Source organism: Humulus lupulus, chromosome 3 (assembly GCF_963169125.1).
Source record: "Humulus lupulus chromosome 3, drHumLupu1.1, whole genome shotgun sequence".
NCBI classification, from domain to species: Eukaryota; Viridiplantae; Streptophyta; class Magnoliopsida; order Rosales; family Cannabaceae; genus Humulus; species Humulus lupulus.
In genome coordinates, this window is record NC_084795.1 from 138,941,843 (window position 1) to 139,013,931 (window position 72,089).

General features: G+C 34.9%; 1 protein-coding gene across 4 annotated transcripts; it reads right to left on the reverse strand.

The window, feature by feature from the left end:
• Positions 1-21,687: 21,687 nt before the first annotated feature.
• On the reverse strand, positions 21,688-54,847 carry LOC133823176 (uncharacterized). 4 transcript variants are annotated; one of them, XR_009888168.1, is made up of 4 exons: positions 54,379-54,845; positions 53,558-53,614; positions 52,604-52,775; positions 21,688-21,932 (listed from the first exon to the last, which is right to left on the reverse strand). XR_009888168.1 is itself a non-coding variant. In XM_062255794.1 (3 exons), the coding sequence occupies exons 1-3, from the start codon at positions 54,619-54,621 to the stop codon at positions 42,967-42,969; spliced, it is 393 nt and encodes a 130-aa protein (XP_062111778.1). In that variant the 5' UTR covers positions 54,622-54,840; the 3' UTR covers positions 42,834-42,966. The 4 variants fall into 4 exon arrangements, 1 of the variants encoding a protein (XP_062111778.1); XR_009888169.1 differs by lacking the exon at positions 21,688-21,932 and adding an exon at positions 42,834-43,059 and having other exon boundaries at positions 52,604-52,788; positions 54,379-54,847; XR_009888167.1 differs by lacking the exon at positions 21,688-21,932 and adding an exon at positions 42,834-43,059.
• Positions 54,848-72,089: the final 17,242 nt, after the last annotated feature.

A 72,089-nucleotide genomic window follows, 5' to 3' on the forward strand; every position in this document is an offset into this window, starting at 1 on the left:
ACAATATGCTCCAATCTCAAATGCCATAGATATGTTTCACTATTGAAATCAATCTTTTGACGTTTAATAGATCTTGGGTTAGTAACTTTAAATATTTAAGAGTTGTAGATTGATTGTTCTTTAGCCTTTAGTTTATACAACCAATCATCATATTTTTCATGATCGATTTCAATACTAGATCTTGAGATAACAATCAAATTATATTTGAAAGAAAATAAAAATCTTATTTATGCAACATAGAAACCAAAAGTTCGTAATTAATAATTACATTACTAATCATAAACTAAAAATTTCTAAACATTAGTGTCCTGCTTGAAATAGAAATCTATAATCCCTAAAAAAATAATTAAAGAAATAAAATTATTCAAAATAACAATGAATTTGAAAAAAAAAATTAATGTTGGGTCTTCCGCTTATTCTTTGATGGTGATGTCTTTTCTTTAGAAGCTGACTCTTTCGGAGGAAGAGTCATCATTTCTGCAAGGAACAGAAAAATAATTTTAGAATCATGTATTATAACATTCATAATATTAATAAAACATCAATCACATAAGTGTAAAATTAAAGGCAAATATGAATTTACATTCTATGTCCTTTTTCACCAATTTCAGAATATCTGGAGATCCAACATCTTTATGAATTACATGTCACAACTCATACAATGTCTTGATGTGTTTGTATTTGTCTTTGTGCTCTTTTGGAAAGCTTTTGAGTATAAAAAAATGCCTATTGGATTATCCTTTAACAATTTGGTATATTTTTCATGCATATGAAAGGTTTCATCTATAAGTGGCTCTTCAAGTGGTTGTTGACATACAACATAAGAAATCCCAATTAGTTCAGAATGTACAACATACAGACGTGCCCGATATGAATTCTTTTTATATCAAGTTCAGCATTTTGTAGGGTATAGTCAAAATGTCGAGAGAGAAATTCAAACATGATTGATGAAATAAATAAATAATACAAAATGAATTTAGCACATATGATGAATAACAATAATTTTCGAAATAGTAAATGTGATGTATGAATGAAAAATATTTAAACAACACATAAAAATAATTATTACTAATTTCGCAATAAAATAATTTGGCAATTAATGGACTAGTCTTAGGGTAGGTAAGACTATTATCAAATTAATTTTGAGACACTTCTCAAATCCATAAGTGAAAACATAAAATCAACTATTTTCCTTTTTATTTATTAACAACCGCTTGTTTGGTCAAGATTAACTAGTCCGCTCGAAAGCCTAGTAAATTTTGTGAGTGTAACCCATTATTTTAGATTAATGACTTAACTCAAGAATGTGCCTTAGGGTCAGTCAAACTTGAAATACATCATTCAATCTTATTCTTTACAGAAGTTAATCTTGAATAATAACATAGCCATAAACCTTCCTTAGGGGGATGCAAACAAAGGCACCTCGAGGCCCATTCTATGAAACATCGATGTTAACTAACAATGGAGACCATAAGAGTTATTGTTACATCTCCCTCTCCCACTCACTATTCTAGAATATGTGTTTTCTCAAAACATTGTATGTTTATTAATTAATTAAATTAATCCAATTAATTTACCAAATGATATTCTAATAATTCTCTTTAAGCATTTAAACATTAAGAAGATTTAATCAATCTACTAAATAGGCCCTTAAACTATCTAGTCTATAAATGCTTAATTATTAAGAATATCATTTGCCTAACTAATGAAATTAATTATGAAATAGGTTTGAAATTAACACTTAAAATCAATTTACTGCCTTGTTCTAGATTAAACTAGATTAATTATAAGATTCATCAAATAAAATCATATAATCAAATAGGACTTTCCTAATCAAAACATGTTGCTACTCGTATGAGATGCATGCTTTAATTAGACATTGTGTAGGTAATATGGATGGCATGTTACAATTCTAATAAACACATTTAATACATTCAAACATTTAAATAAATAAATACATTAGATAAATAAATAAATAAATGTGAGCCGGGTGTTTTGGGTATTTATAGAAAAATTACAACACTTACAATAAATTACAAAATAAAACCAAGGTTTCATGTAGAATCTCCATCTCCATCTTCTAGGCCTTCTATTATTTTTATGCCATCAAGCTCAATTTTCAATTATAAATGACTTCAATAATTTTTAGACAGTCTTTTAAAAATATTAAACTTGGCTAATTGAAGCCCAATTAGTGATTTAGGCCCATTTTGAACATGGGCCACTTAATTCAAAATTTAATAGAAATTTAAAATTCCAATTAACAATTTGGGCCAAGCCCACTAATTCAAGGAAACCACCAACCCCCCTAGAGCACGGGTAAGGAGCCAGGTGGTGGAAACTTGCAACAAGGGGCTCGGCTTGGTGTCGGCGGCTCAAGAGCCACCTACGGACCAAGATGCCAAGGCAAGTGCGCAAGAGGCGCTAGGCAGGTGCAGGACAGGCACGTGGGGGGCTTAGGCAAGCGTAGGTAGCGCAGGCAGGCATGAGAAGTACGCAAGGAGACGCAGGTAGTCTTGGGGTGCCGAGAGGGCTCAAGCACTCTTGGGGCTTACGGGCTCGAGATTTCAACTTTTTGCAAATAATAATTTTACAATTGTAGAAAATTAAATTTAAAAAAAATCCTATGCTCCATAGGGCTTAAATTTTGTAGATCTAGAAAAAATTAAGAACAATTCCTAAACCAAAAACACCATATAATTAACGACTCTTAAGAACATATATTCATCAAAACATACACCCGTCCATTCATCACATATTACAATAATATAAGATTGAATATTATACCCACACAACAATCAATTTATGCAGATATTAGTGACCGCTCTGGTACCAATTGTTGGTGACTGGTTTACCTGTGCGCAACATAATGCACGGGGTGGTGAGCCTAGGGATTTCAACAACAAAAATATTTAAACAAACTTTAAATAATCGGATCTATTAATATGCAAACATTAATCAATGAGATAGAAATAGATAAGGATAGATCTATCAAGAATCATTGCTCTCTTGTAGTAACTCCTACGAACATCCAATCCAAAGCAGCCTCCTAAATACTCAGACCACGATCTTCCAAGATGTATCTCTACACCTCAATACATGTGTGGGCACGTATAATTATGGTGGGAATATTATGATTCGCAAGATATTCTTAACACATGAGATCTTGCAAACTGAGACAATTTTTAGGTATAGGAAAAATATTACGATATATTTTTCTCACTGTGAAAATGTTATAATTTTCTCTCTCTAGAATATTCTCTCTGTTAAGAGTGTTGAAAACAAATTTCTATCTGATAAATTTATAAAATAATTAATTAAATTCAATATTCAAATTATAAACCATTTATTAAATATAGAAAAGAAATATTCAAGATCCAATCTCAGACCTAGTCACACTGTGATTGGCGTGTAACATATCTCTATTTCAAGGATATGTGTGTTAACTACTTTTATTTAATTAGTATTTAATAATAATTTCTTCAAAAATATCTAAACACGATAACTAATCTTATCAGATTAATTAATGAATAAATATAAATTCAAATTCAAATTCAAATCCAATTTGAAATATCTTTTCATATTATTTAAATAAATAAAACTAATTAATTCAAAATTAATTATATAAAATATTTAAAAGGCATTTTTGAAAATACGAATTTTAATTAAAATATTATTTTGGAAATTTTAATTAATTAATTAGTTTCAAAAATTAATATATTAATTAATTAATTTATCTCAATTACTTATTTGACCCCAAAGAACAAATTTCTTCCAAATATGTTATTTTCCTGATTTTTTCCAGTTTCAACTCTTACCTTTAATAGTGTTGATAGAGCCACCTCGGGGACCTATGGACCTATAATTTCAAGCTACAATAAATTAAGATTATTAATTAAAACTCTTTTATATATAACTTTGATTTATTAATCTCAATATTATTCCACTAAAAATATGAGAATGCACTCTTGTAATTATATACATTTATTTATTGAGTACTTTTTAAATATGAAAAGAGTCCATCGATTTAATCATTACATACAATTCAATCATCTATTAATGATTCATAATTAAAGTAGGGATAAGATAATGTTTTACCTCTTTAATTCATAAACTAATTTAAGAATTTGAGTTCAATAACCTTTCAGTTCCAAACGCTAACATTTAAGAGAACCATTATTCGATTCTTCATGTAAAGGTATAGATTTCATATCTTTATAATATGTCCCCAAACATTTACATCAATGAGTTCCCAAAACAAAAAATTTCAGCTTAATCATTTTGATAAACCATAACGAGTGAATCAAAGAACCCATATGACATAAATAGGAGTTCATAATAACTTCAAGATTAAGATCAATTTGTATATGATCATCTATTGATATGTTTAATTAATACTTATAAAACAAACGGTAGTTAGTTAGTATTAATAACATACCGGGTCACGTTCATGTATAACAAATCCACTAAGATGTCCTACTACATCAGTAATCCGAATCAAGATTACATGAATTCATAATGCTAGTGAATTGTACTTACAGTATTTAATCCAAAGATTCCATATAACTTTGTTTTACTACGGACTATTTAAATTCGTTCTCTACAATCTTAATTTTCTCGTACCAATATAAGATTGTAGTCACAATAACGAATTTGAAAATTTTCTGATATTCATATAATATTATTCAATTAATAATAATAAACAATCAATATATAGAATATTTTATTTTAATTATTTATTTCAGAAAACATTGTCCTATACATATGCTTTCAAGGGCACAATGCCCAATAGATCAAATCTCTCATAAGATTTTCGTTTTAATATGATAAATCACCACTTTTAAATGTCATCTTAGATTATTTATGACCACATATTTACTATAACTTTTCTAGAGTATATGTGTAGAATGGAACAACATATTGGATCATTCATATATATATATAATATTGTTCATTATCATGCATATAAAACATTTTATAAATCTTCATCATATATGTAGATATTCCTTTATTATGACTATTGGTCAACATATCAATATTTGTTCGCAATAAAGATGGTACTTTGGGACCATGCATTTGTTGCTCTTTAATTTCTATATCAAGTGATCATATACCTATGTTTCTTTATGCATATAAAGTTCTTCAAGACTTCTTAACTCGTAATTTAATTTATAAACAAACAATATATATAATAATTCTCAATCCACAAAATGAAATAAAAGTTTCTTCTTCAATATTTTATAATATAATTAAAAGCTTTTTAGGTGCCTTTTACAGCGTATAATTTCTGAATTCATAATGTATAAACAATTATACTTGTATTTTTTAATAATTATTTATATACATGTCTTTAATATATACAAAGATCTCTATTATATAATACGTGCAACTTTGAATATATCTCTTAAGATGTGTTAAATTCTTCTGGAATATTTTCAGATAAGGCATATTCTAGGCTATAATTAAATTTTATTATATTTTCTCACAATAATATGTATATGCCTTATTTTAATAAATCTCATATCTATGCAAATTTTCTACAATAATTTATTTTGTGTACAAATATATAAGTTTCTCATTTAAATTATATTTTTTGTACAAATATTTATTTGTACCCCTACAAGCTTCACTTTACTTTATGTAAGTAAATTTTATATTGTGTGAATTGCGTTATATGATTTTAGCTAAAATTATATGCATGTCAATAATTATTGATGAATTTAATATCATGATCTTTGCTATATTATATTCATTTATTGTGTATGTTAATATTTAATATTGTCGACAATGATTTATAATATGGTAATTTCCTTCTATATTGACATAGTTTATAGAGATTTCTTTATTTTTAACACGCTTGTCAAACATATATATATATATATCACCTGTATGTGCCTACAGAACCACTTTAAGGGGTTCAATTATAATTAAATTTGTTATATCTATAACTTTTTTAGGGAGTCTCTTCTAGAGCTCCATCTTTATTTAATGTTCAAATTATCAATACTTTATGACATTAGTGTATCTTCGTGAATTTATCTTGCTTATAACATCTTTTGGACTAACCTAATGAACATTTATTTTCAAAATTTCTACTTTGTTCACTTGTGATTCAAGTGTTATTAGACTCATTCTGACTCAATTTGAATAGTATTGATTTGCAGTTGGCATACATATATTTATGATTTTATCACTTTGAACCTCTAGTTCTTATTTTTTGCAGGGATAATTTTTCAAAACATTCATCAATTCAATTGCATTTATGTAACGACCCAATTTTCTAAAACTAGACTCACTAGAAAATGACAACAAAATCCTAGTGGTCAACTCGACCCTTACGATCAACTTTTGCAAAAAACGGGTTGTTAGAGGTCTTAAGTAACTTATAAACTGAATAAAGCGTTGACATCGCAAAACAAATTTTAAAATATAAATGAGTCTGAGATCTCACTAGTTTAAAACAAAACACAATAGAAAATAGACTTAAAAGAGAGATTAGGCCATAGGGTCTTCTTAACCCAAACTTTAAAATAAAACATAAAAGACTTAACTTGAAACTTAGCGGAAGACTTGAGGAAACCCTATCAACCCTGCAGGTCGGTTGACTCACAGTATGCATACTTCAGACAAAATTCCCTCCAACTGCCAGCACGGCTTCTAAGCTTTTCCCTTACCTACACACACAAAGTAACTGATGAGTTATAACTCTTGGTAAGGAAGCTAAGTACATACTAGAGAACTCAAGTCTCGAATTCATAGCATAAACACAATGTAGTGTAGATTTAAATTAACTAGCAATACATCTCAGATATTCACAAGTCAAATAATGCATCATAAATAACATTCATTCATCACAAACAATTTCCTGGCAATCAGGTTTAACAAAGAGGTCATGAGCCCCGTGGCCTCCGCGACCCAAAGGATACTTACCCCTCGTACCAATGGACATACTTCGCTAAACCAACGATGATGGTACTTGTATTGTGGTTAGTCCCACTATACGGGTGCATGGGGACCACATTTACAAAGTTCACATAGCAAGCACAAAATCACAATATTTGCACTTACAACATTCAAACATAACTAGTGCATTCAACCCCGACAGATGGCTACTTTTATGCATGTTTCTAGCCATATAATTCAGATATACATCAGCATATTTAATCTTGATACATTCATAGAATGCAAATATTCATAGAAAATATTTCACAAAACTAAGTTACTCATGGTGTATACTTCTTTACCTCGTGTCCTTAGCTTTTCTTGAAAATGCCTTGGTAAGTGTTTCCGATCGCTTTTAGATCTTATAAACATATTGGGACAATATGACTTAGTTTATGACTTACTAAGATCTTAAAATAAGAATATTGATTTAAAGAACAAAAATCACAAACTCCCGACTCCCAACCCAAAGTCGAGCCTTAGGGGTAAAATGACCAAAATACTCCTCTCAGAAACCCAAACATAACTTAGAAAAGTAATAAGCTCTAAAGAGTACTTTTGTAAGCTTAAAATATTTTATACACTTTGAAAACAAAATTTGAAACCATAGATGGAAAATCTTGAACTTAAAATAAAATCATGAGTTAACGTACAAAACCATGCATGGCACATGAAACACGTATCGAGCACCTAGATGGTGAGGATGACTTTTGGCCTACAGTAATTCGACTCACAAAAGTCCTTCTCACGCCACCAACATCATCATCATCAACCTCATCCTCACCGCCACCCTTGGTGGTGGTTATCTACCATAACTGCCACCTAAAGGTAGTTACACCTCACAGCCAAAGCACCAAAGCCCAACGGCTGGTGCTTCCCTTGCTAGCCGACCCTATCACACAATGGTCGAGCATCTTGGGGTGCTAACTACTCAAATCATGGTGCCCTTACACCACACCACCGGCCAACCACCATTGTTGGCAGTGGTGGTGCTGAATTTAAGTGGTAACTACCCACCAAAATGGTAACCACCCCATAGTTCTCTTCAAAACTTAGTACTATACCTCTATGACTATAACGTCCCCATAATCCAGGACCGTTACACTATGTAATTAAAATAGTGCTTAACTCGCTAAATGAGTCATTTGGACTTAAAACTTGTAATTGAAACTAACGCCAGGTTTAGGTACTAAAAAATTCGGTCAAAAGTCAACCATTTCATTAAAGGGGGTTGAGTTCAATTCATGGGATCCCAATAGAGTTTAAAATAGTTACAGACTAAAAATTAAAACAAAAGCCAACCTAAGCGGAAAAATCAAGGTCAACCCTAGTTCCGACGGATACCCTCAGTTGTGGTGGTCAAGGAGGCCGAATATGTACACTCTGCCCCTGAAGCTCTCCAACTCATGGCTGGTCCAACTTTCTCTTGCCCTTACCTGCACCGCATAGCACTCGTGAGCCAAGGCTCAGCAAGAAAACATAAACATGCCAACAAGAAGTTAATCAAAAAATTACAAAATCATAACTAACATGCCTAGCAGTAACAACCATACTCATGCATGCATATAATCCATTTAAGCAGCCATGGAGGCACGCAGGTGCCTATCACACTATTTCTTTCAGAAACGGCTATAAAGCCGACCAAGCGTGCACCACGCTCCATGTTCCAAGCTGCTATAGATTCGTGCAAGTGTATATCACACTTCTATATTGGCCTCGTCATTATAGCCTGCATTTTGCATGCTAATGTCGTCACAGCTTATAATCCAAGCTTCAATGTTGGCCCTGCCATTTCTCCATGATAATGGCATCCATGACTTATAATTCGGGCTTCTTAAACTGGCCCTACCATTTTGACCTGCGTTCCACAAGCTAAAGCCGCCCTCGACTTATAATTCGAGCTTTTTAACCCACATAAGCAACTATAGAGTCACACCGGAGTGCCCATTGCCCAATTCCCATCAAATCAGCCTTAGAGCTAGCCCGACGCATCTTGCGCTTTATTTTCCAAGCGGCCATAGGGTCGTTCGAGCGTATATCACGCTTCTGTGCTGGCTTAACCACATTGGCTTGAGTTCAGCATGCTATTGTCACCCTCGACTCATAAGTCAAGCTTTTAAACCCTCAACTTATAAGTCGAGCCTTATAAACCCTCGACTTGTAGGCCAAGCCTTTTAACTAGATATACCCTCGACTAATAAGCAGAGCTTTTAATCAAATACAATAGATAGATCCTCGACTTATACTGAGCTTTTCAGTCGAATATAATAGATAAACTCTTGATGTATAAGCCAAGCCTTTCAATCAGATATGATAGACAACAACATCAGCATGCAATCAGAATGTTATTGCCGCCCTCAACTTATAAAGTCGAGCCTTTTAATTAGATATATCAGATGGACGGTCATCATTTAACACAAGTATGCACATCGCAATCGACATGTTTACTAAAACATTCTAATCATGATTACAACCATGTTCAATAACCGGGGCTCAAGCCCTAAAAATATTCCAGGTGCAATTTTCTTACTACAGGTCTTGAGTGAATAGCGTATGACGAACCCGAGTACGGTCCTTTCTTCCTGAGCCTAACAGTTCACCCTAGTCACAACAATAACAAGGAATAACTATCAAGAAACAAACTAATAAAGGCTTCCAGACCAATTCCTAGCCCCCGATACCCTAAATTATACTAACCAAGGTAGTAGAACATTCCCAAGCCTTTAGGTTTTGGATCCCAGCTCCCAAAACCTACTTTCTAATTTTTTTTTCCCAATTTGAGTCGTGGCACCCCCCACTAAGGGGCGCGACACTCAACAAGTTAGAGAGCCTGAGCCCAAAAATCACTAGACACGCACCGAGATGCAACCCGATTAGCGTTGCCCACCATGGCGATTCGAGGCACACCCCTTCCTCTCTGAGTTCATGAAGGTCGCGATGCTCAAGAACAGCACTGCGGCACGACCATGAGAACTCGAAATACCAGCAACTTTAAGAATCACAAACCTATCCAAAATTGTCCCAAAACACAATTTTAACTAATTTCAACAATAATAATGGTCCCAGCAGCTCAGAAACATAAAAACCATTCTTAAAACTCAATCAAAATCCCTTAAACTTATAATAGTAATAAAACTTTAAAAACTCTAAGAAACCAAAAACTAAAACTCAGATTTTGAATTACCTCGGATAGAATTCAAATCCATCTATATTCCCTAAGCTTTAACAACTTCCAAACTTTCCCCAAATCTCCATAATTCCCTTAGCAAGTAAGCTCCAAGCATTGGAATCAAATTTCTCTTCAAAAACAAAGAGAACTAGAGAGAGAGATGGAGAGTTATGTTTCTTTTAAAATCTAAGTTGATAAGCTTTAGCTAAATAAGACAGCCCATGGTCCAAATGACCAAGACACCCCTAAGGCAAAACTTCTCTCTCAAACCCACTAAGGGCAAAAATCTTCATTTACACTCTCGTCTCACATTATACTTATAATCCCATTTAATTCTGTCAAACCTGGAATATCACTATTTTTCCCAAAATACAGCTCATACTCCAGTGAGTTACAGTAACTCATAGAATTACTGAAATAATACCCCTTAGCTCACTCCGAGCTGGGTATAAATCCCTCGATGTGACTAAACCGCTATCTTGCTCAAAAGGACCGACTCCTGCCAAATATCTCAAATATATCTACACAATAATGTGGTCTCAATCATAGAATATCATTTAATCACATTTATACTCTCAGCGGGTCAAAATTATGAATATGCCCCTTTAAATAAAAGTGGGCCTGTTTCGGACAATTAATACACTTAAACATGCTTAATCAGTCATATAATGATATAACCCATGCAATTCACATAATCACATAAATATTCAATTAATTCACATAATATTCCAATAAGCCATCCTGGCCCCCTAATCAAGGCACAGAGCCTCATTAGGAATTTCGAGACATTACAATGACCTTAAGAAACCAACTTAACATCAATTTCTCATCACTTTAAACCTCAAACTCAGATCTATTCCTATAAAAAACAGCCCATAATTTTTATACAAAACCAAACATCAAAGCATTCATAAATTCAAAAAATGACAAGGAGAAAATTATAAACACTTACCCTTGTTGGCCAAACACCTTGGAAGATTTTCTTTCCTCTCTAAGAGTTTCTAAGGCTCTACAAATAGAAATAAACCTCTACGAACATACCAAACTTGAAATAAAAAAGGTGGACAAGATCAAAACTCACCCTTGATTCCAAAGTTGTCTAGGCTGAAACCTTGGCGATTATCCCCCTCTTCTTTCTTGAACTATTTCTACACCAAACATATACCTCTAAGATCACCATCATAACTTAAAATCATCAAAGAAAGAAAAATAATTGGATCAAACACTTACCCTTGTGTTGATCTCCTCTTTGTCGAACCTATAAGGAGCCAAGTGCATTCTTTCTTTTCTCTCAACTCTTCTCTCTTTTCTATCTAAGTGAATTTCAAAAATGGCTGTTCCAAATGAGTAGAAAGCATCCTCTCATCATCCCTTAACCTCCCACTAATATTTGAATTTGAAAAAGGCTTGGTTCCCTCTCACTCTCATATTGGTCGAAACCTATAGGAAGCTAGCACAAAAGATTGTGCTGAAATATTTTAAGGCTACCTCATCCACAAAACTAGGGAACACGACTTCAATTACTAAGTCCACAGGACCAAATCATATGCTCATCATTTCCCGTTAATGAGTTGTAAACAATATAATAAAACAAATACATTAAACTATAGCCTAAAATCTAAAATCTCAAAACATGTGGTACCAGTATGCACACACACAACTATAGTATAAAAATGACTCTGATTTAATGTGACTCCAAACACATAAAATCATGTTCTAGGCTTTACAAATAAATTCTCAAGTGACCCAATAAATTAATAAAATTAATATAGGGTTCTTATAGAATTTATTTAATCCTTAACTATTTATTTCACAAATCTTATATTTATTTTACACTTGATAGAGAATATAAATGTCAATGAAATATATAGAAACAAAAATACAACTCTAAGCAAGAAATATAAATGGACTATAGGATTGATTAAAATAAAGTTACAACTCTAATGCACAATATACAAGTAAAATAGATATATGAAGAAGTAGAAGAGAAATATATTACAAACTCAAGATAATAACAATACAAATAAAATAAGAACAAATAAGAATAAGAGAATGAAATAAGAATAATAGAAAAATATGATGAACATGAGAATGAAATAATAATGATAGAAAAATATGATGAACACTCTGACACTCACATCATCTCAAGTGAAGAGTAGTGGGGATCACTAGACTTGAACAAGGACAAAGACATTTGTTCAAAAGCTTATTTCCCCATATTCGCTTTGCACTAAGGGACTCTCAAGTTTAGAAATAGCTCTCTAGAATTATAAAGCCTTTTATTTTTCATCCAAGTGATAAAATGGATAAAAAAAGAAACTCTTATACACAAGTGGTCAAATGGTCTCTTTTTATAGAGTTTTGAGACACTCTTTTAATTTCAAATTCCACCAACTCCCTTGTCTTTTACCAATGTTAAATTGGGTGTTTATGGAATTAAGGAGAAGATTTTGGAGTTACCTGAAGTATTTAAAACGTTGAAATTGTTGAAAATGAAAAAATGTCCTAGACCGTAGCCTGAGTTATTCTAGGCCACGGCCATGAGGCTCTGCCTCCCATGCCGTGACCTAGAGCTTGTAACCTCCCAATTTTCGCACTTTGCCACAGAATTGTCCAAACTATTTCCCCTTTTATTTTGTAACTTTCATACACCTAATGGGAGTCAAAATCACATCTTTACCAGCCATATAACATAATGGTTCATGAAATTCAATTTAGAAATGTGTAACTCTTATTTTACACAATATTAGGTGATCTTTTGGAAGTTATACATGGTTACTAATTTTGTAAGATATGTAACTCCCAAAATTATGTTACAAATTTGGACACACATTTGTCCCACTTATTTGTAACTCTCAAATTATGTTACAAAATATGACAAACTTATTTTGCCAAATTAATTTAATCTAACATTATATTATTATAAATAATATAACATTTCCCCCACTAGATTAAATAATACTTCTTTTGTAACAATTATTTAATCAATCAAACATTATATTAAGAAAATAACATTCCCTCCACATGAATAAATAATTACTCTCTCTATAGAAACCATTGCATTAGTGTAATATCAACTTTACTTAGTATGAGGTATTTTGAAAATTTTGACATGGGTCCAAAGAATCATGGTAAATGTTGTAATTATGTGTTTATGAGATATGTGATATGATATGTAGATTTATGACTTGAATCTATTAGTGCAAACACACAAGTGTTCCTTCAAGTGTTAGGGGCCAAAAGGATATAATAATTGAGTTATGGGGTCAATGTAGAATTATAAGTTCTATGGTAGAAATTGTAATTTATGAAAGTTAAAACAATTGGTTTAAGGAAAATTACTAAAAAGGGCATAAGTGGATTCATAAGAAAACTTAGAAGGGGGATATAATGGTAATTGTGTATTATTGATTATTATGAATTAATTAATTATGGAAAAATAAAATAAGGTGTTGATGCGGTTTTTCGCCAATAGGGGATTAAGAAATCTGATTAGAGAGATTAAGCTTGATAATAAATAGTAAATATAAACTCACAAAACTTTTACGTGGCTCAGTAGTTAAAACTCACCTAGTCTACGAGTCATTCTTATTCTTGATTTGGAACTCTTGAAGAAATTGTTTATAAAACAAAGTTTTGGCATACAAGATGTCGGTCCCTTTTACTATCTGTTCCCCTTATATTTATAGGGAATTATGATGGACCATATTGCGTAATCGTGCTATAAATGGTAACATACAATATTGGGTAACTTCGAAAATTAATGCATATGCAATTATCTTAATTAAGTCTATTGCCATTTACATCAGTCAATAAATGTTGATCACGATTGTGTGCATTTATTGCGCATATCGGGCATCCAAGTCTGTAGAGATTCTTCCATGTGCATCGTTGAACTATCTCAAGCTAGATGCCATACTCGAACTAGATGTAACTAGATCAGGACAGATTGACTCAGACAATACTAGGGCTTGGGCTTAGCTAATGTGATCTGGACACTAGATGTTGGATACTTTGACCTCTGTCATTCGCGCTTCAATCGATCTAAAGGATCTTGGACCATCCCGGATTTAGTGACATAGCCTCATGCTAATTGACCTGGAGTTGTCATGATATCTCCAAAGTCTTGCCTCCTTCATTTATTTCTTGCCTTTTGTACCCTAAGAAAGATAATTGAACTCGTATTTTTAGGGTACAACATTTTCCCCCCAAGCCCCTGCTCATGCATGACGTCACTTCTAACACGCACAGTAGGGCCTTTTTGGCTACTATTATAAAAAATGTGCCCACCCACTCACTCGAGTACGGGACACGTGTCTGCTTGTTATAGGTGCATGTTCAGGTTTTGCGTACTGTGACAGTTGTCTTGTCAACCATTTGCCACTGTTTGGTTTATTTAATTCTGACCCTCAGATCTCTCCCTGCGTTAAACATACGGCTCATATTTGTCCCCAAATTTGACGTATAAATAGGAGAACAAGACCTGTCGTTCACCACCTTTTGCATTCAAATTTCCTTTCTTACTTCTCTCCAAAATTTTACAGAAACCCTTCCAAGTTTCTGCCCTCTCAAAAATCCCTCCAACTGTTACTTCCCAATTTCTGCAACCTTCACCGTTTTTCGCCTCTTTTACAACCTCGATCAAGAATCAATTTGTAAGTACAGCTTCACTCTGGTTTCAATTTCTTTTTCACTCATTTTTTTTTCAAGTTCATGAAATTTTCCAGTATTTGTTGCCTTATTTTGATTCTATACGGGTTATGTTTGGGTTATACCAAGCCGAAACAAATACGACTAGAATTGATTAATTTTAGTGCATAAAAAGAGGTAATTTTTCAAGGCTTAGAGATTAAATGTGTGAGTTTTTTGGTCTGGAAGGTGAAGGGTTTAGGCTCAAATCCAATTAGCTTAAGAGAGATGATATTAGGGTGGTTTTGCATTAAATAAATTTTCAAAACCATTGTGTCTGACACATGAACACCGAAATTTCAGCACCTTCCTGAGATTTGGGTGCGTGAATTAGAGATGTGTGTGGGACCATGATTTGGGGTATTAAGCCTGCACTTAATTCATAGATGATTTAGTTCGAGTAGTATGTTATTAAAACTACTGTATTGGATGAGCAAAGGGTTATCTAGACTGATTTATGATGATCTCCATCTATGATATCCTGATTAACTCTTAGTCAAGGACCAAGCAAGAGCAGTTTGTGGTATATAGTGATGTACCGAGACAGTGGTTAGGTTATGTCCTTATGCAGGCTGGAGAAGTGACTGCCGATGCGTCACGAAAGTTGAAATAATATGAATAGTTGTACCTCACATATGACACTATAAGTAATGGTATTTATGTTGAAGGAGAAGTATGAGACTGACACTGGTCATGAGAGTTTGAAATATATCTTTACTCAGAAGGATCTGAATATGAGACAGAGGTTTTAGTTAGAATTGTGAAGGAATATGATCGTGAATTCTCTATCATCTGAAGAAAGCCAACGTATTGGCAGATGCTTTAAGTCGGAGAGGTCCGGGACAATTATTTAGTTCAAAACAGATATCAAGAGAATTAGTAGAGAATATGATTTTATAGGGATTTGAGTTGATGGCTGCCAAGTTAGCCAGCGTTATCTTATAACCTGCTCGTTTGGAGGGGTATGAAAAGGTTAGTTAGGTGATCCTTAGTTGATGAGCCAAAAAGAGGACGTCTTAGTTGGAGTGGCTAAGGACTATATAGTTTTAGAAATGGGTTTATTGAGGTATAAGGGTTGGATCTGTGTTCCGATAGACGTTATTATTGGACAAAAAATACTGGATGAACCCCATACTATACCAGTTCATTGCATCCAGACACCGCGAGGGCGTAATGTAACGCCCTAATTTCTCTTAAATTATTGAGAACACAGCATTGGGTCATAATCATAAATATTGCTCTTTTATTGAATAAAAACTTGAAAATAAATACATGGATCCATGGTTTTACAAAAATAAAATAATTTTCTTTAACATAAAAATGAGCAACATTTAAATAAAACTTTAAAATAACATGCTTTTATAAAAATAGGCCCGCTTGATCTTCCTCGACTATATGGTCCCCACGAGTACATCACGAAGCTCTTAGGTCCCACTCGCCACCGGCCTTTCTATCCTTAATTGTCTGAAATAACAACATCATAAGGGGTGAGCTTCTAAGCCCAGTAAGGAAAATACAAACAAAAGTTAGTCATATAATCATATAATCAAACATATCCTAAATTTCACAAAAGTCATACCAAAACTTATTTATACTAATCATACAACAATAAACCCTAGGTCATATCATAACCTAAATCATATCATAGTCATAAATCATAGCCTAAGTCATAATCATAGTCATAAATCATAGGTCATGGATCATAAATCATAAGTCATAAGTCATAATCATAACTATAGGTCATACGTCATAATAATAAGTTAGATATAATAAAAAGATAAGTGCCTATACAGGGGGTGGCCATTAAGCCCCGGACAAAAGTCCGTCATACACCGGACATCACTTAGGTCCGTCATAAAGTTTTGGCAACCGAGCCTATCGGACATAGTCCATCATACATCATTGGACACCTAAAATGTTAGGTCATACAAACATAAACTATATCATAAACTAGGTCATAATACTAAACTACCTAATTTTCCTTACCAAAAACTAGAATATTGGAGACAAGAGCGGGATTGGAACTCCTAAAACCAAACATAAAGAAACCATAAGTTTCCTAAAGAAAATAAGATGAAGAGAAGATCTGAACCATCGGGATAAGAACTTACCGAAAACTTTATATTTCAAAGAAAATGAACACCTAACCAAAAGTCATTTTCACAAGTTAGGATTTGAAGAAAAAAAATGAAAGAATAATAGAAACTATAGTTAAATAGACCTGAAGATAAAGAATACCTTGGATAGCTTAAAACCTCAATCTATACCTCGAACACCGAAATCACACAAAAAAACTTACTTCCCAATTGTTTATAAAAGCTTTAGATTTGAAAGCTTTAACCCCAAAACCCTAGTGTTTCTCTCTAGAATGAACTTAGCAGCTTGGAGGCTCTAAACTGTGTTTGAGAGATGATGAAAATGACTGAGTGAAGGGTCCTATTTATAGAGTTCAAGGAGTGAAACTAACTCCCATTTCAATGAATAAATAAATGATTAAAAATGAATAAATTTGAATTATCTGTTCAACAGATGCCCAGAACTCGATCAAAAACATTCAGGAACGAGTCAAAGTTGTTGAGGGTTGTTTCTAGTTTAGAATTTTATGAACAACTCAAATATGGCCACTGGAGCCGATATATCGCCTAGGGTAGGCGATATATTGCCCCTACCAGGATTCCGAGGGTCCATGGTTTCGTTCGTGCGAAGTTGACGTGTTTTCTGTATCAATTATAGGCGATATATCAGCCCTTATAGCTGCGATATATCGGCATACGCTGATATTTCAAACACGTTTTTGCACATTTCAAGATAATTTGAAATTTATTAAAACTACTTTAACTGAGTAAAACGTGATCCTAACAGATAATAGATGGTTCTAGAGCTTCTAGATCTTTCTTTTAATTAAACTATTCATCAAAAATACTTAAATCCTTAATAAACATGATTGTGACAAGTGTCACATTCTTAATTATTCTATCTAAACCTTAGGTTATAATAAATAATATTCTTAGGACTATATTCATTAATCAAACCTTATGATAGAATTAATATTTCTAAACCATAGGTTAAACTTATAAAATCCATAACTATTTCTACGAGTTTCCAACTAAATCCCGGCTTTGACCATTATCCATGAAAACTAAAATTCTATAGCTACTACTACTACTACTATCTAGCTAAGTAAAATTCTGGGACGCTACACATAACAAGATTTAAAGACCTTGTATCGATGGCATGGAGGAAGAATGATGTGATTGACTATGTGACTAAGTGCCTAGCATGTCAGCAAGTGAAAGTTGAGCACTAAAGACTAGCGAGGCTATTATGGCCTTTGGGTATTCTTGAGTGGAAAAGGGAGGACATTATTATGCACTTCATAGTTGGATTGCCCGAGACAGTGGGTCAGTATGATTTAGTCTTAATGATTGTGGATCAGCATGCAGAGTTGTATGTGAAAGAAATTGTGTGATTTTGTGGGGCTCTGATGTCTATTGTGTTAGACCGGGACTCCACCTGTGCTTCCAAGCTTTGGGGAAAAGTTTATAGAAGGATATAGGTGCGTAGTTACAGTTTTGTACCTGTTATCATCCTTATACAGATGGAAAAATCTGAGAGGACAATTCAGATACAGATAAAAATGCTTTAGGCATGTGTATTGGACATTGAAGGGTCCTTGAATAAGTATTTATCTTTGATAAGTTTTTCCTACAACAACAATTAACCATTGATGATTGGAGTGGCTCCATATGGAATGTTGTATGGTAGGATGTGTAGCTCACCCACTCTACTGGGATGAAATGGGTGAGAGAAAATATATGGGTCATGAAATATTTTAAAGGACAATTTGGGTTATTGAGAAGATTAAAGCTCAAATGCTCGCTTACAAAATAGATAGAGGAACTACGCTAGTCTTAAGCATGGGGGTATAGAGTTCCATGTTGGAGGCAATGTCTTCCTTCAAGTTTCACTTTTGAGAGAAGTGAAGTGGTTTGGAGGAAGGGCAAAGTGATCATTTTCCAGACCTTTTGAGATCCTGGAGAGGATCTGGAACCACAGGTAGAGTTATTCTATGAGGAACGACCGATTCAGATCCTCCATAGGAAGGATAAAGTCTTAAGGGACAGTGTAAAGCGCCCTAAACTTCTACTTTGCAAAACGTCTCCATACTCATAAAATTATAGAAGAAAACTACCTAACATATGAAAATCTAGTAGGGCCTTGATAAAACATGCAAGTTGAGCCCAATAGTTTAAAATAAAAATAAGAGTACTTATGCAACGTTTAAAATAAATAAAGTTTTAAGTCTCACTGATAGTTTTAAATTTTAATTCCATTAAAATTCAGCATTTAAGTTGATCGTTTATTCGTCCATAGGATACCCCCACTCCATACACACTCTGACGTCGGAACTCCTCACATCACAGCGCATGCCAAAGAGAAACCCTATTTATTACCTGAAAGGGAGAAAGTAAGGGGGTGAGTTAAAAGCCCAGCCAGGAAGTACAAACAGCATACAAAGAAAAACACAATAAGAACATAATCATTTCGTAAAGCTCATACCTACATCATTCCATACATCATCATACATCATACTTAAACATTATCATCATACATCATACTTAAATGTTATCATCATACATCATCATCATATTCTTTGGGAACATGGCCCCTCTATTGTCCATGTCACATCTTAAGGTAAACAGGAGGCTCTGGTCCTTGAATAACCTTGGCACGTCCGCCCTATGAGTTACGTCATACCTTAGTAACTTGGATTACATCTTATATCCTTAGTAACCTCTTTTTTGTGTCGCGTTCAGCACGCTAACAACCATTTTCTTTTTCATACAGCATACAAACACATGAAATCGATTTCATACAACATAAAGGAAAACACATATTGCACACACATTCATCATAACATCTCAAGATAGAATTCCATACTTCAACCTCATGGCTCTTCATCATACATAGCATATCATTATCCTCATAACAGACCAATCTTACAATTTCATAGCATAAACATAGAAATTCTATCTAACTTTCTTACCTCAGGTCTGAGCAAACAAAAATGGGAAAAACTTCACAACAAGCCTATAATCATAATCAAATATTTCTATTTAGAATCACATAAGATTTCTCATACCCAACACATATACCCCATGAGTTCATGGGCTATGCACACATGGTGCAAATTGTTCATAAATTCTAAACATGCACATTTTTTTCACATATAATCACAAAAGAATAATGCCAATTCTACCTATTATCCATGCATGGTTACAAAGTAAAAATTATATGTTTGAATAATAGGCATATATTTGAACTTAAAAATGCATTTGCATGCGACATACATACATGGGAGCGTTGTTCAAAAGTGACGTTTAAAACGATAATTTCTACATGCTCATTTCTAACATCTTCAAGTAAAAAAAAAATTCAACAACATATTCTTTGTACCATTATTTATTTAAGTCTCAAAGTTGATTAAACTAATTCATTTAACCCCTTTAAATTTCTCATAAAATAATATCTATATTTATTATTTTAAATTGTTTAGAAACAACAAAACTTGTAATTATTTAGAAGTACTTATAAAATTTCATGTTTCTTTTAGAAAATAACATTTTCTTCTAAATTAACAAAATTACAAGATTAAGTGTGAGAAAATATAATTTTTAAGTGTGGGATTTTCACTTGTATTATTTAAAACTTAAATTATGTAGTGTAAACCCATTACTTTTAACAAAATAATTATTTTTAACTTAATAACATAAACTTTCAGCAACTATTTATTTTGTTTAAAAATCAAAAGTGATTTTAAACCCAAACAATTTCTCATTAAAAATAAAGAAAAACCGCACTTAATAATAATGTAAAAATTTATGGTTACATTTTAAAAATATCAATTTAACATATACATAATTTAAGGTAATAATTTATTTCAATATACACACATTATTTCTTTCATTTAAAAGACATTTCTTACTTTTAACCAAAACTTCTAGCAACTACTTAATCACTCAAAAATCACAAACTTTAATTGAAAATCGGGTAGGTAACCATTTGGTACCCTGTGTTTTTGCAAAGTATCATTTTGATACCCTCTGTTTTCAATAATGCTCATATGGTACCCTGTATTTTAAAATCGTACATATTTGGTACCCTAAACTCAAATTTAATTAATAAAATTTTACCAATTTAATCAAACTGCTATCAATTATGTAAGTTCCAAATTTAAATTTAATTACTTAATTACATATAACTGATGACAGTTTGATCATATTGACAAAATTTTATCTATCAAATCTAAGTCTAAGGTATCAAATATGTATATTTTTAAAATACATGGTACCATATGAGCATTATTGAAAACAGAGGGTACCAAAATGATACTTTGCAAAAACATAAGGTACCAAATGAGTAAATTCCCATTGAAAATCATATTTTTCTTCATAAAATATAAAAAAAAAAATTGTAGGTATTAATTGAGTAAAAATACCATTTAAATGTGATTTTAAAATACCCTTTTATTTACATAAAATCAACACATCCTTGGAGACATTACTTATGCATACAAATCGTTGTTTCTCCAAAGTTTCTCACCAAATATACACAAAATCAGCAAGTATAATCGTCATGAAAATCACTAAATTATCATTTTAACAAGAATCAAGACACACCCTTCATTTCACCAATTAATCTAGCATGTTCATAAGTGACACAAAAGTAAAAACAACACATCATGCATCATACCTGTAACGCCTTGGATAGCCAAGACCGCTACACTGTGTATTTATAAAGGTGCAGGACTTGCTAATCAAGTCATTTAGTTAAAAAAACGTGTCACTAAAATCATTAATGAATTAGGGTTAAAAGGTTTTGGTCACAAAAGACACATTTCATATAATTAAAAATTTTGTACAAGGGATCCCAAAAGAAACGGTGTTTGAAAGTTAGTTTACAAAATTTCCAGAGTACAAACAACCACTAGCCACTCTAAGGGCAAAACAGACATTTATGGTTCTCCTGTTCCTGTCTCCTCCTCAACTGTGGTGGCTGAACAGCTGATCATGTACATTCTGCCTTCAGAGCTCTCCGAATCAGGGCTGATCAAGCTTGCCCTTGCCTTTACCTGCACCATGTAGCACCCATGAGCCAAGGCCCAGCAAGAAAACATAACGTTATAGTACAAACAATGATATCAACTGAATAATCCTTAAAGCATGTTTATACACTTAACGTACCACACTAACTACATAATCCATAGACATAAGCAAAGAATCAACAAACCAACACTTAGCCATTCAGGATGACAATTCCACCAATCAACAATAATAATAAAATCACATGATAATTAGGGTCGACACCCTTAGGTCGCACCCTCTGTATACCCCATTGACTCTGGTCCGCTTAATCCGAGCCCAGTGCATAATAAGTTGTCCTCAGCTACCAGTGGCTGAGCCGCGCCCTGTGCTCCAATATAAACTCTGACACTCTTAGGCCATTTTTTTATTATTCACATGGCATAATACCATCCTTCACAAAGCATACAAAGTAGGGAGCCCTTAGTCCCATTATCAATTCACAACCGGGTGCAATTTTCTTACCTTTAGTTTCCAAGTGTACTAGATACGTGAGATGTGTTTTGAGCACGATCCGTTTCCCAAGCCCCTGGCTTATACCTAGTCACAATCAAGATAAGGGATACCATTAATAATTGTAAAAGGGCTTCTAGATAAGGTTCTAGTCTCCGGAACATCGAATTCCACCAAACACAGTAGTAGAATCGATCCCGAGCACCCTAGGTTAAGTTCCCATTCTTAAAATCCCAAAAACACAAATTTCCTTAAGGGTCGCGGCTCAGGCTCCCTATGCCGCGGCATGGCCCCAACCAGAGGCTCATCCTCACCCAGAACCAGACACGGGTCGCGGCCCTACATGCCCCATGTTGTTGCCCGCCCTCCTTCTCCAACAATCATCAGCTTTGGAGGGTCGCGGCGCTCCAAGAACTATGTCGCGGCCCGACCCCTTTGAACCCAGAAAAACCACCATTTTTTACTCTCAAACCTCACTCAAAACCAACCAAAACTATCCCAATTCCACAACTCAACTATCACAAAACTTCTATCACGATTCCAGCAACACAACCCAGCAAAAACTTAGCCCAGAAACTCACTGAAATCCCACTTCAATCTCTGAAATCCAAAAGCTTAAAAACATCAAAACCAGTCAAGAAAACACTAAGATTCAGTCATTAAATCATAAATTCGAGCTTACCTTCTCTGATGAACCAACTCTCTAAGAAATTCTAAGCTGACTCCCAAGTTCCAAGCTTCAATTCAGTCCTCCTTCAATGTCAAAACCCATAAACACCTCAAAACTCATCCATAACCACAGAATCTAAACACCATACATAAAGCTTATGGCTTACCTTAATTCTTGATTGAATCATCAGCTAATCCCTGAGCTAATCTCCTAAATCACAGCTCCAATTCTCTGAATTTCAGCCAAGTTCTTCTTGGTTCCTTGTGGATTTTTTTTTTTTTTTTTGAGAGAGAAAGAGAAGAGGAGGGAAGGGTCGGTTCCACCACTTTCTAAGCTTTTTCTATCTATCCTTAAGCGATTAAGTCAATCCTGAGGCTCGGGGTACCGGAAACGTCCCCGAGGGAAAAATGGTGAAATTCCCTAGTATTCCCACCTAAGCTTCCTAACCTCAAATATATCTCCAATTATTTATTTCCAAAACCCATAACCCAAATGACCATCTAATACCCGAAATACCCCTTGACTTTCCCCAAGTCAAGTATTAAGTCCCGTTGTGACTTTCCCGCTAACTAGCTCCCTAGGATCGCCTCAAGTCGCATGTTGCAAATTTACCCACATAATAATGTGGCTCTCACAATTATAGCATATAATCATTTACATTCATATAACCATAAAAGCATGCTTATCATAGAATCATGCATTAAACCAATAAATTCATAGATAAACCAATTATGCCCTTCTGGCACACTAATCAAGGCCCTTAAGCCATATTAGTGATTTTGGGTCATTACAATACCTATGGCCGAAACCTCATCATCCACATTTCATGTTTGCTTTTTTCATGTTTACAAAATATTGGGGAGGATTACATTAGCATGAAATAGATCAAGACAACACTTAAGCCCTAGCATGCATCTATTAACATCTTTAAAGGAACCCATTTAAAATCTTACAAACATATCATGTTTCTAAGATTACATTGGCATGCACACATAATGATGAAACTAAGCATGCTTGAGTAATCACCCCTAGGCCGAAACTCTCCTAGCCAAAAACAACCAAAACCCTTGCATGCTTCTACATAGAACTTTTATGCCAAACAAAACATAGCATCAAATCATAGGGAAAACCATAGGTGTCATAACATCAATATCACCATGCTCATGATTTTAAGATCAAAACAAATATTCATAACAAGAGATTGACATTACACCATACATCAACAATCAATCCAATACACGCACACCATGACTATATATATCAAAAGATTACAACAACAATAAGGATCATTTCAAGGATAAAGGTACCATTACCTCCTTTGATAGAAATCAAAGAACTCAAAAATAACTATGGTCAGCCTCTTGTTTGCTAGCCTCCAACACCTTATCATCATCACCAAATCATTAGACCAAACAAGCCAAAATCCCATATAGATCAACATAAGGAACCAAAACACTCTTTCCCTTGTAGGTCGAAACCCTAGACCACACTCCCTATGCTCTTGTTTAGGACTTAGCATTACCATGGATTCCATTAAACTTAGAACCAAGAAGAGGAGGAAAATAAATCATAACTCAAACCCATACCTTAGAGACTTCGAATGCACTTCTTCCTCTTCTCCTCTTTCTTTCTCTCCTTCTCTCCTCCTTCGTGTTCTCCCTTCTCCTTCTATCTCTAGAATTCGGCAGCCACCCAAATGAGCCAAGAGGCTTCCTTCCTCCTTCCTTTTATTACCCTAGCCGAAACCTAGTTTCCCTTAGTGGGAATGAGAACTTTCCCAATCCCAATCCCTTAATCCTTGCCCTAAATTACCCCATTTTCCTATCATAAACCAATCACTATAAATTGCCAAATAATAAAAGGAATTAACTTAGGATTAAAAAGGTAAAACTTCTTCTTCCTTTCCCTGTCTTGTCGTCCACCCTTCTTTCTTTCTTTCCTCTTCTTTTTATTTATTTATTTTTCTAATTAAATTAAATAAATCTAATAAAAGGAAAATAAAAATGTGTAGAAAATCTATTGCATGCATACCATGCAACCATGCACATGTGCACACACAATTACTAAAGTGCATCTCTACTTATCATGCACATTGGTACATTCAATGAAAACTCATTTTATTCACAAATTAATTCAATATTTAAATCAAACAATAAAAATTAAATTCACACAATTTCTACCAAACAATTCAAACAATAATAATAAAAAAATTAATTCATCACACTTAACAATTAAAAAAACAAAGCACAAAATTAATAAAAAAAAATTGGTGGTAGTCCTCTAGTTTAGATATTATGGAGGAATAGTAAGGTCGAGTAAGCGACCTAGGAATTTGAGAAGGATATACGGGATCAGTATCCTAGACGGTTCAGATAAATTTCAAGGACGAAATTTCTATAAGGAGGGGATAGTTGTAAAGTCCCAAAATTCCTAATAAGACTTAGGACCTTGATTTCGGTGTCGGGAGGGCATAAGTCGAATTATATGTGACATTATTGAATATTATGTGAATTACATGAGTTATATTATAATATGATTTATTATGCATATTTAAGTGTGTTATATGTGCTTATAGGCCCGTTTCTGTTAAGAAAGGCATTTTTGAACTTTAATCCACTATGGGTATATCTGTAATTATATGTGTTATATGTTTGAGCCCACATGGTTATGTAGGTATAATTGAGATATTCGGTAGGAGCCAGTCCTTTTTAGCAATATAGCGGTTTAGACACAATAGGAACTAATACCCAGCTTGGGGTGAGCCAAGTGGTATTTCAGTAATTCGATGAGTTACCAAGACTCATTGGAGTATGAGTCATATTTTGGGGGAAATAGTGATATTTCGGGTTGGGTGGAATTAATTGGGAATTATTAGTGTAAGGTGAGGCGGGAGTGTAAAATGTCGATTTTGTCCTTGAGGGCTTAAATGGGAGGATTAAGTGGCCAAGGGTATTTTGGTCTTTTTGAGACCATTATGTATAGGCTAAGGCTGATTTATCACCTCAAAAAAACAGAGCACTCTCTCTCACTCCTCCCTCGCATTCTCTCTCCCTCTCTCTAAGTTTTTTTGAAATTTTGGAAGAGAAACCTTGAATCTAAAGTTGGGAAGTGATATTTAGGAAATTGGAAGCTATTTTGGGTACCAGCAACTAGAAGGATTCGAGCTTGTTGCAAGGAATCAATAGGTAAGCTATGTTTTTCCTTGGTTTAGTTTCTCTTTTTAGTGTTCATTGGGATAGGATTGATTTTGGGTTTTGGTTGAGTTTTGAGGTTGGTTTTCTATTTTTATGAGCTGTTGAGACTGTTTCCATGGTCAATTTTGAGTAAAATTGTGTTTTGGGGCGGTTTTGGATAGGTTTACGATTCTTCAAATCGCTGAAAATCTGGGTTTGCGGGGTCGAGTCGCGACCCTGTTCTTGGGGCGTCGCGGCCCTCATGAACTCAAAGAGGCAGGGAGTTGCCTCGAACCTCCTTGGTCCCACGGTGTTAGGCGGGATGCGCTGCGACGTGTGCTCTGTGGTTTTGGGCTCGAGGCTCTTTGACTTGCTGAGCGTCACGGCTATTAGTGGGGGGTGTCGTGGCTCAAATTGGGAAAATTTTAAAATTAGGTTTGGGGTTTAGAAATTAGTTGGGTTATGGGAACCCAAACCTAAGGGCTCGAGAATGGTTTTACTACCCATGTTAATATAATTCAAGGTCCCGAAGGCTAGGACTTGGTCCGGAAGCCTTTATTAGTTCATTTATTGATAGTTATTCCTCGTATGGTTGTGAATAAGGGTGAACCATTAGGCTCGAGAGGACAGAACCGTACTCAAGGTCGTCATACACTATTCACTCAAGACCTGAGGTAAGAAAACTTAACATAGACTAGGGTTAGGGCTTGAGCCCTAGTTATTGAACATGGCTATAATCATGCTTAGAGTATTTTGTTAAACATGTTGATTGTGATGTGTGTACCTATGTTAAAATGATGATTGTTCATCTAATATACCTTATTAAAAGGCTTGGCTCATAAGTTGAGGGCTGCAATACCCTGCTGAACGTAGGTCGATGTCGTTATCTGTCATATCTAATTGAAAGGCTAGGATTACAAGTCCAAGGTGGCCTTAGAGTGCTTAATGTAGGTCGATGTGGCTAGAACAACCCAGAAGTGGGATATACACTTGTACGGCCCCATGGCCGCCTGAAATATAAATACCGAGGTATGCCTAGCTAGCTATAAGGCTAGTTAAAAAGGGAATAGGGCAAGGGGGTCCCAATGTGGCTCTATGGTCTTATTTATATTGAATTTGGTATGTCTATTAACCATGAACTATCAGTGAATATATGAAATAACTAATATTCGACCAACGTGTTGAACGTGGGGTCGAACAACCATCACATTGAGCGTGGGGCTGATCGACAAAGCGTGTGGAACACAGGCCATGAAGACGAGTAAGTTTGGAGGGTGCAGTCCCTACTCGCCTGGCAAGAACCGCGGGCTGAGTGCTTGAGTACGCATCTCACTCGGTTGGGCCACTCGGCAGGATTGTTTCCTAGGCCGTGTAAGTGAAGGCAAGTATAGTTCAGGGTGTGGTCCCCACTTGCATGACATGAACTGCGAGTTGAATTCCTGTTTACACATCTAGCTCGATTGGGCCGTTCGGCAGGATTGTTTTCCTGCGCCGTGTAATTGATTATATGATTAGAACAAACATCTTTGTAAACTGTGGAACATGTTTACAAAATTATATGGTTGGAATAAATGTATTGGATATTTGTGAAGCATATGTTTATTGATTTTCAATATCTGGGTATTGTTATGCCTTGTGAGGTTTTCTTGTTGAGCCTCGACTCACAGGTGCTCTATGGTACATGTAAGGGCAAAGAATAGTTGGACCAGCTCTGAGTTGGAGAGCATCAGTGGGGGAGTGTACATATGCGGCCTTCTCGACTGCCACGATCGCGATTTCTTACTGGAACTAGGGTTGAACCCTGATTTTTGCCGCCTAGGGCGGCTTTTGTGTTTATGTTGTTTATATGCTAGTTATAAACTCTTTTTGGATCCCGTGTACAAACCTAAACCTTTTAATGAAGTGGTTTTTGTTGACCAAAATTTTTAATACCCAATCCTTAGGTTACTTTTAATTACACAGTTTCAGTATAAATGACTCTTTTAGCGAGTTAAGCATTCTTTGGCCTGTGTTCTGCACACTAAAGCCACCCTCGACTTGTAATCCAAGCTTTTTAAATTTTCCCTACCATTTCGACCTAATTTCGGCATGCTAAAGCCACCCTCGACTTATAAGCCAAGCTTTTTAACCTACATAAGCAACTATAGAGTCACACTGGGGGCCCACTGTCGTATTCCCATCTAACCCGCCTTAGAGCTATCCCAGTGCATCTTGTGCATTATTTTCCAGGCAGCCATAGGGTCGTTTAAGCGTATATCACACTTCTTAGTTGGCTTAACCACATTGGTTGGCGTTCAGCGCGCTATTGCCGTCCTCGACTCATAAGTTGGGCCTTTAAACCCTCGACTTATAAGCCGAGCCTTTTTACTAGATATACGTTCGACTAATAAGTCGAGCTTTTAATCAGATACATTACATAGATCCTTGACTTGTAAGCCAAGATTTTCAGTCGAATATAACCAATAAACTCTTGACGTATAAGCTGAATCTTTCAATCAGATATGACAGATAACGACATCAGCCCGCATTCCGCACACTATTGTTGCCCTCGACTTATAAGTCGAGCCTTTTAATTGGATATATCATATGGACGGTCATCATTTAATAAGTCATTCACAGCACAATCAACATGTTTAACAAAACATTCTAAGCACGATTACCATGTTCAATAACCGGGGCTCAAGCCCTAACCATAGTCCAGGTGTAGTTTTCTTACCTCAGGTCCTAAGTGAATAGCGTATGACGACCTAGAGTACGGTCCTTTCCTCTCGAGTCTAATGGTTCACCATAGTCATAACCATAACAAAGAATAACTATCATGAAACGAACTAATAAAGGTTCCGTACCAAGTCCTAGCCTCCGGGACCCGAAATTCTACTAACCCGGGTAGTAGAACCATTCCCAAGCCTTTAGGTTTGAGTTCCCAGCTCCCAAAACATATTTTCTAAAAAAATTTCCCAATTTGAGCTACGGCACCCCCACTAAGGGTCGCAGCACTCAACAAGTTATAGAGCCCGAGCCCAAAAATCACTCGACACGCATTGCGGCGCAACTAGGTGGGTTACGCCACATCACCTGGGCAGTTCGAGGCACACCCCTTCTTCTCTGAGTTCATGAGGGTCACGGGGCTCAAGAACAGCGCCGCAGCGCGTCCCTATGAACTCAAAAAACCATCGATTTTAAGAATCGCAAACCTATCCAAAATCGTCCCAAAACACAATTTTAACCAATTTTGACCATAATAATGGTCCCAGTAGCTCAGAAACATCAAAACCAATCTTAAAACTTAATCAAAATCCCTTAAACTTAGAATCTTAATAAAACTTCAAAAACTCTAAGAAACCAAATACTAAAACTCAGATTTTGAATTACCTCAGAAAGAATTCGAATCCAGCTATATTCCCTAAGCGTTAACAGATTCCAAACTTGCCTCAAATCTCCTTAATTCCCTTAGCAATTACGCTCCAAGCTTTGGAATCAAATTTCTCTACAAAAACAAAGAAAACTAGAGAGAGAGTGTGTGTGTTATGTTTCTTTTAAAATCTAAGCTGATAAGCTTCAGCTAAATAAGATAGCCCATGGTCCAAATGAACAAGATGCCCTTAAGGCAAAACTTCCCTCTCAAATCCCACTAAGGGTAAAAATCTTCATTTACACTCCCCTCTCACATCATACTTATAACCCCAATTAATTCTGGCAAATCCGGAATATCACAACATTTCCCAAAATATGACTCAAACCCAAATATGCTCTGGTATCTCACTGAATTACCAAAATACCCCTTGGCTCACCCCGAACCGGGTATAAATCTCTCGTTGTGAGTAAACTGCTTTCTTGCTCAAAAGGACCTGCTCATGCTGAATATCTCAAATATATCTACATAATAATGTGGTCTCAATCATATAATATTATTTAATCACATTTATACCATCAGTGGGTCAAAATTATGAATATGCTCATTTAAATAAAAGCGGGCATGTTTCGCACATTTAATACACTTAAACATGCTTAATCAATCATATGATGATATAACACGTGCAATTCACATAATCACATAAATATTCAATTAATTCACCTAATATTCTAATAATGCCCTCCTGGCCCCCTAATAAAGGCACTAAGCCTTATTAGAAATTTTAGGACATTACAAGGACCTTAAGAATCCAACTTAACATCAATTTCTCATCACTTTAAACCTCAAACTCAGATCTAATCCTATACACAACAGCCCATAATTTTTATACAAAACCAAACTTCAAAGCATCCATAAATGCAAAAAATAACAAGGAGAAAATTAGAAACTCTTACCCTTGTTGGCTGAACACCTTGGAAGATTTTCTTTCCTCTCTAAGAGTTTTATTTCCTTTCTTTTCTCTCTTCCATTCTCTCAACTCTTTTCTCTTTCTTTCTTATTGGATTTCAAAAATGGCTATTCCAAATCAGTAGAAAACTTCCTCTCATCAACCCTTAACCTCCCATAACCACCACCCACTACTATTTGAATTTGAAAAAGTCTTGGTTCCCTTTCACTCTCGCCATGGCCGAAACCTATAGGAAGCTAGCACAAAACAATGTGCTTGACTATTTTAAGGTTACCTCATGCTCAAAACTAGGGAACACTACTTTAATTACTATGTCTCCATGACCAAATTTTATGCTCATCATTTCCCATTAATGAGTTGTAAACTATATAATAAAATAAATACATTAAACTATAGCCTAAAATATCAAAACACGTGGTACCAGTCGGCACACACACAACTATAGTGTAAAAATGACTATGATTTTATGCGACTCCAAACACATAAAATCATGTTCTATGATTTTCAAATAAATTCCCATATGATGCAATAAATTAATAAAATTATTCTAGGATCCTGATAGAATTTATTTAACCCTTAACTATCTAGTAAAATAAATATCTCACAACTCTTATATTTATTTTATTCTTGTTAGAGAGTATATATTTGAATGGAATATATAGAAACAAAAACGCAACTCTAAGCAAGAAATACAAATGGACAATAGGATTGATTAAAATAAAGTTACAACTCTAATGCACCATATACAAGTAAAATAGATATATGAAGAAGTAGATGAGAAAGATATTACAAACTCAAGATAATAACAATACAAATAAAATAAGAACAAAGAAGAACATGAGAATGAGATAAGAATAATAGAAATATAAAGAACACTCTGACACTCACACCACCTCAAGTGAAGAGTAGTGGGGATTACTAGACTTGAACAAGATCCAAGACCTTTGTCCAAAAGCTTATTTCACCATATTTTCCTTACACTAAGGGACTCTCAAGTCTAGAAATAGCTCTCAAGGTGATCTTTTTGAAGTTATTAATAGTTACTGATTTTGTAAGATATGTAACTCCCAAAAGTATGTTACAAATTTGGACACACATTTGTCCCACTTATTTGCAACTCTCAAATTATGTTACAAAATGTGACAAACTTATTTTGTCACATTTATTTAATCTAACATTATATTATTATGAATAATATAACATTCCCCTACTAGATTAAATAATAATTCTTTTGTAATACTTATTTAATCAATCAAACATTGTAGTAAGAATATAATATTCCCCCACTTGAATAAATAATTACTCTTGCTATAGAAATCATTGCATTAGTGTAATATCAGCTTTCCTTAGTAAGAGGTATTTTTGTAATTTTGACTTGGGTCCAAAGAATCATGATAAATATTGTAATTATGTGTTTACGAGATATATGATATGATATGTAAGTATGATTTATGATTTGAATCTGTAACGACCCGAATTTGCTAATCAGGCTTAGGGCCTTGATTAGTGTGCCTGGAGGGCAATAAGTGGTTTAGATATGCTTATATGTGAATCTATGTGTATATATGATTATGATGCATGTTAATTGAGTTAAATGTGATAAATGAAATATATGTTGTATATGTGTGATATGTCTGTACAGCACGATCCGAGACAGTCCTGGGGAGCAGTTAGCCAGAGAGTTACAACGGGGTTGAGATTCGGACTCGGGGCGAGTCGAGGGATAATTCTGGTATTAGTTGAGTTATGGGATTATCGGGACATAGAAATAAATATTTGGAGATATATTTGAGGATAGAATGTCTAGGCGGGAATATTTGGGGAATTTACCATTTTTGCCCTCGGGGACGTTTTGGTACCCCGAGCCTTGAGGTAACCTTTAGACTTAAGTCATATAAAACAAATAAATGAAATGGAACTGTACAGAAATTGAGGGAAACCGACTCATATCTTCCTTGGAACTGAGAAATAGCTTTTTGTCTCTCTCTTTCACTCTCTCTAAGGCTAAACTTGAGGAAACTTAAAGGAATTGCTTGGAAAAATTGAAGGGGTTCTGCTGGGAAACTCTAGGGGCTTGAAGCTTTGGGATTAAGGATCAAAATTCTGGGATTAAGCTCAGCAAGGTAAGCTTTAAACACTAAGGTCTAGTCTTTAATTTTCTGCTGGTCTAGAGGTTTGCATGTAGTTAAGTGTGCTTGATCTTTGGGTGGTTTAGCTAAGTTTTGGAGCATGCTTTGATGAGGTTTTGATGTTGTTTTTGTGCTGGAGTAATTGTGTTGAATATCTAGGAATCTTAGTTTGGTTTTGATGGTAATTGGCTTGAGGAAGGGATGAAAAGTTGATGGAAATTCTAGGTTTGCTGTTAGTGCCGCGGCCCTAGAAGGGGTGTGCCGCGGCCCGCATGCGCGCACAGCCGTGGGAGGCTGAAGGAATTCGGGCGCGCCGCGGCCCGCGTGTTGGTCAGTGGAGAGCTAGCCTCTGTTTTGAGGCTAGCCGCGGCTCTAGGGGGTGGGGTCGCGGCCCTTAGTGTCAGTGAGGAATTTAATGATATTTTTGACTTGGGAACTTTAAGGGGAAGGCTCGGGATGGATTTTATCACTCGGAGTGATAGAATTCAAGATCCCAGAGGTTAGGGTTACGGTTCGAGGTTATTTGTTGGGTTGGAATTTGATGATCGGATATTGTTATGTGTTGTGACTAGGGTTTCGGCAAGGCTCACATTAGCGGACTGTGCTCGGGGCATCGGTGCTCAGGAAGCTCGGAACTCAGGTAAGGAAACCCCTGTTTCCATAGAGCTCGTGTGCAGGGCTGAGCCCATTGTATTGAACGGAAGTGATATGCAGGGCCGAGCCCTATATATATATGTTGGTATTGCAGAGCATGGCTCTTTATTTGCTTATGCTTGAATTATGTGCTTGTTGCTATACTGTGTTGATATTATATGTGTGATCGGCAAGAGCCGGGAACGGTGTAGACCGGGAACGGCGTGGGGCCGGGAACGACATCAGGCACGTTGAGTGCAAGGCCGAGAACGGCAAAGGGCCGGGAGCAGCGTTGAGCACGAGGGGTGCGAGTTGCCAGGGCTAGTCCCTAAAAGGATACCTGGGATATCCTCACGGCGTGGTCCGCGACCCTAGGGCTTGGTAAACGCCTGGGCGGCTAGGCCGTATGTGTTTAGCCATTGGTGGCGTGTTTATATGTTTGACTTGTGTTTTGCATATGTTATCTGTTTTGGGTTTTCTTGCTGGGCTTCGGCTCACAGATGCTCTGTGGTGCAAGTAAGGGTAAAGAGAAGATCAACCAACCATGAGCTCAGCTGGCGTGAGGCGGCGTGTACATGTTCGGCCGGCCTGGCTGCCACAGCTAGGGGATTTTGGGAGATGTTTGTAAGGGAACTTAGGTTTTGTCGTCTAGTCGACTCTGATCAGTTTTGTGTTGTAAATATTTTCTAAACCTTGTTTTGGGATCCCAAGTGTAAACCTTTATGATTAGCAATGAAACCTACTTTCTCTAATGTTTTCTTTTAATTATGGCTTAGTTACACGTTTTTGATTTAAAACCTCGATTAGCGAGTTGAGGCACAATTTTAAACACACTTGGTGATGGCTCTAAGGGAGTAGGGCGTTACAGAATCTGTTAGTGCCAACACACAAGTGTTCCTTCAAGTGTTAGGGGCCAAAATGATATAATAATGGAGTTATGGGGGTCAATGTAGATTTATAAGTTCTATGGTAGAAATTGCAATCTATGAAAGTTAAGTCTATTGGTTTAAGGAAAATTACTAAAAATGGCTTAAGTGGATTCATAAGAAAACTTAGATGGGGGATTTAATGGTAATTGTGTATTATTGTTTATTAAGAATTAATTAATTATGGAAAATAAGATAAGGTGTTGACGCAGTTTTACGCCAACAAGGGATTAAGAAATTCGATTAGAGATATTAAGCTTGATAGCAAAGTGTAAATATAAATTCACGGAACTATTACGTGGTTCGGTGGTTAAAACTCACTTAGCCCACGAGTCACTCTTATTCTTACTTTGGAACTCTTGAAGAAATTGTTTATGACAATTTCAGGAGAGCTTTGGCATACAAGATGTCGGTCCATTTTATCGTCCATTCCCGTTATAGTTATATTGAATTATGATGGACAATATTGGGTAACCGTGCTATAAAAGGTAACATACAATATTGCGTAACTTCCCAAATTATTGAACATGTAACTATCCTAATTAAGTCTATTGCCATTTACATTAGTCAATAAATGTGGGTAACGACTATGTGCATTTACTATGCATATCAGGCATCCGAGTCTGTAGGGATTCTTCCATGTGCATCGTTGAACTATCTCGAGCTGAATGTCATACTCGAACTGGATGTAACTGGATAAGGACGGATTGATTCACAAAATACTCAAGCTTGGGCTTAGCTAAGGCGATATGGACATTGGACGTTGGATACTTTGACCTCTGTCATCCGCGCTTTAATCGATCTAAAGGATCTTGGGCCGTCCCGAATTCAGTGACATAGCCTCGAGCTAATTTACCTGGAGTTGACAAGATATCTCTAAAGTCTTGCCTCCTTTATTTATTTCGTGTATGTTCACTACTACAAAAAAATGCTTTTAGGACACTTTTTTAGGGCACTAACCTAGATGCAAGCCCAAAAAACATATCTTGGACTTTTTAGGACACTCATTGAGAGTCCTTAAATAATTTCTTTTAGGACACACGGTGCGAGCCCTAATATCTGATGCGTGTCCTAAAAGTTTGAATTTTTTTTTACAAAAGTTCTTGGACTTTTTAGAACACTCGTTGAGAGTCTTTAAAGAATTTTTTTAGGACATGAAAAGCGAGCCCTAAAAACTTATGTGTGTCTTAAAAGTTTGAATTTATTTTTAACAAAAGTTCCTGGACTTTTTAGGACACTCATTGAGAGTCCTTAAAGAATTTCTTTTAAGACACGCAAAGCGAGCCCTAAAAACTTATGTGTGTCCTAAAAGTTTGAATAATTTTTTTCAACTAAAGTTTTATTATAAATTAAATCACAAAGAAAAAAAACAACAATCCATTCTCTCTCTCTCTCTCTCTCTCTCTCTCTCTCTCTCTCTCTCTCTCTCTCTCTCTCACAAGCCCACTGCCCAGCCATAAACGGTGGCGCTCTAGCCATCCCTCGCCTACTCCCACCGGCCCACGGTATTCCCCAGCTCCCGAAACTCCCAGCCCCGCGATCCCATGGCCTCACGCGCCCCTAGCCTAGTTGACGGAGCTTCTAAAGTTTGAAAACTTATGTGGGTTTCTCTCACGCAAGCCTGCTACCCAGCCACCCCCGGCTACATGCGCTGGCCTAGGGTGTTCCCCAGCCCCCGAAACCCCCACCCCCGCGAGCCCCTAGCCTCATGCGCCCCCTAGCATAGTCGACCGAGCCTCCAAAGTTCAGCGACCATGTGGGTTTTCGAAACATTTTGGGCATATTCTGACCACCTCGAGCCACCCCGAGCAAAATGACCACCACCACTGCATTTCTTGTGCTTTGGGCTTCAAAACCCACTAAAGGATCGGACTGAACCTCCACCATGGGGTGGTGGCGCCGCCGTCATCGTCAAACCTCCGGCGGGAGCTTTGGCTATCATGTAATTTTGTAAAAATTAAAAATAAAACTTTTTAGGACTCGCAATGCGAGCCCTAAAAACATGAGTCCTAAAAAACCTCAATTTGTAAGGCTCTCAAATAGAGGACTCGCAAAACAAGCCCTAAAAAGCCTTTTTTGTAGTAGTGGTTGTACTCCGAGCAAGATAATTTAGCTCATGTTTTTAGGATACAACATTTTCCCCCTAAGCCCCTATTCGTGCATGACGTCACTTCTGACACGCACAGTAGGGGCTTTTCAGCTACTTTTATAAAAAAAACATGCCCACCCACTTACTCGAGTACGGGACACATGTCTACTTGTTATAAGTACCTGTTCAGGTTTCGAGTACTGTGACAGTTGTCTTGTCGACGTTTGGTTTATTTAATTCTAACCCTCGGATCTCTACCTGCTTTAATCGTGCAGTTCAAATTTGTCCCCAAATTTGACGTATAAATAGGAGACGACCTGTCGTTCACCACCTTTAAGAGTCGAATTTTCTTTCTTTCTTCTCTCCAAAATTTTATAGAAACCCTTCCAAGTTTCTTCCCTCTCAGAAATCCCTCCAATGGTTACTTCCCAATTTATGCAACCTTCATCGTTCTTCGCCTCTTTCACAACCTCGATCAAGAATAAATCTATAAGTACGTCATCACTCTGGTTTAAATTTCTTTTTTGCTCATTTTTTTCCAAGTTCATGAAATTTTCCTTACTTTTAGACTCTTCATCTGAATTCCTTTCTTTTTGCTAAATTATACTTATTCTGATTGAGTCGTTATCTTGTGCAGCTATTTACAAGAGAACAAAGCGATCTGAGACCCTTGGGGGTCAATACAAAACTCTGACCAACGCTCCTACTAAGGAGAAGGATTTTAGGGCAGTGGTAAATGATGCCACTATGGTGGTCTGCAAGCTAATCAGGGAAGATCAGACACTGGCCATCAAGCCTTGAGGTCCTCCCAAAGAGCTACCTCCAATTGTTGAGGAGGTCGAGGAAGAAGAGGAGGTCGCACCATTGGTGTGTAAAAGAAAGATCACTGAAGGCGGGCAGAATTCTGACCAAGGTCGTGTCGAATCGGGGGCAGCAGCTGGTACCTCCGGCCAAGGTAATCAAGATAGGGAAATAAACCGGGTTGCTTCCAATCTCATACTAGTCCGATTCAATTTGAGGCAGCCTATGAGCCGACATCCTGAAGACTCAGACCTGAAGGTGACTTTACATCAATGCATCAAACAATTGGTCGTACGCTATGATTTTTCCTACCCCAAATATACCGTAGTAGTAGATAACATTTTACATTTTAGGTTCACCATTTTTTAACACTATGATACAATCCTCTTGTTATGGCGTTCCTTGTGTCATGGTTCCTTTACCCTGCCTGGGTATTAGGCAGGCCGAGTATGAGCCTAGTCCAGATGAGGAGCTCGAACCTAGTAGGTCTCGTGAAATATTAATGCTAGAATCTCCCCCTCCGCCAATTATCCAAGAGTTAGAGGTTATGTTCAGCCTGTCCCATAATCCGGAACTGATCGTAGTAGTTTCTTCCTCTAGTTCGAAGGGTAGGGTTCTTAATCTGTTACTTTGTGTTGCGTACATAGTTATAATTATAACACTTTGTTCTAACTTTTTAGTGCATCCTTGCAGAAGAAGACACGAACCTCAAGGACATCTTTGAGGGCGAGGGTTTTGAAGAAAACCATTTCTGGAACTAGAGTTGTTGCTAGTTCTCCTGCCAAGACCAATGGGACCAGTTCCACCCAGAAGCAACTCCAACCCTTCGCAATTACGACCAAAAATGTTCCTCCCCCAGCTCCTCGTGATCCTTCACATATCCCGCAGGTCGTCCAAGCCGCAGCCCCAACTACCGTGATCCCATGTCCTCTCATCGAGGTGGGGAAACATCCAGAACCCTTGCGTTGTTCGTTCTAGGAGATTGTGAACCATATGATGAAGCATGTGAACTTGGTCAGCACCAAGAGATGCAACCCATAGAGGCGAGACTCTCGGTGACCATCCTCGACTCTACATTGGGGATGACTCTGATCGTAAGTCTTATCCTTATCCTCCTCCTTCAAATTCATGGTATTGCTTGGATCCGAGCTGAGGTGAAAACATCCCAGAACAACGAAAAGATTGTTAAGGCGCAAGCTTTGGAGGTGACCGAGAGCCGTGATCAGCTTCTAAAGGAGGTCAAGGACTTTAAGCTGAATATTTCAGAGGTCGAGGCGAATTCCCTGTCCAAGGCCCAAGAGGAGGATGCCTTATTAGCTAAGCAATCTAAGTCTCGTCTGGATTGACCAGATTAGTTCATCCATGCTCGGCTCCAATTTCCTGAGTTGGTGGCAACACGGAGTTGTTACGTTGTACCTGAGCGGCTAGCTGGTGGATTCACAGGGTCCTCTGCCCTTCTCGATGCGGTCTCAGCTTGCCTTGTCAGGCTAGGCTGATTTCTGTGAGTGTGAGTCGCCTGTCCATTCCTGTGATTATTAGGATTGTTTCTAGGCGTTCGTTCAGAAGGCATAGAGCTCGGTGTTGTTGTTCTGACGGAACGGCTTATGTTGGGTCGATTGTTTCGGTGGGGCAGAGATCTATGGGACCCATTTTTCCTCATTCCTACATTCCCGTCAGTTGTGGGAGGGGGTAGTCGAGCCATGATCTCATCTATCTGCTTGTTTTCCTAGGCAAGGTGGCTCCTCAACTGAGCATTTTCCATTTCAATGGCAGTCAAATACCCAGGGATTGGGTTTGGTGGGTGTGAAGCCGAACTTCCAGTATCATCGTGGTTCATATGTTGCTTTCCAGGACAACGCTGCCCAGATGTGCCCTCTCCAGTTGGGTCGGCCGCACGGTAATCTCCATGATCACCAGGTCTCTCTAATTCATTGTCGCGCATTGAACAAGTAACAACCATGTTGATTGTTGTGTTGAATATTTTTTGATGAACTTCAAACTTAATCTGCACTCAATGAAAGCACCAATTTGTTGACGCAGTTTTCGCCAACATGGGATTAAGAAATCTGATTAGAGAGAATAAGATTTATAATAAACCGTAAATATAAACTCACAAAACTTTTATATGGTTCAGTGTTTAAAATCCACCTAGTCCACGAGTCACTCTTATTATTGCTTTGGAACTCTTGAAGAAATTGTTTATGACAATTTCAGTAGAGTTTTTGCATTCAAGATGTTGGTCCATTTTACTTCCCATTCCCCTTATATTTATAGGGAATTATGATGGACAATATTGGATAACCGTGCTATATATGGTAACATAAAATATTGGGTAACTTCCCAAATTAATGGATATGTAATTATTCTAATTAAGCCTATTGCCATTTACGTTAGACAATAAATGTGGATAACGATTGTGTGCATTTATTGAGCATATCAGGAATCTGATTTTATAGCGATTCTTCCATGTGCATCATTGAACTACCTCGAGCTAGATGCCATACTCGAACTGGATGTAACTGGATCAAGACATATTGACTCAAACAATACTCGTGCATGGGCTTAGTTAAGGCGATCTGGACACTGGACGTTGAATACTTTAACCTCTGTCATCCACGCTTCAATCGATCTAAAAGATCTTGGGCCGTCCCGGATTCAGTGACATAGCCTTGAGCTGATTGACCTGGAGTTGGCAAGATATCTCTGAAGTCTTGCCTCCTTTATTTATTTCATGCTAGTTGTACCCCGAGCAAGATAATTGAGCTCATGTATTTAGGGTACAACATTAGGTTTACACAGATACGTCTTTTAGAATTAGGTTATCAGATCAAAAGGCAATTCACACATTCTTGATCTGATTATTTTTAGGCTTACGGAATTGGAGGAGGGCCTTTGTGTGAACTAGAAGGATTAGCAGTGGGAATTGAGGAAGGAATTGGGGCTTGTGGCTGAAACGACAACCTATAAGTTCTTTTTATCATGTTATTTATGTTTCATGGTAGATTTAGGTTTTGATGATGAAAAGGGGGTTATTGATTGTGTTTTTCATTAGTGGATGTTTATTAGATGTTTAGGGTTGATTTTATTTGGGTTTCAAGTTTTAGAAACATGCTAGGTTGATTGATTGGGTGACTTGGGTCAAAACCTTACAATTCAGGGTTGGAAATTTGGGTTAAAATCGCATTTGTGATTCTAGAAATCGCGACGAGCGCGAACGCGCCCATGCCCTGGCACGACAGTGCTGGTTTCCCATAAAGGGGACTTTTGGCTTTTGTCTTCTTTTGGATTATGAATTGGTACCTTTTTGTTTGGGGTTTTATGCAGTAGGGTTTTAAGACTTTCTTAAGGATATAGTAAGTATGAATTGACCTTAAGAGAGACATAGGTGTATTTTTATTATGGTTTTGGCTATGCGTGAGTTTAAAGCTTTTTATATTATATGATATGTCTAGGCTCGCTGAGGATACTTGAAGGGACGCATTAGTGTGTGTGGATCACTGCTACTATCGAGATAAGAAGAGTGGACACCTGTACGCAGGATGTACGCTTGACATACTCGTTTATGGTAGAGCTTGTATGATTTAATTATGCTTATGTCTAAGTATGAATATGTTATATATAATACTATGCTTAAAGTAGATTATGTTTAACGAATGTTATGTGTATTTATGCATGTGTGGTATGATTGTGTGGCATGCTTACGTTATTAAATGCAATTCTACGTTACAAAATTGCATGCTTACAATATGTTGAAAACTACATGCTTACGTTATTTTGTGCTCACTGCATTATTGTCTAATTTAAATTGGATTATAATATTTTGCTTGATGATTACATATTTATGATTTGATATTTTATTGTTATGGTTTTATGTGACCTGGTTAAAAATAAGGGGTTGTATCCTACACAGCTCTTCTTATTGGGTTTTGGCTCACGGTACTATGTGCTGCAAGTAAAGGCAAGGAAGTGATTATAGGGAAATGAGTTTGAGGGATTTGGCGGAGGCGTACATGTCAAGGACTTTACGATCGTAAGGGGTCGGGTCTATCTGGAAGTTATTTATTGTTCAATTTTCTTCAAGACAAGTTTTTAGTTAGAGTCTATGAATTTAAAGTTAAGGTTTAAGTATTATTATTGGTTAGTTACAAATGTTTTTTTTTTATTTAACGATAACTACAAAACTTCGGAGTTTCCTTTATTTTTAAACATTTGGGTTGTCAATCATGTTCGTTCTCTTTATAATAAAAGGTATTTTATTTCAAATTTATTTATTTTATGATTCAGTTAACGCCTCAAGAAATTGGGGGTGTTACAATTAGTGCATAAAGTAAAATGTCTTTCGACTTGAATTTTACCTTAGTGTAATTATCACAAAGTTTTTTGAAATTTTGGTTGTCGAAGCATTGTACCACTATTCCTTAATAACAAACTGGTGATAATACACATACATTTGTTATGCTCACTTAAGAACCACTTGTCTCGCTTTGCATCATTAATGATCCTGTGCACATTTCGTTCATAGACCTTTCTTGAGAATAACTCACAATTCTCAATAGGGGTGGCACCACCCCTAGGTCTATATAAATAGAACTCTTACAGTATTTTGTTACCCTAAAATACTTGTCTTCTCAAGACTGAGTTCTATTAAAAAATATTTTGGTTTTAACCTTTATTTTGGTAAGACACTAGTACTCATATCTCCAATGGGACACATTTGAGTACTACTAATAGTCACTTGATTCACTTGTTATTATCCATTGAACCTAATGTTGTGATTAGTTAAATACATGGTAAAATTGTTTAGGCACGAAGAGGTGAAAAAATAATAACGATTTCACAAAAATCAACATGTGAAAGTTGACTTTTAGTATAGGCATTTATAAATCATCTTTTGGGTCCAAAGTGTTTCTTTAGAGTATATAAGAATACCCAAAAAGTTTTGGAGTATTTGGGCATGTTTTGAGAAAAGCATTGGAGCATCAAAACAGAGGCATCGGTGATGCATCGCCTCGCGTCGCACGGCCAAAAAATGGTAGACCAGGCAACACATTGCCTTGGTTGTCCGTACAGTTACGTGTTTTAGCTCCAAAACTTAAATTTAAATACTCTAATCTCATTGATTGAGTCTAATGAGGGTCCTATACTATTTAAGGGGATGATATGAGTAAATTAGTGAACGATCACTCACCTCTCTCTCTCTAAAAGAACTCACTCTCCCTCTATCTTTCAAGATTAATATTTTTCTCCACACTACAAGAAAATTGTCTTTCAATAGCATTTCTAAAACACTATCTATTTAAGTAGATAGAGTTAAATCTAAAGTTATTTCATCCTATGTTATTAAAAGTATCACTCTTTTGATACAACATGTAATGCAACCTTTTTTAAAAATATATACTATAGCATTTTATAAATATTATAGTAAGATCTTATTACATTTTGTGTCTGTCATCACTACTTATGTGTAGACCACAAATGCTTATTTACAATAGCATTTTCAATTGTTATCTTTAAGGCTTTTAATGACATTTGTTGATACTATTGCATTTGCAAAAGAAACTTCTCATAGTATCATAGTATTTATGATATTTAGTGTTAATGACATTTATAAAAGTAATGTTATGACATTTAGAAAACCTTATTAATATAAGCATCTATTTTCTTATTATAATCATACTAATAGTTGCCACAATAATAAAAATAAAATATAAAATGAGAACAAGTTCACCTTAACATAAATTCAAATTAAGTTCAAACATATTGTTTTGCAACCCTAATATAATTTAGCTACTTAAAAGCTAAAATATCAATATCCAAAAAGTATTACACTATCTTGAAGACACTAATTCAGCAAAAGTATTCAAACAAATTGTGTCACTATTACACATCCAAAATAATGCACTTCTACATAAGTTGTGCACCTGAAAAAATACAACCATGTGCAACAACGTTAAATGACAAACAAAAATTAAGACAAAATAAGTAGAAACCACATGTATATATTTAAATAATTTAACGAGGAAAAAACATTTAACACTGACAAATCCACCAGCCTCAACAACTTTAATAATACCAATGAGGAAGGTATTCTGATAAGGATGCTAGTCTATCTCATAAATAATGGTACCAATAACATCAAAAGATCGAGGCTGCAATAGTAGGAATGGCAAAATGGGGCTATGGAGCAGGGCGGGTCGAGCCCCGACCCGGCGGGGCATCATTGCCCTGATAAAATTGGGGCAGAATTCGGGGCGGGTCAAAGATATGAATTCAGGCGAGGCAGGTCGGTTATTTTTTTATTTTATTTTATTCTCAAGTGAGTTATACAATACTCTGAACCCTTTTTCTCCAAAGCCCAAAACGAAACCCTTCTTCTCCAAACCAAAGCTGTTGTTGCCGATCCAACCTTCTCCATCTTCTTTGCTAAGTTTTGGGTAATGGTGGGTGAGTGCTCTCTTTTAAATATTTTCTACTCATTTTTTCAGATGGGTATTGCTTCTGTGGATTCTGTGACTGCCTTCTTGATTGTCAAATATCCCACTACACCCGAATCATTATTATCCCACTAATACTTCTTGATTCTGTGACTGCCTTCTTGATTGTATTATTTTATTGTATTATTTCAATAGCCCCATTTTATTGTATTAGTGATAATATTAGTCATCAAGACTGATAATATATAAATTCATATTTTATTGCATTGTTTCAATATTAGTCATCAAGACTGGTTGTATTTTGTTGTTAGTGGGATATTTGAATTTTTGTTTGTTTGAAATTGGATTCTTCGGGGACAAATCGGTGTCTGGTCATTCTGTGACTCTTCGAGAAACAGTTGCTGTGAACTCGGTGGAAACAGTCGCTGTGAACACAGCTTATGAAGTTTCAGGTGCAATTGTGTCTGTGTTTTTATACCCTTCTCGTTTTCAGTCTGTGTTTTTATAATATGACATTGAAGCTAGTTAACTTAGAATTCATGATTGGTCCATGTGGTTGTCATAATCACCACCATCATCATCATCATCATCTTGATGACTAATATTATCTTGATGACATTGAAGGAGGAGACTGCCTTCTTTCTCATTCCGGGTGTAGTTGAATAATAATCTTGATGACTAATTTATCAGTCTCTTTCACTGAATCATCGAAAAGAGGAAGGTGTTTTTTAAGCTCAAAAAAAGTTAAAAAGAGAGAGATATATATGGAATGGAATAATATATATATCTAAGTTAACTACTGTTCAAACTAAAGCATTGACTTTAGTTGTAAAGCCACCCTGAGGCATACCAAGTCCAAACAGTGCTTGAATTGGTTATACAAGTTCACTAGCTTGGTAACCATGACTGTTGGACTATTGAGTATTATAGAACTATTCTCTTAACTGTATTAATAACCCTTTTTTCTACCATCTTTAATGAAGTACGTTTTTTTTGGTGACATTTAATTTTTTGTTAATTGTATAATATTCTGGTTGTCTCTGCAGTAACTGTTTCTTTGAAGCCAAATAACATTTTTTAACTTTTTTTGTAGCTGTTGTATGCCTTAGCATGGTTGGTTTGATATTAACTTTAACAAGTTTAATCAAAATTGAGTTATTTTGGAATTAGATTGCCTCATAATCATTCAAAGCTTCTGCTATGTGTACTTTTGTTTTGTGTTTTGGTTGGGGTCATTGATAATAATAGATTTCATGATGATTCTTCTACTCAGGGACCCCTGCGGATTGTGTTTCATTAGCACTGTCAGTGGCACTATTTTCTTGGTCAAAGCCTTTACTTGGTCAAAGCCTTTACTGGTTAGAATTTATGTGTTGTAATCTTTAAGTTATATTTAACATATGTATAATTTTTTTGGAGTCAAGCAGTTCCTAATTGCTATGTGGATATAATGTAGGTTAGATCAAACACTAAACATGTCTACCCAAGATGTTATCGAATCTAATTTTGTCGATGATGTTGATTATGTTCATTCAACACATACACAAGAGGCAATCTCTAGGAAATACAAGAGATGAAAGTGAGAGTAGAAGTACTAAAAGAAAGAGAACATCTCATGCATGGGATCATTTTACATTGCAAAATATTGATGATAAACTGAAGGCAGTTTGTAACCATTGTGGGAGGAAATTAAGGGGAGAGAGTAGTAATGGGACTAAACATTTGTTTGATCATGTGAAAAGATGCCCAGTAATAAAGGAACAACTTGCCATGAATCCTAATCCTAATGCAAGTCCTTCAGTCACAACTTACAATTTTGATCCTGAACTAGGGAGAAAAAGTTAGCTCAAATGATCATTCTACATGAATATCCTTTATCGATGGTTGAGCATAGTGGTTTTATAGACTATTCAAATACTATTTGCCCTATGTTTAAAATGTTGTCAAGGAATACAATTAGGTCTGATATTTTGAAAATGTACAAGGTTGAGAAGGAAAAATGTAGCCAAATTTTGGAGAAGAATATAGGTAGAATAGCTATAACCACTGATATGTGGACTACTAATCATCAAAAGAGGGGATATATGACTGTGACAGCTCATTTCATAGATGACTCTTGGAAGTTGCATAGTAGGATTATAAGTTTTAAGTATGTACCATGCCCACATGATGCTATAACACTTACTAATACATTGAGTTCGTGTCTATCTGAATGGAATATTGAAGACAAGATTAGTACAGTGACTGTGGATAATTGTACAACTAACGATGCAATGATTCCACTTTTGAAGGAAAAATTTAATTCTAACTATTTCATTTTAAAAGGAAAGCTACTTCGCATGCGTTGTTGTGCGCATATTTTGAATCTTATTGTCAAGGATGGCTTGTCTGTTATTGGTGATAGCATTGACAAGATTCGAGACAGTGTTGCTTATTGGTCGGGCACACCAAAGAGGTATGAGAAATTTGAGGACACTGCTCGTTCTCTTGAAGTGACATGTACTAAAAAGTTATCACTTGATTGTCAAACAAGGTGGAATTCAACATACTTGATGCTCAACATAGCTTTATTGTACAATAGAGTATTTGAACGATTAAAACTACGTGATTCAAGGTATGTTAGATATGCCCCATCAGAAGATGATTGGATTAGAGCTCAAAAATTGTGTGACAAGTTGGAAGTGTTTCATGAGGTGACAGGGTTGTTTTCTGGAACCAAGTATCCTACAGCTAATCTTTTTTTCCCAAAGATGTGTCAAATTAAAATGAGAATTAAAGCATGGATGACAGTAGATGAGCCCTTTACTAGGGACATGGCAACTCAAGTGATGTCTAAGTTTCAAAAGTATTGGGAAGAGATTCATGGGCTTATGACTGTGGCAGTTGTTTTGGATCCAAGATATAAATTTATGTTGATCGAATATTATTTTCCTACCATTTATGAAAATGATCAATATGAGATTGAAATTGAGAAGATCCGCAAGCTTTGTTATGAGCTACTAGAAGAGTACAGTTCTAAGTTTCCTAATCTTAGAGAAAGAAGTCAACAAATGGATAGTGTATCAGCATCTTCTCAAACACAAATAGATGATCTATCTAACTTTGACACATATGTTAGAGTTGCATATGGTGTAGAGAATGTGAAGTCAGAGTTCGAACTCTATTTGGAAGAGAAATTGATACCTAAGACTGATGAGTTCTTTGATATATGCAATTATTGGAAAGTAACAGGACTCAAATATCCTGTGTTGAATATGATTGCCAAAGATATATTTGCTGTGCCTATTAGCACCGTTGCTTTGGAATCTACATTTAGTACTGGCGGTAGACATGTGGGTTCACTCCGAGCGAGACTTCATCCTTTTACATTAGAAGCATTGATATGCACTCAAAATTGGTTGGTAAATGACAAAAAAGGTAAATATACTTATCTTTTTATATATATATATATAAATTCATATTTTATTGTATTATTTCAATATTAATTTTTTTTTTATTTTCTTTTCAGAAGCAACTCCACTAGTCACCATGAATGATGAAGATAATGATGTAGAACCAACTATGGTACTTAATTAAGTTTTTATAAGTCATCAAATAAATTATTAACTTCTATTATTAATACATATATTTTTTTTATAGGAGTCATACATAGTTGATCTTGATGATTAAGGTAGCAGGTCAATAAAGAAGAAAAAAGTCATTTGATTCGTGCTATGTTGCATATGATAGTTTTATTTTACTTTGTTCTCTTGAAAAACTCTCATTATACTAGGCGAATTCTTGATTTAAATGATGATATAATGATATGATTTAATACAATTCTCTCATGTTACTTGTATATATGCATAATATGTAAAATTGACATTTTATATGTGGTTTAGAATATCCTTAATTTTAAATAGACTTTAGGTGTAAGATTTATAAAAAAACTTATTCTATAACTACTCTATGAAAGAATTGTAAATATTGAAAAATATATTTTATTTAATTCATTCTTATTCTTGTAATTATTTTTGTAAATTATAATATAAAAAATAAAATAAAATATTTGAAAGTGTAGTTGACAAGAAGTGTAAAAAATAAGGATTGCAATAAAAAAAATATTTAAGTTTAAGAATAATTCTAAAATTATAATTTAATGTTTCTTAAAAAAAAATGCAAATGGGGCGGGGCAAACCCGCCCCGATTAAGAAGGGGCGGGGCGACCCACCCCACTCCAAGAAACTAATCGGGGCGGGGCAAAATGTTGAAGTTATTTAAGAAACTGAAAATTCATGACACTATCGATAAAATTCATGTACCTGCAAGTACTTGGCATTCTAGCTAACTCTAAGCATACACAAGAAAGCATCAATTGGCAATCTAGTTGCATCATAACTAATAGGCACTAATATTTGCTCTTTCTCTATGTTAAGAAGATTTAATACCTTATAGAAAATTGGGGCAGAAGCTTGCTATGTCTACAATAGCTCTTGATTTGTCTATACTAATGTGTGAGCCCTCATCTTATTCTCTTGTTCTTTAAATCTTGTTTTCTATTGTATACTAAAAATGAGTTTCATGCAACTTTGTTGAAAAATTTCTTGTGGCGTCTTAAAATCATTTAAATACACGTTAGAGCAAAAAATCTACTAAAATTAAAAAAAATAAAGCAAGTTTTTTGTTTCAGCATCAAATATCAAAAATGTCTTTCATGCAACTTTCTTGAAAAATTTCTTGTGGTATCTTAAAATCACTTAAATACACATGTTAGAGCAAACAAACTACTGAAAATTCAAAAATTCAAAAAATATGTCAAGTTTCAGCATAATCAAACTAAAAAAAATCAATACACATAGGGAGTATTGTGTGACATTTGTTTATAGTAGAAACACAATTCTAGAAAGAGTTCAGTTATGGCATGACTTATCTTGCCTTAAGTTTCCAGTTGCACCTTGGTTAATGTCAGGGGATTTCAACTCAGTTTTTGATTGTGATGATAGACTTGGGGGTCATCCAGTTTCTGCAGCTAAAATGGTTGATGCTCAAAGGTGGAAAGCTTTAGGTTTGGCTGATGAACTTAGGTCGATTGGTTCTCATTATACTTGGACTAATAATAACCAAACTAATGGAGCAAGAATTTACTCTAAATTAGACCGTATTTTTAAGAATGAAGAGTGGATTGATCTTTTCCCTGAATCGGTTGCTGTTATAAAATGGGACATCTTTTCAGATCATTGTTACTATCTTATTAAGGCAATACAGGAGGTAAATACTGGTTTTAAGCCTTTTAGATTCTTTAACATGTGGATTGAACATGAAAGTTTCAAACCTACTGATATACAAAGTTGGAACAAGCCAGTATCTGCTCAGGGGTTAGATAGAGTTATGGTGAAGCTTAAGAGACTAATCCATGTTCTGAGACAATTTAATAAGAATGAGATTGGAGATGTTGATCGCAAATTTCAGGTAGCTAAGGAAAATTACAATCAAGCTCAGGTCCAACTTCAGCAAGCTCCTCACTCTGCTGAGTTTCAAGCTGAGGAACAGAAAGTATTTGGTAATCTGGTTCAGCATTCCAAATTTTATGACAGTTACCTTAAACAAAGAAGCAAAGTCAATTGGCTCAGATTTGGGGACGATAATACAGCATATTTTCATGCTTGTTTGAAACAGCGAAAGGAAGTACATCGAATAACCTCTTTTGTTACTGATAATGGTCAGATAGTTGAGAATTATGAGGAGGTTGTGGCTCACTTTTTACTTCATTTTAGGAGTGTTTTGGGCAGCCAAAGTAAGACTTCGGGCTCTATTCATAAGGATTGTTTTATACATGGTAGTATCCTTTCTTTAGAGCATCAGCTGGTGTTAATAAAACCATTTACTAAGAAGGATATAAAAAATGCTATGTTTAGCATTGGTTCAATCAAGAGTCCGGGTCCGGATGGTTATGGTTCGGGTTTTTTCAGAGCAATGTGGAATGAGATTGGTGATGATATATCAAATGCAATTTTGGGTTTTTTTCAACAGGGTACTCTTCCTAAAGGCCTAAATAATGCTATGTTGTCATTGATTCCTAAAGTTGCGAATCCAACTACGGCGGTGGATTATAGGCCCATAGCTTGCTGCAATACATTGTATAAATGTATTTCAAAGATGATTTGTGGTTAGATTAAATGTGATCCTTCCACTGTTAATCCACCAAAATCAAGGAGCTTTTGTTAGGGATAGACTTTTAGCTCATAACATCCTTATTTTTCAGGATATCCTTAAAGAGTATAAGAGGAAGCATATTTCTCCTAGATGTATGATGAAAGTTGATCTAAGTAAGGCTTATGACTCAATTGATTGGCATTGTTTTGAGGATATTCTTGCAGCCTTTTGTTTCCCGAGTCAGCTTATTAATTGGATTATGATTTGTTTAAAAGATTCGTCATATTCAATGTTGACGAATGGTAGAGTGCAAGGCTGCTTTACTAGTAGGAAGGGGCTGAGACAAGGGGACCCGATATCCCCTCTGTTATTTGTTCTTGTTATGGAGTATTTTACTATGCTACTCATTCAAGCTACTCAGAATAAGGATTTTAAATTTCATCCTAGATGTAAAAAGATGAGTTTGGTGAGCCTGTGTTTTGCAGATGACTTGGTGCTTTTTTGCAAGGGCAATAATGCTTCTGTTCAGGTTATACAAGATTGTTTTCAATCATTTAGTGATGTTTCTGGTTTAACAGCCAATTTGGAGAAGTCCCGAGTGTATTTTGGAGGTTTGAATGAGACAGAGACCAAAGAAATTCTGAAGGATCTTCATTATGCTGAAGGTGAATTCCCTCTAAAATACCTTGGAGTTCCACTGAGACCTACAAAGTGGAAAGCAGGGGACTGTGCTAATATAATAAAGAAGATTCATTTGAAATTACATCATTGGTCCAGTAGACATTTATCCTTTGCTGGAAAAGCTCAACTTATACATTCTGTTTTATTGGGAATTAGAGCTTTTTGGATGAGTATTTTCCTTCTCCCAAAGAGTGTTATTAGTGAGATTGATCACATTTGCAGGAAGTTTCTTTGGGGGACCAACAGTCGGAATGAAAATAGAAGCAAACTTCATCTCACAGCTTGGGATCAAGCTTGCCTTCCTAAGCATTTGGGGGTATTGGATTTAAGGAAGGGGCCAAGTGGAATATGGTGCTACTAGCTAAATATATCTGGGCTGTTTCTACTAAACGGGATATTCTTTGGTGAAATGGATAGATGCCATTTATCTTAAAGAGCAAACTATTTGGGATTACAAACTTCAGTCAGATGTGAGCTGGTATTGGCGTAAGCTAATTAAGCTGAAATCTGTCATCAATGGTGAGATGTTGGACAAAGCAACTATGAACAACAAGATGAATACCAGCAAACTTTATGTTCAGTTGGTTAACAAGGAAAGAGCTCTTTTTGCTCATGTTGTTTGGTGTAATCTGACCTTGCCCAAGCATTAGTTTATACTTTGGCAAGCTACTTTGAGGCATTTGTTAACCAGAGACAACTTTTAAAATGTCATATGCAGCTGCCTTCTGACCTGTGTCCTACTTGCGAATTGCAGCAGGAGTGCCATGAACATCTGTTCTTTCAATGCCAATTCTCTCAACTGGTGAGATGTCGAGTTGCTGAATGGCTGGGCTGGGATATCTGGCCAGTTCATTTTAAAGGCTGGGTTGATTGGATGGTGGGGAAGCCGAAGGGTATTCAGCAAAAAGTTTTAGCAGCTGGTTTAACAGCTTCAGTATATTTGATCTGGTGGAACAGGAACCATTGTTTGTTTAATTTCTGTTCTTAATCTGTTAACAAAGTTGTTTCTCTGTTGCAAAATTGCTTGAAAGCTAGAATTGATAATTTGTCTAGAGCTAAGTTGAAAAGCAAAGATGTAACTTTCCTTGAGAAAATTAATCTCATGTAATCCTCGGCTTGAGGGACCTTTTTGAGCTTGTCTTTGTATTTGGTTTGTGTTTCAATATAATTCTTTTTTCATCAAAAAAAAATCTAAAAAAAATCAGATTGTATACTAAAAATGAGACTCGTGCAAGTTTCTTGAAAAATTTCTTTTGTGACATTTTAAAATTATTCAAATACACTTGTTAGAGCAAACAAACGGCTAAAAACTCAAAAATCCAAAAAATATGGCAAGTTATCTAGTTTCAGCATAATAAAGTTAAAAAAAATCATATTGAATACAAAAAATGAGTTCCATGCAACTTTTAAAAAAAATATATGTTGTGGCATCTTAAAATCATTTAAATACACTGGTTAGAGCAAACAAACCACTCAAAAATCCAAAAAAGATGGCAAGTTTTCAAGTTTCAGCATAAAAAAGTTAAAAAAATCATATTGAATAACAAAAATGAGTTTCATGCAACTTTTATAAAAAATTCTTTTGTGGCAACTTAAAATCATTTAAATACACTTGTTAGAGCAAGCAAACCACTTAAAACCTAAAGATCCAAAAAAATATGGAAAGATTTCAAGTTTCAGCATAATGAAATAAAAAAATCATATTGTATACCAAAAATGAGTTTCGTGAGAGTTTCTTACAAAATTCTTTTGTAGCAATTATTTAAATACACATGCTAGAGCAAACAAACCACTGAAAATTAAAAAAATTAAAAATAAAAAAGGCAAGTATTCAAGTTTCAGCATAACGAAACTAATAAAATAAGATTAGTGCATTGAATGAGGGCACATCAGCTGCATTTGAAAACAAAATGATGTAAAATAAAAAATTAAACCAATTGGACTTGCTGCAGCAGGGGATCCGTAAAAAAATTAAACAATATAAGCTTCAAAAATAATAACAAAAAAATTAAAAAAGGAAAAACTATTGATAAAGAAAACACAAGTCAAAATTAGAATCTATATTCATATTAAACAGAACTAAAATCAAAATCAAACTCAGGATAATCAGAACTTAGATCATAAAAATCAAAGAAAAAATTATTGCAGATTCTTTATTTTACCAAATGTAAAAACATGAGGCTAAAAATTACTTGATCGTTGAAAGAAGCTTGCTTACCAAAAATCTCTCTCATGAAGAACTTCTTATCTGAAATCATCTTCCTTCTAGAATTACTATGTTGAAATTTGAAGAGGCAGTATAAGCTTCTATAATTGATGCTACCAACACCTTCTCTTTTGTACAGCTTCTTAACTTAGTGATATGTCTCAAATAGAGAATAGGAAATAACCTTTGCACATGAACTGATGCTAATAAGATGATTACCTTCTAAAATGAACTTAGTACAACTACAGACACTTACAACTTATATTTGACTATCCTATCTAAATTTGTAAATAGGTAAAAAAAAATCAATAGGAATGATATCTTAAATGGAGAGAGCGCAGAAATGTTCACATCCAAAACTCTAGATCAATAACATATACAACAAAAACAAAGCAAATTATAAGAGTCTGACATGAACTATCCAATAATATTGTTCGTATAACAATTAATAAAAATTATATATGTTTTATAACTATTTTAATAATTATTAATAAGCATGGTCATATATATCTGCTACATGAAATGGAAATATCTATTATGGTTTGAAATATTTATTTTATGCTAATAAAATTAAATTGATTAGGAAAAGCAAACTAAAAATTATGTCTATATAATATTATTAATTACTAAAAATAAGAACTGCCTAGTAGAAATAGTAAGCAAGTCTTCATTACAGATTTGTGTGTGCTTTATTGTTAATTAGATTGTATATTTTTTTTTAATTTGTTCTCATTTCTTTTAACAGGGAAAACATCTATGCAACGCACACAAGGAAAGCCTAGTTGACACGAGACATATTCAATGTTCAAATATCAAATAGAGAAATGCCTCACTTAAGAAATAATATATGGTACTCTGGTACATTCATAAAACAGAAGAACATGAGCTGCTATTATATATTAAATTATTCCAAACATACAAATTACTATTATGAATCTTTCTCAAGTCCAATATACTCTCTCATACCTGCTTAGGCCTCAACACCCACAAGAGAACAAAATAGTCCTTATTAGAGTATGTATTCTGTAAAAAAAAAGTAAAAAATAATAACATCAATCCAATGATGATCAAACAAAATTTCATTACAAATTTACATATTATGATGAAAGCTATCTAATCAGGGTTTTTCTAAATTTATTATTTATACTAAAAATTCAAAAATCAATATAATAATTACGACTCTAACTGATAGCAAGTAACCTAGAATCTGCATCTCTAATGGTGAAACAGCGAAAATTCACATCAGATCTACAACAAATGCGACGTGGTAGCATACTCATATATACTCTAAATCAAATTTTATACACATCAAAGCATAAAGCTTTCAGACTATATACACATTGTAGTTTCAATAAAATAACAACAATGATCTTAAAAATTAAATTTAATAAAAGGGTCAAACTGAGTGGCAATAAAAGAAGATAATCCTCTGAAAAAGGGGCACTGGTTTTGAAGAAGAAGCTATGGGAAAAAAAGACCTAGCGAAGCAAGATAGGCGAAGCCGTTGAAATATCTCGTCTTCTGTAGGATCTTGAGAAGGGTTCATCAAGTATATGAGTACAAATATTGATAGAAAATCAAAGCGAGAAGCTATCCGAAAAGAAGCAAGAGAAGACCATATCCCTAGGTGGCTGGTAAACACAAATTTGTCTACAAAACTAAGCCAAAACAAAATATATATCTCAATTTTTTATCAAGAAAAATATTATTTACATATGTAATATGTATATATATATATATATAGAATGAGATCTGTATACAGAATCAAAGTTGCAAGTTAACTTTACCAAAGAGAGGTCAAGACGAGAGAGGGTTTCTGCCTGTAATGTGTGTGGCCGATGGGGTGGATAGCGACGCCGTGGGATTATGGAACCGCCGAGTGAGCCGTCGCAGTGGGGTGAAGACCGGAGAGTCGATGGGAGGGAGTGGGACCGTCTGACCGTGGGTGGAGGAGAGCTGTGACGTGCGTGGGAGGGTGGAGAGAGAGCGCCGCCACTGAGAATGGGAGAAGAACGTACAGGGCTGAGCATTGGTCGTGTTAGGATGTCATAATCGGGTTAGCAAAAGTGATCCGTAACTTGCCTAATTAAGAAAAAATTTTAACTGTCCAATAATTTGGGCAGGTTGGTTGGGTTAACCTGCCCAAACCGAAATTGTATTTTTTATGGGCGGGTTGGTCGAGTCAATCCACCAAAACAAAAGTGGTATTTTTTTTTTTTACATTTTTGTCTTTTAGATACTAGTACTAATGATGTGAAGTTTATCTTTTTAAGGTTAAAACAATATTTTAAATTTATAGTAAAAAAATTAAAACAAAACTTAATTAATTTATATATTTATTTGAATATATTAAAAATAATAAATTTTTAATTGGGCGGGTTGGGATATATTGGGCGGGTTGATAATTATTTTCAACCCGCCCAATGTAACAATTGGGCGGTTTAAATTTTAGTCGGTTTATTCGGGTTGCGTTTTTTGGCGGTTTTTTCGGATTGGTTTGGGCGGATTATTCGGGTTGGGCGGGTTGTAAAAATTTCTGCACAGCCCTAGAACGAAGTCTGAGAGTGAGTCATGAGAGGGGAGGTTGGGTGGCGTTATGGTTAAGTTTAGGTTCTTTCTTTATTTTGTGAAGAGAAATGTCCCAAAAGTAAAGGAAGGAGGGCACCTTTTTTTTAACGTCAATTATTTGGCACCATTTTTTTCTCTATTTATGATGGCGTTTTTTCAATAATGTCCAAATCCTATGTTATTAAAATAGTTATTTCTTGTAGCATCAAGTTCTTCGGCAAGAAAGTTTAGTTTGTATAAAAACTCAAGGCTTGTGTATCCCAATTTCATTTCATTATAGTAGCTTCAAGTATTTCTATTGAGAAAACTATGAATAAAGATTTTTGGACAACAAATGCACATTTGTGTCAAGTCTTGCAACTTTTGTATTTCACATAAAATCATAGTTTAGTGATTTTATGTTTTAAGAGTTGTTCTTCAAGAAATGTCAACTCTACACTTTGATCTTTTTGTGTTTATATAATTTGTGTTTACTATCATTAAAGTTAGATTACTTGTATCTTTTGTTTTGAGTTGTAACACAAAACTAAGGTTGCTTATAGCCTAACTGTAACGTCTCAATTTCCCTAATAAGGTTTAGTACATTGATTATGGGACCAGGAGTGTCATAATTGAATTATTATGTGATTACATTGATGATTATTTGAATTATGTGAGTTATATTATAATATGACTATGTTTGCATGTTTAGGTGTGTTAAGCATACATTTGGGTCCGTTTCTTATTAGAATGGCATTTTCGTAATTTTGATCCGTTGAGGGCATAGTTGTATATATATGTGTATATTAATTGAGACCACATTATTATATGGATATATTTGAGTTGTTCGACATGAGGCGATCCTAGCGAGCAAAGTAGCGGTTTAGTCACAACAGGGTCAAATACCCAACTCGGGGTGAGCCTAGGGGTATTTTGGTAATTTAGTACATTACCGGGATTTATCGAGTAATGAGAAATTATTTGGTGATTATTTGAGGATGTTAGAAGGAACGGGAATTATGAGGCGTTGGTTGAGATTAGTGGAAAATGTGGCAAATGACTAATTGTCCTTGGGGGCATTAGAGAATAAGCTAATGGGCAAGAGGTATTTTAGTCATTCACTTGCCTAGAGGAGTGATATACTCAGCCAATTAAGAACCTAGTAGAACAAAAGAAACACTCGCAGCTCAACACCTTGTTGGGGTTTTATGTCCTAATTAAAACTCAAATTCTTTGTAATCTCATTTTATTATCAATAAAAGAATATAAATCATTTTTTTGACTTGGTCAATCACTTTGCTCACATGTTTTATTTTCATGATTATTTGTTTAATATAAACTTCTATTAAATCCCGAGCATATAGCTAATCTTATTTATAGTGACGTAATCACAGTGGAATATAAATATGATTATATGTTCAAAATAAGTTAGTCCTAAGATTAGTCAGTGAACAGGATTTACACTGACTTGCCAATCTACGATATGATCTACTTACACATTACAGTGTTATGTTCTTTCCAGAACATTAGCAAAGTAGATAAGATCGGATGTATTTGTTACATCGGACTGGACCGATATTGACAGTTGATAAGATAAGTAAACATACCGTTATTATCTATTCTAGTCATATCATATAGTTGACCATAGGTCAATTCAATCTCAATTATGAGTGGTTAGTATTCTAACTGATTGTATTATTTGAGTTTTTTGACTTGTTCGTTACCAGCTTACCCTACGGACTAGCCCATACTTACATCTTGGGAACTCGGTAATTGAGTGGGAGTGTTAATCATAGATATGAACATCTATAGCTTCTGATGAAGAAGTGAAACGATGGTTTCCTTTTAGTTTGGTTCAATGTGTTAAATGATAGAGATCTCATTTTAGTAATTAAATTAATTTACTGAAATATCATTTACAAGGAACTAAGTTTTTAAGGATAAAATACAATGAGGGGTAAAACGGTATTTTAGTCCTATCTCATTGTAGACCGTCTATAGAGGATTGAGTGACAATTATGGTTGTAACAATGGATAATTAATAGTGTATCTATATTTGTTATAGAGCGTTCTATGAATTCAAGAGTGCAATTCCGAGTCTATAGTGGAGTCACGATGAATTAATAAGTTAGTAAATTTATTTGTTAGATTTATGATAACTTATTGGAGCTTGATTTCATAGGCCCATGGTTCCCATTGTACCTTGGATAAAATCATCTAGATAGTCTCAATTAATTGATTTAATCATCAATTAGAATTATCAAAGTTGACCAGGTCAATTTTGGATAGTTTTACACAGTTGTGTAATTTTGAGAAGAAAAGAGAAATTATGACATATTTATTAATTAAGATAAATTGGTATCTAAATTAATAAATAAGTTTAAATCAAGGTTCAAATTATAAATAATTAATTTGATAAAGGATTTAAATAATTATTTAATTAATTAAATTAATAGAAAATAATACATGTCTTGATTTTAAGTCCAATGGGCTTATAATCAAATGAGAAATTTCACAGACCTATAGCCCATGATAATTTTGACCTAGGGCTTCAAAATGGCTATTATTTTATTGATTTTTTAATTAAATTAAATGACCTAATTGAGTCTATAAAAGGATTGCTTAGAGAGAAGTCAAAACATAAGTCACAAGTCAGATTTTCTGATAGTTTTAGATTCTCTCTAAACACAAGTCATTTTCTAAGCCTCTTTGTTATTTTCTCTTCTTCTCTCTATAACTATCTCATGTGTTGAGGATTGCCCGCACTAGTCTAGGTGGTTCTCAGGATACATTAGAAGATTGTGAAGAAAATAGAAGATCGGTTCAGTTTCTTGATAATACTCTGCGACAGAGAGGATATAAGAGTTAGAGAAACTGAAGGAAGGACTCTTTAATTCCGCTGCGTATACTGTAAGTATTCTATTATTTGTTTCTATTTGAATTCAATTTTAGAAACATGTTTTAGGCTATCTCGTATTAATTTGTTTAATATTAGATATACATGAAAATAAATAAAGATCCTATATAAGCTAATCTATCACACCTCTCTCTCCCCCGTTACTCTCACACACACACACATATCTCTTGATGAGTTTTTTAATTTTGAGAAGGAAAAGCTCAAAAATTAGAAGATTGGAGCTAGAATTTGGTCTAATGGCAGCTAAGGGTTGCAACTTAACAGATTAAGGTAAGAATTCTCCTTGTTTTTTCTGTAAATTTCTTATGTTCTTGAGGTGTTCTTATGCTTTGAAGCTCAAGATGTGGGTTTTGAGTTTTAGTGGGAGTTTGGGTGAGTTTTTGGTGTCCACGTGTTGCTTAGGTTGAATTATACTTGTTTTGGAACTCACTTCTAGTTGGGGTTTGCATTTGGTGTGGATTTTGATAGTTTGAACTCAGGGAAAACGCAGGTGTAAACCCAGAAATTTCTTGGTTCGCATAGTAGCGCCCCTGCCCTTGTGTTGGGCGCCCCTGCGCTATGAAGGGGAGGGCTTGGGGGCTTTCTATTTGGGTTTGGGCGCCCTTGCCCTTGTGTTTGGCACCCCTGCGCTATGCAGGCGATGTTCTGGGGGGCTCTATAACTTGGTTGTGCGCCCCTACTTTCTGTGCGGAAGTGGGTCATTTGAGGAAAGATTTCCCAAGAGCAAGAAAGGAAGAACCAAGGAAGGCAGACAACTCAACTCCAACTCGAGTGTTCGCATTGATGCAGATGGAGGCTGAGGCTAGTCCCTCAATAGTGACAGGTCAACTCTCTAGTGCTAGAACCTGTTATATTGTTTTGATTGATTCTGGTGCTACACACTCTTTTGTTTATAGTAGGATAATTGATAGACTGTGTAGGCCATGTGATTATTATGTTGTAAGGCTCGAGATCTTACTGCCCACTAGGGAGTTAGTAGTTTCCAAGAGATGGGTTAGATCATTGTCAGTGACGGTGGATGGCAGAGAGTTTTCAGTTGATTTGATTGAGTTGGTTATGAACGACTTCGACATGATTTTGGGTATGGAATGGTTAGTGAAGTATGGAGTGTTGGTTTTTATTGATCAAATCACAGATTATACGCAGCGGAACAACAATCAAATTGTTAATTTAATCCCATAAGATTTCTAGATCTACTTCTTCACATGCATATATATATTGAATCAAAGACATGAATAGAAAAATTACCTCAGGTCCTTCCTTGCTGCTATTTTTTCGTATGGCAAAATCCTTGAGATCTCACACCAAGATCTTCCAAAATGTTCTCAGCACACAAAGAACGAGTGTGGGCTCGCTATACAAATAATAGGCAAAATCTATTTATCATATGTTCTCAACACATGAGATCTGATAAAGTTTGGACCTAGGTTTTGTGAAGAACAGTGACTTTTGTATGTATCACTGTTCTCTTTCTCTAAGAAAGATTTCAAGATTTTTTTATTATCCTTGAAAAGTTACATTCTGAAAAAACGGATATCCTATATTTAATATATCATATATATTAAAATAAAATCTTAGTTATTTTAAACAATTTGAAAATAACTAATTAGTTATCAAATTTTTGTTTAAATTATAATATTTTAATCATATTACAATATCTCATTATTTATTTAATATTTAAATAACTAAAATTGTGGAACCAAGAAACTTTATCAGTCTCTTATGCATGTAGCACAATGACCGTGCACTGTGCTACATGTGTACCACATGCCAATGATGGTATGTGATTTCTCCTAATTTTTATTATTATTTAAATACCAAAAATCCCAAAAATAAATTAATTCAAAATTAATTATATTTTTGTTAAATCAAATAATTAATTAATTGATTACACATAATTATACAATAATTATGTTTGATACATAGAAAAATATTTGACTTATCACATAAGTCATTTTTGCCCATTTTTGTATTTACCTTTGTCAATGTTTGTTTGAGCCATTTCGGGGACCATGGACCTATAACATTAAGCTCCAATAAATTGAAACTAAATAATTAAACTCTTTAATTATAATAGTTAATTTATTAATTCTGATCTTTCTCCACTATAAATTCAGAATTGCACTCTTTATGTTATAGATATATTTTTACAGAAATTTTTTCTTAAGTCGTCTATTGATATAACCATCTTACAATAGTTCAACCATCTAATTAATTAGTTTATAAATTAGAATGGAAGAATTACTATTTTACCCTTCTAATTTACTTCTTATTCCTTAAGTACCATTAATTCACTAGTGAATAATTAATCTATAATCTAATTATAGATTTGAGCTCAAAATCATTCAGTTCCAGAATTAACCCTTAAGGGAACTAATATACAATTTGTTAGGAAATATTAGATTCTGTATTGTTGATACATGTTCTCAGCCATCCATGATATTAAATCTCCAAAACAAAAGTCATTAACCTCATTCTTTGAAGAGACCTTAATGAATGAATCAAAAGATTTAATAAACATGAACATGAGTTCATGAATACTCAGGATTTAGGTTGATCTATAAATGATCATCAGTTATGATATGAATTACAAGTCTTTATTGTTAAATGGTTTCTGGATAAAGACTTTAATTTATATCAGTCCATGTCATATATAATCATATTATATAAAGCACATTTACCAAGATGTCTTACCACATCAATAATCCAAATCTAGATTATTTGTATCATTATGATACTCAGTAAACCGTACTTACAACTCCAATCAAAGAATTCCATAACTTTAATTTGTTGTTGTTGACTATTTTTATTCATTCATGTGATCTTAATTCTCTCGTACTAATACAAGATCACATCCTCAATAATGAATATGGAATTTTTCTGATATTTACAAAATTATTCAAACAATAATTTAACAATCTAAATATAACAATAATAATAAACCATTGTATTTATTTATTCACAGAAAAAACAAATGTCTTTTACATGCTTTTAGGACACACTCCTAACAATCTCCCACTTGTACTTAAAGCAAGTGAGGCATTTCTCTCAATCCCATATTACGTACATGACCCTTGAATTGCTTTGCTGGAAGCGTCTTCGTGAACGGGTCTGCCAGTTTGTGTTTTGATGCGATTTTTCAGAATGGACACATCTCCTCTATGTACGATTTCTCTGACTAAGTGGTATTTGCGCTCTATATGCTTTCCCATCTTGTGGCTTCTTGGTTCTTTAGAATTAGCCACTGCTCCACTGTTGTCACAGTAAAGAACAAGTGGTTTCCCCACTTCTGGAACTACTTCCAAATCTGTGTAGAACTTTTTCAGCCAAACTGCTTCCTTAGCTGCTTCACAAGCTGCTATGTATTCAGCTTCCATGGTTGAATCAGCTATACTGGATTGCTTAATGCTTCTCCAGACAACTGCTCCACCACCAAGAGTGAATATTGACCTAGAAGTAGACTTTCTACTATCCTTGTCAGATTGAAAATCTGAGTCAGTGTATCCAGTAGGTTCGAGGTCACTACCCGAATATACTAGCATATAGTCTCTCGTTCTCTTGAGATACTTGAGAATATGTTTCACTGCAATCCAGTGTTCCAAACCTGGATTTGATTGATAACGACTGACAATCCCTACTGCATAACATATGTCAGGTCTAGTACATAACATTGCATACATAAGGCTCCCTATAGATGATGCATAGGGATACTTTCTCATATCCTCTTGCTCTTGTGGTGTCTTTGGACACTGATCTTTACAAAGAGTAATTCCATGTCTGGTCGGCAATTGACCCTTTTTGGAATTCTCCATAGAGAATCTTTCAAGCACTTTATCAATATAATTTGCTTGTGAAAGTGCTAGGAGCTTGTTCTTTCTATCTCTTAGAATTTTAATGCCTAGAACATAGCTCGCTTCTCCCAAATCTTTCATTTGGAATTTGTCAGCCAACCATTTCTTTACATTTGATAATGTCTCTACATCATTCCCAATGAGTAGGATATCATCAACATAAAGAACTAAGAAAACCACAATTTTTCCTTTGATGTATTTATAAACACATGCTTCGTCAACATTTTGTTCGAAACCATATGTTTTAATAGTTTCATCAAATGTTAAGTTCCAAGATCTTGATGCTTGTTTCAATTCATATATGGATTTCAACAACTTGCATACTTTTTTATCTTGATCCTTCTTTATAAACCCTTCTGGTTGTTCCATATAAATGGTTTCATCAAGGTGGCCATTCAGAAAGGTTGTCTTGACGTCCATTTGCCATATCTCATAATCCTAGATGACAGTTATGGATAAAAGTATGCGAATGGTCTTAAGCATGGCCACAGGAGAAAATGTTTCTTCATAGTCCACACCCTCTCTCTATGTGTAGCCTTTGGCCACAAGCCTTGCTTTATAGGTCTCTACCTTTCCATCTGCACCCCTTTTTTTCTTGTAGATCCATTTGCATCCAATGGCATTAACATTGTCAGGCAGATCTACAAGTTCCCAAACTGAATTGGAATACATTGATTCCATTTCTTGATTCATGGCATCTTGCCACTTATCAACATCAGGGTCTTCCATTGCTTCTTTAAAAGTCAATGGATCGTCTTTTTTAGTATCTGATACAAGAACATGTGCCTCATGTTCGTAGCCAATACGTTGTCTCACAATCCTCCCACTACGACGTTGCACTGGTTTTTCCTTTTCAGGAATTGTGGTTTCTTTGGTTGTTTTATCATTAACTGATGAAGAAGATGGAGATGAAATATTATCTATCATTAGTTCCTCTAAAATTACTTTGCTTCGAGGTTTAAATTCATTCATATAGTCATGTTCTAAAAAGGTTGCATTTGTCGAAACAAATACCTTTTGATCACTTGGGCTATAGAAATATCCACCTCTTGTTTCTGGAGCATAGCTCACAAATATACACACTTCAGACCTAGAATCCAGTTTTCCAGATTTAGGTCTTAGCACATGAGCAGGACAACCCCAAATACAGAAATGTTGTAAACTAGGTTTACTTCCATTCCATAGTTCTAGAGGTATCTTTGTCACAGCTTTGGACGGAACTACATTCAAAATGTAGTTAGCCGTTTGAAGTGCATATCCCCAAAACGATAAGGGAAGTGAAGAGTAGCTTAACATAGACCTAACCATGTCCAACAGGGTCCGGTTTCTTCTTTCTGAAACTCTGTTTTGTTGTGGTGTTCCAGGTGCTATGAGTTGGGATTTAATTCCATGCTCTAGCAAGAAATCTTTGAATTCAGAATCTAAATATTCACCACCACGATCAGATCGGAGTGTTTTTAAAGATTTTCCTAATTGCGTCTCAGCTAAGGCTTTGAAGTCTTTAAACCTATCAAAAGTTTCTGACTTCTTAAGCATTAGGTAAACATGACCGTATCTAGAATAGTCGTCAGTAAATGTGACAAAATATTCATAACCACCTCGAGCTCGAATGTTAATTGGACCACATACATGACTATGTATTAGCTCTAGTGGTTCTTTGGCTCTATTTCCCTTTGAAGTAAAAGGTCGTTTAGTCAATTTTCCTTCTAAACAAGATTCATAAACCGGTAGGGTTCCAATTGTTAGTTCCCTTAAAGGTCCATCTTTAGTTAACTGGTTTATCCTATCTAGACTAATATGACCTAATCTTAAGTGCCATAGATACGTGTCATTTTCTTTAGAAACCTTTTGTCTTTTGTTACTTTGTGGAACAACTACTTTAAATAATTCAGAATTGTTGAGCAATTTTTCTATTAGATTAAGCATGTACAGTCGGTCCTTTTGTTTTGCATGACAAATATTGTTCCCATTCCTTGAAATAAAAATCATATTTTTTTTTTTGATGAAACTGAAAATATATTGAACCACAAGCCAAATACAAAAACAAGCTCAAACAAGAGCCCCTCAAGCCGAGGATTACAAGAGATTAACTTTCTCAAGGAAAGCTACATCTTTACTTTTCAAGTTAGATCTATACAGATTCTCAATTCTAGCTTTCAAACACTTTTGCAGTAAAGAAATAACTGTATTAACATAAAAAGGAACAGAGATTAAAAAGGCACTGATTTCTGTTCCACCAGATCAGATATACTGAAGCAGCTAACCCAGCAGCTAACACTTTTTGCTGCAAACTCTTCGGCTTCCCCACCATCCAAGCAACCCAGTCTTTGAGTTGAACTGGCCAGATATCACAACCCAGCCAATTAGCAACTTGGCCTCTCACCAGTTGAGAAAACTGGCATTGAAAGAAAAGATGCTCATGACTCTCCTGCTGCATTTCACAAGTAGGACACAAAACAGATGGCAGATGCATATGGCATTTTAATAAGTTGTCTCTGGTTAACAAATGCCTTAAAGTGGCTTGCCAAAGGATAAATCGATGCTTAGGCACGAACAGATTACACCAAATCATAGAAGCAAAAGGAACCCTTTCCTTGTTAAGCAGCAGAACATAAAGCTTACTGATCTTCAACTTGTTGTTCATAAGTGCTTTTTCCAACATCTCACCATTAATGACAGCTTTCAAGTTTATTAGCTTACGCCAATACCAACTCACATCGGACTGAAGCTTATAATCCCAAATACTTTGACCTTTAAGATAAATAGCATCAATCCATTTCACCCACAGAATATCCTGTTTAGAGGAAATAGCCCAAATATATTTAGCTAGTAGCACCATATTCCATTTGGCTCCTTCCTTAAACCCAATACCCCCCAAGTGCTTAGGAAGGCAGACTTGATCCCAAGCTGTGAGGTGAAGTTTACTTCTGTTTTCATTACTACTGCTGGCTCCCCAAAGGAGCTTTCTACACATATGATCAATCTCAGAAATAACACTCTTTGGGAGAAGGAAAATACTCATCCAAAAAGCTCTAATTCCCAATAACACAGAGTGAATAAGTTGAGCTTTTCCAGCAAAGGATAAATGTCTACTAGACCAATGATGTAACTTCAACTAAATCTTCTTTATTATAGCAGCACAATCCCTTGTTTTCCACTTAGTAGGTCTCAAAGGAACTCCAAGGTATTTTAGAGGGAAATCACCTTCAGAAAAATGAAGATCCTTCAGAATTTCCTTGGTTTCATTCTCAGTCAAACCCCCAAAGTAAACTCGAGATTTCTCCACATTAGCTGTTAAACCAGAAACTCCACTAAAAGAATTAAAACACTCTTGAATAACCTGAACTAAGGCATTAGTGCCCTTACAAAACAGCACTAAGTCATCTGCAAAGCACAGGCTCACCAAATTTAACTTCTTACATCTTGGGTGAAATCGAAAATCCTTATTCTGAGTGGCTTGAATGAGAAGTCTAGTAAAATACTCCATAACAAGAACAAATAACAAAGAAGACATCGGGTCCCCTTGTTTCAGACCCTTCCTACCAGTAAAGTAACCTTGCACTCTTCCATTCATCAAGATTGAGTAATCCGAATCCTTTAAACAAATCATAATCCAATTAATGAATTGACCCGGAAAACAGAAGGCTGCAAGAATATCCTCTAAACATTGCCAATCAATGGAATCATAAGCCTTACTCAAATCCACTTTCATCACACATCTAGGAGAGATATTCTTCCTCTTATACCCTTTAAGAATGTCCTGAAAAATAAGGATGTTATGAGCTAAAAGTCTATCCCTAACAAAAGTTCCTTGATTTTGGTGAATTAACAATGGAAGGACCACATTCAATCTGCTGCATATCATCTTGGAAATACATTTATACAATGTATTGCAACAAGCTATGGGCCTATAATCCACCGCCTTAGTCGGATTCTCAACTTTAGGAATCAATGACAACATAGCATTATTAAGGCCTTTAGGAAGTGTACCCATCTGAAAAAAAACTCAATATTGCAGCTGAAACATCATCACCAATCTCATTCCACATTGCTTTGAAAAATCTCGCACCATAACCATCTGGACCCGGACTCTTGATTGAACCAATGCTAAACATAGCATTCTTAACATCCTTCTTAGTAAACGGGCTTATTAAAGCCAGCTGATGCTCTAAAGAAAGAATATTACCATGCATAAAACACTCCTTGTGAATAGACCCCGAAGCCTTACTTTGACTGCCCAACACACTCCGAAAGTGATTTAAGAAGTGATCCACAACATCCTCATACTTGTCAACAATCTGACCATTATCAGTAACAAAAGATGTTACACGATAAAGAAATGCCAAATTTTTTTTCATGTAACAAAGATAAAGAAATAATGTTTCTTAGTAATTTCAGGAATAAATAGCACATTATTCAAAATTAGAAAATTGTTCTTAAAAATTTAAACGAACTGTTCCACATGCTTTAGCTGAAACAAGCGCTCCATTTCCCACTCTCATAGTCATCTCTCCTTGCTCCAACTGCTTTGCGGACTCAAGCATTTGCAAACAAGAACAAACATGGTTAGTGGAACCAGAATCAACTATCCATGATAATTTATCTTGTTCCACCATACAAGCTTCGAGTACAAGTAAATCTGATTTACCTTTCTTTTTCTCTTTTAGCTCGGCGAGATACTTTGGACAGTTTCTCTTCCAATGACCATCGACATTACAATGGAAACACTTTCCTTTGGGTGCCTTTTGTTTGGGGTCATTGTTCTTTTTGTTCTCGGGTGCCTTGGATGACTTCTTTGCCTTTTTCGGATTGTCCTTTTTAGGTTTGCAGTCATTGTTATTGCTTTTTCTTTTCTTCTTAGAAGAAGATGGTTTTGCTTTAGCCTGACTTGAGATGGTCTTATTCAAAGACTCAAAAGTTTGTAATTCATTAAGCAATTGTGTCATGTTAAAATCCAATTTGTTCATGACATAATTTGTTGTGAATGTAGAAAAAACAGGAGTTAAAGACTTAAGTATAATGCTTACTTGTGTCTTTTCATCCATGACTGTTCCATGCGTCTCAGCTTCATGAAGTACACTGATCATGTTCAAAACATGCTCACGCACAGATTGACCTTTCTTCATCTTAGCCTTCATGTAGGTTCTAGTAGCCTCACGACGGCTTTGATCAGATGGGCGCCCAAACATTTCCTTAAGAGATTCTAGTATCTCAAAAGCAGTTTCCATGGATTCATTCTTTGTTCGTAAGACATCACTCATGCTTACAAGCATATAGCACTTAGCTTTGTTGTTGGATTGAATCCATGCATCAAATTTGTCCCGAACATGTTTCGGGGCATTGACGCCAGGTTCTTCAGGACATTCCTAATTTTGGACAAACTTGTGGTTTTCGCTAACCAACAACAAATTCATATTTGATTTTCATTTTATGAAGTTATCACCAGTTAATTTTTCTTGTGCGATCAAAGCAGTGATGGGATTTCCAGAGATAGACATATTCTGAATAAAATAAAAAATACAAATATTATTATATTTAGAAAAATAAATATCAAAGTTTTCGAAAATTAAACCTGATGCATGAGCACAATTAAAACACATAAAATAAAAATTAATTTCCATGATAAAAAATTTCTAACAATTAAAGTGCCGCCTTAGGGTCGGTCAAATTAATTTTAGAGAATTTATAAGACATTCTTATCTTTATTGTTTAAAACTTAAAATAACTCTTTATTTTCTCTTTTAAACATTAAAGTACCGCTTAGTTTGGTCAAGTTATGATTATCCACTGCAAAAGCTTAATCATAGCTTCGTGAGTGTAACCCATTATTTCGGAGTTCATGACTTAACTTAGGACATGCCGCCTTAGGGTCGGTTAAGCCTAAAATACATCATTAGTTCCTATCTATGTAAGAAATACAACATTGCTATTGATATGTCTAGACACCTTCCTTAGGGGGACGAAAACAAAGCCGTCGTGAGGTGCTATTCATTTCTCACGGTGTTATATTAATAATGGAGACCACGGGTTATGTTTGAGATATAAACCCTCTCCCATTCACTATTTTGAAATAAATGTTTTTAACCTAATTAATTCCAAATTAATTATAGCATCTTTAAACCTTATGAACATAATTAAAATTGGAAAGAAAACGAGTTTCTAAGTCCATATCCAATTTTAAATTACCAATCATGTTCATCTAAACTATACTAAAAAAATACTTTTAAAGAAAATAAGTCATAAAGACTTAAAAATTGGTGTGATATTTTACCAAGTTTTCAAAATAAAACTAAGTAATTTACATGCAATTGATTTCGCAAAACAATTCATATAAACATATAGGACAATCCTAATAATCATGTTTCTACTAATGAGATGCATGATTATGACTGTATGGGTTTTTATGTATGGCATAAAATGCATGAACATGTTATCAATCACATTAAAATAATTATTTAAATAAATAAATAAACAATAAATGTTGAACCGGATGCTTTTTGGTATTTCTAATTTTACAACCACTTTATAAAATAAATAAAAAAAAAAACCGCCTTGATCTCCATCGGGCTTCTTTACTTTACTGTCGGTAGGATATGTGTCGTTGTTGGTCCAGAATAATAATAAGAAAATAATTTTCTAATTATTTTTTATTAATTAAAACAAACTTTTAAATGATCATTATTTTTGTTTTTCTTTTTAATTAAAACAACTTTTAATTAAAATTAGAAACTGAAATAATTAAATAAAATCTGTTATTTTTAAAATTAAAATTTGAAATTAGATTTTTTTAAAAAATGTTTGTTAGAATAAAAAAATTATCACATTATTTATATATAAAATTTCTAATAAATAGGATATTTAATATTTTAAAATTTTAAAAAAATAACAGAATAATTTCAGAAAAAATAAAAAAAATTCTGGACCAGCAGGACGGGGACACGTGGCGTCAAACGGGGCTGCTGGGGCCGGGATGTACGGAACCGTACGGATTCGTACAACGTCCCGGCAGCGGCTCGGAGGGCAGCCTCGGAAGAGCAATGGTTGAATTATGAATCCCGGGCTCCGTTCTGACTTTTGTGTGATCGGAATTACAATTTTATGGTGTCAAAAACCAAATAAAATTACATAAATCCTATGCCCTTTAATAGCTTACACAATGATCTAATCATAAACAAATCCTAACCCAAAAACACCATACAATTAACGATTCAACATTCTCATGTATTCAATCATATTAAGCCATCCATTCATTCATCAAAATAAATAAATGCATAAAAGTAAACCCACATAGATTCAATATATATATATATATATATGAAGACGGCTCTCGTACCATTTGTTGGTTTTTATTGATCAAATAAGAGATTATACGTAGCAGAACAACAATCAAATTGTTAATTTAATCCCATAAGATTTCTAGATCTACTTCTTCACATGCATATATATAAATATTGAATCAAAGACATGAATAGAAAAATTACCTCAGGTCCTTCCTTGTTGCTATCTTTTTGTATGGCAAAATCCTTGAGATCTCACACTAAGATCTTCCAAAATGTTCTCAGCACACAAAGAACAAGTGTGGGCTCGCAATACAAATAATAGGCAAAATCTATTTATCAGATGTTCTCAACACATGAGATCTGATAAAGTTTGGACCTAGGTTTTGTGAAGAACAGTGACTTTTGTATGTATCACTGTTCTCTTTCTCTGAGAGAGATTTCAAGATATTTTTCTATCCCTGAAAAGTTACGTTCTGAAAAAACTGATATCCTATATTTAATATATCCTATATATTAAAATAAAATCTTAGTTATTTTAAACAGTTTGAAAATAACTAATCAGTTATCAGATTTTTGTTTAAATAATAATATTTTAATCATATTACAATATCTCATTATTTATTTAATATTTAAATAACTAAAATTGTGGAACCAATAAACTTTCTCAGTCTCTTATGCGTGTAGTACAATGACTGTGCACTATGCTACACGTGTACCACATGCCAGTGATGGCATGTGATTTTTCCCAATTTTTATTATTATTTAAATACCAAAAATATAAAAAATAAATTAATTCAAAATTAATTATATTTTTGTTAAATCGAATAATTAATAATTCTTAATTAATTAATTACACATAATTATACAATAATTATGTTTGATACATAGAAAAATATTTTACTTATCACATAAGTTCTTTTTGCCCATTTTTGTATTTACCTTTGTCAGTGTTTGTTTGAGCCATTTCGGGGACCATGGGCCTATAACATTAAGCTCCATTAAATTGAAACTAAATAATTAAACTCTTTAATTATAATAGTTAATTTATTAATTATGATATTTCTCCACTATAAATTCAGAATTGCACTCTTTATGTTATAGATATATTTTTACAGAAATCTTTTCTTAAGTCGTCCATTGATATAACCATCTTACAATAGTTCAACCCTCTAATTAATTAGTTCATAAATTAGAATGGAAGAATTACCATTTTACCTTTCTAATTTACTTCTTATTCCTTAAGTACCATTAATTCACTAGTGAATAATTAATCTATAATCTAATTATAGATTTGAGCTCAAAATCATTCAGTTCTAGAATTAACCCTTAAGGGAACTAATATACGATCCGTTAGGAAAGATTAGATTCCGTATTGTTGATACATGTTCCCAGCCATCCATGATATTAAATCTCCAAAACAAAAGTCATTAGCCTCATTCTTTGAAGAGACCTTAATGAATGAATCAAAAGATTTAATAAACATGAACATGAGTTCATGAACACTCATGATTTAGGTTGATCTATAAATGATCATCAGTTATGATATGAATTACAAGTCTTTATTGTTAAATGGTTTTTGGATAAAGACTTTAATTCATATCGGTCCATGTCATATATAATCATATTATGTAAAGCACATTTACCGAGATGTCTTACCAAATCAATAATTCGAATCTAGATTATTTGTATCATTATGATACTCAGTAAACCGTACTTACAACTCTAATCAAAGAATTCCATAACTTTAATTTGTTGTTGTTGACTATTTTTATTCATTCATGTGATCTTAATTCTCTCGTACTAATACAAGATCACATCCTCAATAATGAATATGAAAATTTTCTGATATTTACAAAATTAGTCAAACAATAATTTAACAATCTAAATATAACAATAATAATAAATTATTGTATTTATTTATTCACAGAAAAAACAAATGTCTTTTACATGCTTTTAGGACACACTCCTAACATGGGGTAACCATAGATTGTAAAAAGAAGATGGTAACCTTCAAGCCTGAGGGTGATGACCCATTTGTATTTGTTGGCACTATGCATGGACCCTGTGTACCTATGATATGAGCATTGAGGGCTAAAGACCTACTACGAGGTGGTTGCATAGGATTCCTAGCCAGTGTGGTAGATACCACTCAGGTTGTGCCAGTGGGACCAGAAGAGACTAGATTAGTCTGTGAGTTCCTAGATGTATTTTTAGAGGATTTACCAGGGTTGTCGCCACACAAAGAGATAAAGTTTGTTATTGAACTGGCGCCAGGGACAGAGCCAGTGTCTAGGGCACTGTACCGAATGGCCCCAGCAGAGTTGAAGGAAGTGTAGGTACACTTACAGAAATTGTTAGACTTGGGTTTTATTAGACTCAGTTTCTCACCATGGGGTGCACCAGTCCTTTTATTAAAGAAAAAGGACGGTTCTTGTAACGCCCTACTACCTAGGGACCGATACGTTGTGCATTTTAAACAGTGCTAAACTCGTTAACCCAGCCATTTGGTCATGATCGTGTAACTAAGTGTGATTAACGATTTAGGGTTAAAATTTTTGGTCAAAGATACAACGTTTCACTAAAACGTTTACTGTATACATTGGGATCCCAAAATATAATTTAAATGTTAATTACAATAAAATATTTACAACCAGCCGACCTAAGCGGCCAAAATAAGGTTTAACCCTAGTTCCTCTTTAAACCCTCGGACGTGGCGGTCGAGCAGCCGTATATGTACACATCATCACCTAAGCTCTCCAACTCAAGGATGGTCCAGCTTTCTTTTGCCTTTACCCGCACCACATAGCACCCGTGAGCCGAAGCTCAGCAAGAAAACTCAATATGCTCATGAACAAGTAATAACATGTTACTAAATCATAATAGGCATGCCTATCGATAATAGC

Coding starts and splice junctions, on each gene's coding strand:
- LOC133823176 (XM_062255794.1), bottom strand. CDS start 54,621: ATGCTCAGCCCTGTACGTTCTTCTCCCATTCTCAGTGGCGGCGCTCTC. Junction 53,615..54,378: donor CTCGTCTTGACCTCTCTTTG/GTAAAGTTAACT, acceptor TTTTTTTTACAG/AATACATACTCTAATAAGGA. Junction 43,060..53,557: donor GGGTGTTGAGGCCTAAGCAG/GTATGAGAGAGT, acceptor GTATTTTTTCAG/GTGCACAACTTATGTAGAAG.